The sequence below is a fragment of the Mixophyes fleayi genome, chromosome 9 (assembly GCF_038048845.1).
Source record: "Mixophyes fleayi isolate aMixFle1 chromosome 9, aMixFle1.hap1, whole genome shotgun sequence".
NCBI classification, from domain to species: Eukaryota; Metazoa; Chordata; class Amphibia; order Anura; family Limnodynastidae; genus Mixophyes; species Mixophyes fleayi.
Genome location: NC_134410.1, coordinates 130,053 through 202,141, shown reverse-complemented (window position 1 = coordinate 202,141; position 72,089 = coordinate 130,053). Strand labels below are relative to the sequence as shown.

The 72,089-nt window shown below is 44.7% G+C and overlaps 2 protein-coding genes across 3 annotated transcripts in view; both read left to right on the top strand.

Moving 5' to 3' along the window:
• The first annotated feature begins 21,281 nt into the window (after positions 1-21,281).
• Positions 21,282-52,958, top strand: LOC142101751 (RNA-binding protein Nova-2-like). 2 transcript variants are annotated; one of them, XM_075186144.1, is made up of 4 exons: positions 21,282-21,901; positions 37,547-37,693; positions 47,763-47,929; positions 48,104-52,958. In XM_075186144.1, the coding sequence occupies exons 1-4, from the start codon at positions 21,742-21,744 to the stop codon at positions 48,944-48,946; spliced, it is 1,317 nt and encodes a 438-aa protein (XP_075042245.1). In that variant the 5' UTR covers positions 21,282-21,741; the 3' UTR covers positions 48,947-52,958. The 2 variants fall into 2 exon arrangements, with proteins under 2 accessions (XP_075042245.1, XP_075042246.1); XM_075186145.1 differs by having other exon boundaries at positions 21,283-21,901; positions 37,550-37,693.
• An 18,186-nt stretch (positions 52,959-71,144) lies between these two features.
• The window catches only part of MYPOP (Myb related transcription factor, partner of profilin), a 7,903-nt gene continuing 6,958 nt past the window's right edge, over positions 71,145-72,089 (top strand). The window contains exon 1 of the mRNA XM_075186143.1: positions 71,145-71,232. The gene's annotated coding sequence lies outside the window, so the exon portion shown is untranslated. The remainder of the gene's footprint in view (positions 71,233-72,089) is intronic.

Below are 72,089 nucleotides of genomic sequence, written 5' to 3'. Positions count from 1 at the left end.
ACAACAATATATGGAGGTCAGGTCCGGAACACCCCATGGGGGCAGATTGTATGCAAATTATTAAATTAATAGTTGTATAGTCTCTATGGTTCCATAAATATTAGTCCATGGACTATATGTAAAAATGATAATATGTATAATATGTAGAGATGTTCACTCCCCCCGTGTTTTTGTTTTGGATCTGTATTTTTTACAAAAATTGCTAAAATCACATAATTTTGCTCTTTTTTTTGTTCCTACATTATTATTAACCCCAATAACACTAACTTCCTATCATTTCCAGTCTATTTTGACCACCTCACAGGTCACAATATTATTTTTATACACTTTCGGACAAAGACTGCAGTGAACTGGCTGGATGGTAAGCGACAGAGCAATGACACAAACACACGGCAGTTCCTAGCACATCTAGGACACATTGGCACACAGCAGTGGCAGAAAAGAAAAGTGGTGCAAGATGGAATTGTCCTTGGGACCTCCCACCCACGTTTATGTAAGATACTGAAAAGAACATGTACATTTTAACAAAACAAGCACTCCAGCGACAAGGAGTGCCAATTTTGTGGCTGAAATGCTTGGTTTGTTTGTTGGTTTGTTTGGTCCCCCACAAAACAAGCTAATAATAGCTTAGTTGCCTTAAGCCAAACAGTGCTGTCAATGAACTCTACATTACTAAACCATGTCTGCTTGTGCTGCATCTTTAACCTCCTTCTCCTCTGTGGATACCTCCCTCTCATCCCTGAAGAACTGCCAAACTTATATAGTCACAGGGATGGATATTACAACGAGTGGCATTACACCTGCTTCAGACAGACTGTGACACGGAACATGTGAGCAGTATGGAATCCGTCAACTTGGAATATGCTGCATTGAACAGAGATTTAAACCAACATATAGATGCAGTTGAGGAGACTGTACTTAAGTTAAAACGTGACCCACCGGAATTAAGAGAGCTTGTACACGAGAGATACACTTTGTTTCCAAAGAATAATACAGAGGAGGCCCTGAGGCAGGACGATAAATATGTCCAGTTTAAAGAACAGCTAAGAGACCTGAGAAAACAAATGGGTCACCAGCCCCTGCAGACTAAACTTTGGAAGATGAAGACGAGGAGATCGCCATCACCCAGAGCACTGCGGATTTCACCTGTCCTATAACACAGTTGGAGATGGTGAACCCAGTGATAAACAAAGTATTTGTTAGGAACTCCCAAGTCAGTACAGTGAAACTCGTTAACTACTCTGAAGGCCAGGTGTTCGCTGGAGCCCCTAGTGGTGGGGACAGACTGGGCTGCGGGCCGACCGAGGGTCGAGTAACGTATACTGACTTAAAGGAGTTCCCAGAAGTGGAGTGATTGGCGGACTGTAGTTAAGAAGAATCCTAGGTCAAAGGGTCACAGGCACAGATGCAATATCCAAGGACAAGCGAAGGGTCAAACACACAGGCAGAGAAGCAAAATCCGAATTCCAGGCAAAAGGTCGAGGTCAGAAGAGAAGGGTCACAGGTCCAATAACAAGCAGGGGTCAAAACACGGGTAGTCAAATCCAAGGTAGCAGGAACCAAAACAGATAGCACAAGCAGGCAGCAGGACTGAGGACAGAACGCTATAACCGGCAGTGAGTTTGCAGAACTCACTGCCTTAAATATACAACAGGACCAATCAGAGCCTAGCTCTGAAAGCGGACCCAGGGGCTGACTAGTTAATAAATCAGGGCCAGATAGCCACCAAGTGATTATATATTTCTGCGCACGCGCCCGGCTGTCCCATGTTGCCGGGACGCGGCGCTACACTGCGGGGCGTCCGACCGTTGCCTCGGCAACGGTCGGGAGTTGGGAGGAAGTGACGTCCCGGTCGTCATGGTGACGGCCGGGACGCCAGGGCGCACGGGAAGCGAGCCGCGGCGGCTGTGAGTACCGCCGCGGCTCGTGACAGTATTTGGTCACAAGTACGAGAGAGAAGCAATTGAAAGCATAATTGAAAACAAACTTCAGAAGGGTAAACTCGCCAGGTGTCCAAAAATTGGCGGTGACCGCTCTGACATGAGTATATCCAGGGGAGGGCTGGAAAATTTTAGCCCGGGAGACAAGTCTCGACTTAGCAGCCGATTTTAAAGGAAAAAAATGCAGGTGGCCCAGTGACCCAGCCCAAAGTAGCCCACTGTGGAACTGGCCCGGGAACATCTGCTCCCCAGCCCAGCCTGCCCCTGAGTATATCAGATCTTGTTCCAGACAATGCACTAGAAAGAGACATTGACATTCACAGCATAAAGCAAGGTCATCTCTGAGCTTCAAATCGCCCCAATCCCAAAAAAATTAAAGTATAGCTCGGCACCTTTGATGTAAAGTGCAGATTACAAACACTTTGTGCAATACTGATGAAACAGCAGCAAAGTGGAAGGTTTGAGTAATACATATACACGTCTATTTAGACATCCATGCTTACATTACTCCTGCAAGCAAAGTTGCGCTTTGCTAATAAAACTGTTGTCTTTATATCGTTAAAAAAAATAAAAAGTAATCCTCCACCTTTCTTTGAATGTTGATAGTAGGATCAGGTGGAGTTACGGCAGAGGTGCCACGACTTTTTAGCAATTCTTTTAGACCAGACCAGATGTCAAAATGTTCTGCTGAATCATTTGCATCATCCTTGGATCTCTTGGAAAAGCTAAGTTTTTTCCTAGCATCAGTAGCATGAGCAACTGAAGGAGTGGACGCCGTCCATTCACGTACAACTTACTCACCAGCAGCTCATTGCATCTCTTGTGATTTAGGACAGTTGGAAATAAAGAAAAGACATAGCTCTTAAACCTAGGATCAATGATAGTCTACAAAATGTAGTGATCCGATTTCAAGATGTTGATAACTCTTTGATCCTGCAAAGCGATTACAGTACTTCATCTACAAGTCCGACATACTTAGCGTAGTTTCATGTTCTCTTTCAATTTCTCAAGCTACTTATCAAAAAGTCTAATTAAGGGAATCACTTTGCTCAAGCTGGCAGTGTCTGAACTCACTTCACAGGTGACTACTTCGAATTGTTTCAGCACCTTGCACAACACAGAAAGCATTCTCCACTGTGCTGAACTAAGATACATCCCCCTCCTTTCATAATGTCATGGCTTGTGGAGTAAGCGTGAATGACTTTTCTCTGTTCTTCCATCCTCACAAGCATATAAAGTGTGGAATTCCACCTTGTTACCGCCTCTTGCTCCAGTTGGTGGCAGGGCAAAATAAATTGTTCTTGCAGCAGCTGCAATTTTCTATATGCTGTTGCAGAATGCAGAAAATGTCCCGAAATTTGTCGAGCAACAGACAGCATCTCCTGCACGTCCCTGTCATTTTTCAAAACGCTCTGTACCACCAAGTAGTTTGTGTGAACAAAACAAGGAATGTGATGGATTTCACCCAGCTGTAATGCTCTCACAATATTGGTGGCGTTATCAGAAATAACATATCCTAAAGAGAGTCCAAGCGGGATAAGCCATGCTGCAATGACATCCCTTAGTTTTTCAAACAGGTTGTCAGCGGAATGCCTCTTAGTGATACACAAATGTGATACACTGCCAGGGTTATTATTTCAGTTTTAGCACTGAGCACTGCCACTTCTCCTGTTTCAGGGTGGGCTATGGCACAGTAGAGTGTGACTGGAGACTTTTAAGAACACTGCCACCCTTCTCTTTCTCTTTCATTAATGACGCTGCCCAACTGCACTGGTTACTGCTACCCCTTCTGTGTCTCTCTGTGACATGGTGCCGGATCCCCGTGGAGGGCGGTACTTATAGAATCCAAAACTCGCGAGATCCGATGATACAACAATGATGTTTTGCCTTGTTTTCAGTTCAGAGGGCGAGCAAAAGTACAGAGCCACCTCGGCGCTGTGCTTGGATCTGCGATGTTTGGGTGAGTCCGAGCAGCTCTAATAATATCAATCCATCCACAGAGCAGCTTATTATTTGCTATATTCGTATTATGTGAAACACAACATTTGTGCATATTTATACAGAAGGAAAGAAAATCAATATTACGCATGAAACATGTATGTAGCATTGATTCCAGAACTAGTGAGTTGTGGGCCCCAATGCAGGCAGGCGGGGAGGAGGGAACCAGGGCCCCCGACCATTTGTATCTGCCATGGGGCAGCCCCATTATCTCCATAGGGGCCCCCGACCCTCTGTATCTGCCATGTAGTGGGCCCCTTTATCTTCATGGGCCCGTTGGAGGGAGGCGGGGAGGAAGGAACTGGGGCCCCGACCCTCTGTATCTGCCATGCGTCAGGCCCACATTATATCCATAGGGCCTGTGGCAGGGAGGCGAGGAGGAGGGAACTGGGGCCCCTCACCCTCTGTATCTGCCATGCGACAGGCCCCATTATCTCCATAAGCCCGGTGCAGGGAGGTGGGAAGGAAGGAACCGGGGCCCCGACCCTCTGTATCTGCCATGCGACAGGCCCACATTATATCCATAGGACCTGTGGCAGGGAGGCGAGGAGGAGGGAACTGGGGCCCCTCACCCTCTGTATCTGCCATACGGCAGGCCGCATTATCTCCATAGGCCCCGGTGCAGGGAGGTGGGAAGGAAGGAACCGGGGTCCCGACCCTCTGTATCTGCCATGCGACAGGCCCCATTATCTCCATAAGCCCCGGTGGACAGCACCTGCCGCACCAATGGTAGTTGCGCCACTGCATCATAAGTTGGTATAGAAGCTGGATTAGCCCAGTGTTCCACAACTACTAATACACCACATGCATGCACCCTTTTCTCCTGATGTTTTTCCCTTCAGAAGACAATCACGATATTGGGAATAACCTCTCCACATTAAGGTGGGCGCTGGAGGAGTGGTGGTACTGGTAAGAGGACCAAGTCATCTTCTAACTGCATTCACTGAAATAAGAATCCTAAGATATATATAGAAATGGCAAACATGCAGAGTGCTCATACATGGTATGACTGTACCATAACTTTCTGACCATGTAATAAAAATGACACATAGGCTAGAAGTTTTGTCTGTGAAACTGAATCCCTGCCTGTAATTCCTAAGCTTTGGTGTATTAAAGTCCAAATCAATCCTTCAAAATTCTGATCTCGGGCACTCATAAGAAATGCTCATGGTTCCAATCTTCTACTACAGCGAATGCAAGGGTGTGGCTACTGCAGGGGCCTGTGTTGTATGGCGGTCACTAGGATGCTCTTTGTATTGTATGGTGGTCATTAGGATGCTCTCTGTATTGTATGGTGTCACTACCATGCACTCTGTATTATATATCGGTTACTGAGAAGTGTTCTATAAATAAAGGTTTATATGACACAGTGGCCCTCCTTTGTAGGACTTCTAGTTGGAGAAGAAAAATGATAAATAATATTGTATATAGCGTAGCATTGCTAACCAATGTTTTTAGTACAAGTTAATGTTCACTAAATTAAGACAGCTTACATGAAGTGCCTAGTACATGGCCAGCCTCTCTGGATTCTTCACTTCCCAACTGTCTGATTTAGGGGGGACATCCCTGGTTTGATGGGACTCTTTCCATCCCACCGATCAGGACTTTTGTCCTGATTCCAGGACAGTTGGGTGATGTGCCACGTGCACTTGCAGCTGGCACTGAAGAGGGTGTTGTAGGGGAGAGGGTTGGGGGCAGCCCAGCATTTCGTAAGCAGGGTTGGATGTGGAAGCCTCAACATGACCCCACCCCAGATAGTGTGACCCCAACCCAGGTAGTGTGACCCCACCCCAGGTAGTGTGACCTCACTCCAGGTAGTGTGACCTCACTCCAGGTACTGTGACCCCACCCCAGATAGTGTGACCCCAACCCAGGTAGTGTGACCCCACCCCAGGTAGTGTGACCTCACTCCAGGTAGTGTGACCCCACCCCAGGTAGTGTGACCCCACCCCAGGTAGTGTGACCTCACTCCAGGTAGTGTGACCTCACTCCAGGTACTGTGACCCCACCCCAGGTAGTGTGACCCCACCCCAGGTAGTGTGACCTCACTCCAGGTACTGTGACCCCACCCCAGGTAGTGTGACCCCACCCCAGGTAGTGTGACCCCACCCCAGGTACTGTGACCCCACCCCAGGTAGTGTGACCCCACCCCAGGTAGTGTGACCCCACTCCAGGTAGTGTGACCTCACTCCAGGTACTGTGACCCCACCCCAGGTACTGTGACCCCACCCCAGGTAGTGTGACCTCACTCCAGGTAGTGTGACCCCACCCCAGGTAGTGTGACCCCACCCCAGGTAGTGTGACCTCACTCCAGGTAGTGTGACCTCACTCCAGGTACTGTGACCCCACCCCAGATAGTGTGACCCCAACCCAGGTAGTGTGACCCCACCCCAGGTAGTGTGACCTCACTCCAGGTAGTGTGACCCCACCCCAGGTAGTGTGACCTCACTCCAGGTAGTGTGACCTCACTCCAGGTAGTGTGACCCCACCCCAGGTACTGTGACCCCACCCCAGGTAGTGTGACCTCACCCCAGGTACTGTGACCTCACTCCAGGTAGTGTGACCCCACCCCAGGTAGTGTGACCCCACCCCAGGTAGTGTGACCTCACTCCAGGTACTGTGACCCCACCCCAGATAGTGTGACCCCAACCCAGGTAGTGTGACCCCACCCCAGGTAGTGTGACCTCACTCCAGGTAGTGTGACCCCACCCCAGGTAGTGTGACCCCACCCCAGGTAGTGTGACCTCACTCCAGGTAGCGTGACCTCACTCCAGGTAGTGTGACCCCACCCCAGGTAGTGTGACCCCACCCCAGGTACTGTGACCTCACTCCAGGTAGTGTGACCCCACCCCAGGTAGTGTGACCCCACCCCAGGTAGTGTGACCCCACCCCAGGTAGTGTGACCTCACTCCAGGTAGTGTGACCTCACTCCAGGTACTGTGACCCCACCCCAGGTAGTGTGACCCCACCCCAGGTAGTGTGACCCCACCACAGGTAGTGTGACCTCCCTCCAGGTAGTGTGACCCCACGCCTTCTTTCTCCTGCTACACCAACACAAACTTTCTGTGTAGCTGAGAGGAACACAACCCTGAAGTGAGACACGGGCTGAGCAGGAAATGTGCAAAGTTGTCTTTATTTTATGCTTTTATGTTATTTAAGGTTGAATATTGGAAGATATATTAACAAAACAGAACAGTTAAAAAAAAGAGTAAATATGAACCTGAGCAGATAGTATAAACAAATATAACAGAAATACATCACATGCGCCAGTTCCAGCAGATACGAAAATGTCAGACATGTTTTTATGCCGGAGAAAAGTCAGGGAAAGGAGAGGAAGGGGTAAAGGATTGCAGCCAGGCGGTGGAGAAAAGTAAAGTGTCTGGTAAGCACTGGAAGAAGAACTGAGTTCAGAGAGTAATGCTAAGGGGTGAAAGGTAAGTGTATATTATTTTATATGGCCCAGGGGACCCAGGATTTTCAGAATGATTTTCTTTCTGCTTTGAGCTGGACGGTGGCAGCAGAGATAAAGTGGGGGGTGGGGGGTGACGAGGGGGCAGAGAGAGCAGGTAATATTTAGGCAGGAGCGGGAGGCCAAGTACTAAGACTAAGTGGATTACATTTGATAGGGAGACCAGTAATTAAATTATTTGGGGAAAGACCACCAAATGTGTAAAAAGGTACCACAGGTTGGCGTCCCCTCTGGCATCAGTCAGAAGCATCAGCATTTTATATATACGGTTCAGGGGGAGGGGGAACACGCTGAAATTATTTGTTTGCTATTAGAATGTTGTAGATAGCACCAAAGTGCCGGCCAATGTACCGGAGAATCAATTCAAGATAAATGTAACAATAGGTACCATACATGCCTCGGAGACGAGAACTATAATATGTTACAGCAAAAACAATCACTAAATATTAATAATATATTTTTAAGTAATTAAATTGTTGGTTTAAATATGGCTGGCAACTCGCTGAAATATGTCCATTTAACAAAACTGGACTTTCATACTGACTTTCATACATTTACCCCTTAAGCTCAGTAATAAATTGAAACTACATTTAATGAAAGAGAAACACCAATCAGTAATAACATAACATTGTAAGATAAGTGTTACAAGCTGTAACAAAGAAACCTGACAATGCAATTGTGCTAGAGGTTTCCATCCGTCACCTGCTGTTATTTGTGATGTGGCTGACAATAGAAGATCACATGTATAAGTGACTTTGTGGCACATAACATATCGTTACCTTCCATTAATGAGGTAAGTAGGATCACACAGCACTTTCATCTGATGCACTGCTGGCACTGCCCCCTGTGTTATCATATGGTGCCCACTGCTAGGGTACAGAATGTTTCATCTGACTCTCTATGAGCCGCTGAGCTTCACCTTTACTGAATAAGTGCTGGGGTCATGGGTGAAATTTTTAGGGGACTCACTACAGAGAAAGAAATGTGAAACTGATGTGCTGTAAAGCAGAGGAAATGAGCTGGGACCACAGATAAACCGCGCGTGTGTGTGTGTGTGTGTGTGTGTGTGTGTGTGTGTGTGTGTATGTGTGTATATGTGTGTGAGTGTATGTGTATGTGTGTGTGTGTCGTGCGTGTATGTGTGTGTGTTGTGTGTGTGTATGTGTGTGTATGTGTGTGTGTATGTGTGTGTGTGTATGTGTGTGTGTGTATGTGTCGTGCGTGTGTGTGTATGTGTGTATATGTGTGTGTGTATGTGTGTGTGTGTGTGTATGTGTGTGTATGTGTGTGTATGTGTGTGTGTATGTGTGTGTATGTGTGTGTATGTGTGTGTGTGTGTGTGTGTGTGTGTGTGTGTGTGTGTGTGTGTGTCGTGTGTGTGTGTATGTGTGTATATGTGTGTGTATGTGTGTGTGTCGTGCGTGTATGTGTGTGTGTTGTGTGTGTATGTGTGTGTATGTGTGTGTGTATGTGTGTGTGTGTGTGTATGTGTGTGTATGTGTGTGTGTATGTGTGTGTGTCGTGCGTGTATGTGTGTCTGTTGTGTGTGTGTGTGTATGTGTGTGTGTATGTGTGTGTGTGTGTGTGTGTGTGTGTGTATGTGTGTGTATGTGTGTGTGTGTGTGTGTGTGAGCTCAGCCTGCGTTCCGCTCTTTGCACCTGCTGGTGCAGATGTGACTTTGCCGGCTCAGGACAATAGGTGAATGGATTTGGGGGGGAGGAGGACAGATGGAATCTGGTACAAAAGAGCTGGAATTTAACATTCAGGAGGCGTCTTTCCCTACAGCAGGGGGTCTCCCTCCCCCTTCTTGGACTTTCTCTGCCCTCCTTCAACCTAATGCATTACTTTCCTTTGTCTACCCCCCACATTTACCCCTTACCCTTCTGTTTTCTACATTTACTCTCTCCCAGTTTATGCAAAGTGAGCACTTGTATATCTAATAGCGGATATCAATCATCTGATATGAAGTGTGAAGGATCCTTTATCTGTATACGTCATAGCACTTGTCTCTTAGGTAACCTGGGGAGCTTACAATTCACATAATGTCCTATCTCCTCAACTATATAATGTTTATCACCTCCATCATCACTGTCACCTCCATCATCACTGTCCCCTCCATCATCACTGTCACCTTCATCTACATCACCTGTCACCTCCATCATCACTGTCATCTCCATCATCACTGTCCCCTCCATCATAACTATCACCTCCAATATCACTGTCACCTCCAATATCACTGTCCCCTCCATCATCACTGTCCCCTCCATCATCACAGTCACCTCCATCATCACTGTCACCTCCATCATCACTGTTATCTCCATCATCACTGTCACTTCCATCATCACTATCACCTCCATCTCCAACACCTGTCACCTCCATCATCACTGTCATCTCCATCATCATTGTCACCTCCATCATTACTGTCACCTCCATCATTACTGTCACCTTCATCTACATCACCTGTCACTTCCATCATCACTATCACCTCCAATATCACAGACATCTCCATCATCATTGTCATCTCCATCATCACTGTCACCTCCATCATCACTGTCACCTCCATCATCACTATCACCTCCATCTCCAACACCTGTCACCTCCATCATCACAGGCACCTCCATCATCACTGTCATCTCCACAATCACTGTCACCTCCATAATCTTCATCACCTGTCACCTCCATCATCAACTGTCACCTTCATCACTATCACCTCCAATATTACAGACATCTCCATCATCACTGCCATCTCCATCATCACTGTCATCTCAATCATCACTGTCTCCTCCATCATCACTGTCACCTTCATCTCCATCACCTGTCACCTCCATCATCACTATCACCTCTATCATCACAGTCATCTCCACCATCACTGCCATCTCCATCAACTCCATCTCCTGTCACCTCCATCATCACTATCACCTCCATCATCACAGTCATCTCCATCATCACTCCCATCTCCATCAACTGTCACTTCCAATATCACAGACACCTCCATCATCACTGTCACCGCACATCATCACCATCACCTGTCACCTCCATCATCAAACTCATCAATGTCACCTCCATCATCACTGTCACCTCTATCATAACAGTTATCTCCATTATCTCCATCATCACTATCATCTCCATCAATTGTCACTATCACAAACACCTCCACCATCAAAATCATCTCCAACATCACTGTCACCTCCATTATCAAAGTCATCTCCATCATCACTGTCCCCTCCATCATCACTATCACCTCCAATATCACTGTCACCTCCAATATCACTGTCATCTCCATCATCACTGTCCCCTCCATCATCACTGTCACCTCCATCATCACTGTCCCCTCCATCATCACTGTCACCTCCATCATCACTGTCCCCTCCATCATCACTGTCACCTTCATCTACATCACCTGTCACCTCCATCATCACTATCACCTCCAATATCACAGACATCTCCATCATCATTGTCATCTCCATCATCACTGTCACCTCCATCATCACTGTCCCCTCCATCATCACTGTCCCCTCCATCATCACTGTCACCTCCATCATCACTGTCACCTCCATCATCACTGTCCCCTCCATCATCACTATCACCTCCAATATCACAGACATCTCCATCATCATTGTCATCTCCATCATCACTGTCACCTCCATCATCACTGTCACCTCCATCATCACTATCACCTCCAATATCACAGACATCTCCATCATCATTGTCATCTCCATCATCACTGTCATCTCCATCATCACTGTCACCTCCATCATCACTGCTATCTCCATCATCACTGTCATCTCAATCATCACTGTCACCGCCATCATCACTGTCACCTTCATCATCACTGCCATCTCCATCATCACTGTCATCTCAATCATCACTGTCTCCTCCATCATCACTGTCACCTTCATCTCCATCACCTGTCACCTCCATCATCACTATCACCTCTATCATCACAGTCATCTCCACCATCACTGCCATCTCCATCAACTCCATCTCCTGTCACCTCCATCATCACTATCACCTCCATCATCACAGTCATCTCCATCATCACTCCCATCTCCATCAACTGTCACTTCCAATATCACAGACACCTCCATCATCACTGTCACCGCACATCATCACCATCACCTGTCACCTCCATCATCAAACTCATCACTGTCACCTCCATCATCACTGTCACCTCTATCATAACAGTTATCTCCATCATCACTATCATCTCCATCAATTGTCACTATCACAAACACCTCCATCATCACTGTCACCTACATCATCACTGTCACCGCACATCATCATCATCCCCTGTCACCTCCATCATCAAAATCATCTCCAACATCACTGTCACCTCCATTATCAAAGTCAACTCCATCATTTCTGTCACCTCCATCATCACATCCTGTCAACTCCATCGTCACTGTCACCTCCATCTCCATCACCTGTCACTTCCATCATCACTATCACCTCCATCATCACTATCACCTCCATCATCACAGTCATCTCTATCATCACTGCCATCTCCATCACCTGTCATCTCCAATATCACTGCCACCTCCATCATCACTGTCATCTCAATCATCACTGTCACCTTCATCTCCATCACCTGTCACCTCCATCATCACTATGACCTCTATCATCACAGTCATCTCCATCATCACTGCCATCTCCATCACCTGTCACCTCCATTTCCATCAGCAGTCACTTCCATCATCACTATCACCTCCATCATCACAGACACCTCCATCATCACTGTCACCGCACATCATCATCATCACCTGTCACCTCCATCATCAAAATCATCTCCAACATCACTGTCACCTCCATTATCACAGTCATCTCCCTCATCACCTCCATCACCACTGTCGCCTCCATCATCACCTGTCACCTCCATGTCCATCACCTGCTACCTCCATCATCACTATCACCTCTATCATAACAGTTATCTCCATCATCACTATCATCTCCATCAATTGTCGCTATCACAAACACCTCCATCATCACTGTTACCGCTCATCATCACCATCACCTGTCGCCTCCATCATCAAAATCATCTCCAACATCACTGTCACCTCCATTATCACAGTCATCTCTATCATCACTGTCACCTCCATCATCTCCTGTCAACTCCATCGTCACTGTCACCTCCATCACCTGTCACTTCCATCATCACTATCACCTCCATCATCACAGTCATCTCCATAATCACTGAAATCTCCATCACCTGTCATCTCCAGTATCACAGACACCTTCATCATCAATGCCACCTCCATCATCACTGTCACCTTCATCTCCATCACCTGTCACCTCCATCATCACTGTCACCTCCATCATCACCTCTATCATCAAAGTAGTCTCCATCATCTACACCATCACTGCCATCTCCATCAACTCCATCACCTGCCACCTCTATCATCACCTGTCACCTCCATCATTACTGTCACCGCACATCATCAAAATCATCTCCAACATCACTTTCACCTCCATTATAACAGTCATCTCCATCATCACTGTCACCTCCATGTCCATCACCTGCTACCTCCATCATCACTATCACCTCTATCATAACAGTCATCTCCATCATCACTATCATCTCCATCAATTGTCACTTCCAATATCACAAAAAACTCCATCATCACTATCACCTCTATCATCACAGTCATCTCCAACATCGCCATCACCACTGCCATCTCCATCACCTGTCACCTCCATCATCAGACACCTCCATTATCAATGTCACATCCATCTCTATCACCTGTCACCTCCATCATCACTGTCACTTCCATCATCGCCATTACCTGTCACCTCCATCATCTCCATCTCGTCACCTTCATCATCATTTTTACCTCCATCATCACCGTCACCTGTCACCTCCATCATCTCAGCCACCTCCTTCACCACTGTCAGCTCCATCTCCATTATCTGTCATCTGCATCATCACTATCACCTCCATCATCTCCATCATCACTGTCCTCTAAATCATCTCCATCGCTTCTGTCATCCCCATCACCTCCATCACCACTGTCATGTCCATCGCCTGTCACCTCAATAATCACAGTTCTGTCCATCATATGTGTCACCTACATCGTTTCTATTACCACCATTATCTCCATCGCTCTCATTGTCACTGTCAATAACATCATATCCATTACTTCTCTCACACTCATGGCCTCCATCATCTGCCACCTCCATCATCACAGGCCTCTCCATTACCTCAGTCACCTATATGTTTTCTGTCACCGTTATCGTCCTCATGGCATCCATCACCTCTATTGCTAAATCATCATTGTCACAACTATAACATCTGCAAACTCCATCACCTCTATTACATCCATCAGCTAACACACGTACACACCCTTGTTACGGTGTACAGTGTATGTATATAACTACGTAACACATGTACACACCCTTGTTAGGGTGTACAGTGTATGTATATAACTACATAACACACGTACACACCCTTGTTAGGGTGTACAGTGTATGTATATAACTACGTAACACACGTACACACCCTTGTTACGGTGTAGTGTATGTATATAACTACGTAACACACGTACACACCCTTGTTAGGATGTACAGTGTATGTATATAACTACGTAACACACGTACACACCCTTGTTAGGGTGTACAGTGTATGTATATAACTACGTAACACACGTACACACCCTTGTTAGGGTGTACAGTGTATGTATATAACTACGTAACACACGTACACACCCTTGTTAGGGTGTACAGTGTATGTATATAACTACATAACACACGTACACACCCTTGTTAGGGTGTATAGTGTATGTATATAACTACGTAACACACGTACACACCCTTGTTAGGATGTACAGTGTATGTATATAACTACGTAACACACGTACACACCCTTGTTAGGGTGTACAGTGTATGTATATAACTACGTAACACACGTACACACCCTTGTTAGGGTGTACAGTGTATGTATATAACTACGTAACACACGTACACACCCTTGTTAGGGTGTACAGTGTATGTATATAACTACATAACACACGTACACACCCTTGTTAGAGTGTATAGTGTATGTATATAACTACGTAACACACGTACACACCCTTGTTAGGATGTACAGTGTATGTATATAACTACGTAACACACGTACACACCCTTGCTAGGGTGTACAGTGTATGTATATAACTACGTAACACACGTACACACCCTTGTTAGGGTGTACAGTGTATGTATATAACTACGTAGCACACGTACACACCCTTGTTATGGTGTATAGTGTATGTATATAACTACGTAACACACGTACACACCCTTGTTATGGTGTACAGTGTATGTATATAACTACGTAACACACGTACACACCCTTGTTACGGTGTAGTGTATGTATATAACTACGTAGCACACGTACACACCCTTGTTAGGGTGTACAGTGTATGTATATAACTACGTAACACACGTACACACCCTTGTTAGGGTGTACAGTGTATGTATATAACTACGTAACACACGTACACACCCTTGTTAGGGTGTACAGTGTATGTATATAACTACGTAACACACGTACACACCCTTGTTATGGTGTACAGTGTATGTATATAACTACGTAACACACGTACACACCCTTGTTAGAGTGTACAGTGTATGTATATAACTACGTAACACACGTACACACCCTTGTTAGGGTGTACAGTGTATGTATATAACTACGTAGCACACGTACACACCCTTGTTATGGTGTATAGCATATGTATATAACTACGTAACACATGTACACACCCTTGTTATGGTGTACAGTGTATGTATATAACTACGTAACACACGTACACACCCTTGTTAGGGTGTACAGTGTATGTATATAACTACGTAACACACGTACACACCCTTGTTACGGTGTAGTGTATGTATATAACTACGTAACACACGTACACACCCTTGTTACGGTGTACAGTGTATGTATATAACTACGTAACACATGTACACACCCTTGTTACGGTGTAGTGTATGTAAATAACTACGTAACACACGTACACACCCTTGTTACGGTGTACAGTGTATGTATATAACTACGTAACACACGTACACACCCTTGTTACGGTGTAGTGTATGTATATAACTACGTAACACACGTACACACCCTTGTTAGAGTGTACAATGTATGTATATAAATATGTAACACATGTACACACCCTTGTTACGGTGTAGTGTATGTATATAACTACGTAACACACGTACACACCCTTGTTACGGTGTTGTGTATGTATATAAATATGTAACACACGTACACACCCTTGTTAGAGTGTACAATGTATGTATATAAATATGTAACACATGTACACACCCTTGTTATGGTGTATAGTGTATGTATATAACTACGTAGCACACGTACACACCCTTGTTAGGGTGTACAGTGTATGTATATAACTACGTAACACACGTACACACCCTTGTTACGGTGTACAGTGTATGTATATAACTATGTAACACATGTACACACCCTTGTTAGAGTGTACAGTGTATGTATATAACTACGTAACACATGTACACACCCTTGTTAGGGTGTACAGTGTATGTATATTACTACGTAACACATGTACACACCCTTGTTACCGTGTACAGTGTATGTATATAACTACGTAACACATGTACACACCCTTGTTAGGGTGTACAGTGTATGTATATAACTACGTAACACATGTACACACCCTTGTTACCGTGTACAGTGTATGTATATAACTACGTAACACATGTACACACCCTTGTTAGGGTGTACAGTGTATGTATATAACTACGTAACACATGTACACACCCTTGTTAGGGTGTACAGTGTATGTATATAACTACGTAACACATGTACACACCCTTGTTAGGGTGTACAGTGTATGTATATAACTACGTAACACACGTACACACCCTTGTTATGGTGTACAGTGTATGTATATAACTACGTAACACACGTACACACCCTTGTTAGGGTGTACAGTGTATGTATATAACTACGTAACACACGTACACACCCTTGTTAGGGTGTACAGTGTATGTATATAACTACGTAACACACGTACACACCCTTGTTATGGTGTATAGTGTATGTATATAAATATGTAACACACGTACACACCCTTGTTAGGGTGTACAGTGTATGTATATAACTACGTAACACACGTACACACCCTTGTTAGGGTGTACAGTGTATGTATATAAATATGTAACACACGTACACACCCTTGTTAGGGTGTATAGCATATGTATATAACTACGTAACACACGTACACACCCTTGTTAGGGTGTACAGTGTATGTATATAACTACGTAGCACACGTACACACCCTTGTTAGGGTGTACAGTGTATGTATATAACTACGTAACACACGTACACACCCTTGTTAGGGTGTACAGTGTATGTATATAACTACGTAACACACGTACACACCCTTGTTAGGGTGTACAGTGTATGTATATAACTACGTAACACACGTACACACCCTTGTTAGGGTGTACAGTGTATGTATATAAATATGTAACACACGTACACACCCTTGTTAGGGTGTATAGCATATGTATATAACTACATAACACACGTACACACCCTTGTTAGGGTGTACAGTGTATGTATATAACTACGTAGCACACGTACACACCCTTGTTAGGGTGTACAGTGTATGTATATAACTACGTAACACACGTACACACCCTTGTTAGGGTGTACAGTGTATGTATATAACTACGTAACACACGTACACACCCTTGTTAGGGTGTACAGTGTATGTATATAACTACGTAACACACGTACACACCCTTGTTATGGTGTACAGTGTATGTATATAACTACGTAACACACGTACACACCCTTGTTAGAGTGTACAGTGTATGTATATAACTACGTAACACACGTACACACCCTTGTTAGGGTGTACAGTGTATGTATATAACTACGTAACACACGTACACACCCTTGTTATGGTGTACAGTGTATGTATATAACTACGTAACACACGTACACACCCTTGTTAGAGTGTATAGTGTATGTATATAACTACGTAACACACGTACACACCCTTGTTAGGGTGTACAGTGTATGTATATAACTACGTAACACACGTACACACCCTTGTTAGGGTGTACAGTGTATGTATATAACTATGTAACACACGTACACACCCTTGTTATGGTGTACAGTGTATGTATATAACTACGTAACACACGTACACACCCTTGTTAGAGTGTATAGTGTATGTATATAACTACGTAACACACGTACACACCCTTGTTAGGGTGTACAGTGTATGTATATAACTACGTAACACACGTACACACCCTTGTTATGGTGTATAGTGTATGTATATAACTACGTAACACACGTACACACCCTTGTTAGGGTGTACAGTGTATGTATATAACTACGTAGCACACGTACACACCCTTGTTATGGTGTATAGCATATGTATATAACTACGTAACACATGTACACACCCTTGTTATGGTGTACAGTGTATGTATATAACTACGTAACACACGTACACACCCTTGTTAGGGTGTACAGTGTATGTATATAACTACGTAACACACGTACACACCCTTGTTACGGTGTAGTGTATGTATATAACTACGTAACACACGTACACACCCTTGTTAGGGTGTACAGTGTATGTATATAACTACGTAACACACGTACACACCCTTGTTAGGGTGTACAGTGTATGTATATAAATATGTAACACACGTACACACCCTTGTTAGGGTGTATAGCATATGTATATAACTACGTAACACACGTACACACCCTTGTTAGGGTGTACAGTGTATGTATATAACTACGTAGCACACGTACACACCCTTGTTAGGGTGTACAGTGTATGTATATAACTACGTAACACACGTACACACCCTTGTTAGGGTGTACAGTGTATGTATATAACTACGTAACACACGTACACACCCTTGTTAGGGTGTACAGTGTATGTATATAACTACGTAACACACGTACACACCCTTGTTATGGTGTACAGTGTATGTATATAACTACGTAACACACGTACACACCCTTGTTAGAGTGTACAGTGTATGTATATAACTACGTAACACACGTACACACCCTTGTTAGGGTGTACAGTGTATGTATATAACTACGTAACACACGTACACACCCTTGTTATGGTGTACAGTGTATGTATATAACTACGTAACACACGTACACACCCTTGTTAGAGTGTATAGTGTATGTATATAACTACGTAACACACGTACACACCCTTGTTAGGGTGTACAGTGTATGTATATAACTACGTAACACACGTACACACCCTTGTTAGGGTGTACAGTGTATGTATATAACTATGTAACACACGTACACACCCTTGTTATGGTGTACAGTGTATGTATATAACTACGTAACACACGTACACACCCTTGTTAGAGTGTATAGTGTATGTATATAACTACGTAACACACGTACACACCCTTGTTAGGGTGTACAGTGTATGTATATAACTACGTAACACACGTACACACCCTTGTTATGGTGTATAGTGTATGTATATAACTACGTAACACACGTACACACCCTTGTTAGGGTGTACAGTGTATGTATATAACTACGTAGCACACGTACACACCCTTGTTATGGTGTATAGCATATGTATATAACTACGTAACACATGTACACACCCTTGTTATGGTGTACAGTGTATGTATATAACTACGTAACACACGTACACACCCTTGTTAGGGTGTACAGTGTATGTATATAACTACGTAACACACGTACACACCCTTGTTACGGTGTAGTGTATGTATATAACTACGTAACACACGTACACACCCTTGTTACGGTGTACAGTGTATGTATATAACTACGTAACACACGTACACACCCTTGTTACGGTGTAGTGTATGTATATAACTACGTAACACACGTACACACCCTTGTTACGGTGTACAGTGTATGTATATAACTACGTAACACACGTACACACCCTTGTTACGGTGTAGTGTATGTATATAACTACGTAACACACGTACACACCCTTGTTAGAGTGTACAATGTATGTATATAAATATGTAACACATGTACACACCCTTGTTATGGTGTAGTGTATGTATATAACTACGTAACACACGTACACACCCTTGTTACGGTGTAGTGTATGTATATAAATATGTAACACACGTACACACCCTTGTTAGAGTGTACAATGTATGTATATAAATATGTAACACATGTACACACCCTTGTTATGGTGTATAGTGTATGTATATAACTACGTAGCACACGTACACACCCTTGTTATGGTGTATAGTGTATGTATATAACTACGTAGCACACGTACACACCCTTGTTACCATGTACAGCGTATGTATATAAATACATAACACATGTAAACACCATTGTTATATTGTATCGTATATGTATATAAATACATAACACACGTACACATTTTTGTTACGGTGTATCGAATATGTATATAAATACATAACACACGTACACACCTTTGTTATATTGTATAGATAGTTATTTCTATGTATAATTTACTTTACTGACACTGTATTTTTACATGATATTGGGACCCCTGCAGAATATAAAGAGCGGCAGATATCCCCCTAGGACCCCACCATATGTCCGCAGCAGCTCTGCATCCCAGTCCTATATAACAGGTGTAAAATAAATAAATAAATCTACTAGTAATTCCAATGATAAATGACTTCTTAGTGCAGAGATGTGAGGTACAGACGTCCCATAAAGTTCTGTTCTCCTTGGCCCAGACTCATGTGTTGTATTCAATGTAATCCTGCCTGCCTGTGAGGTGCGAGGCACACAGTGCCACTGTCACACTCTGTGAGCCTCCGCCAGCTTTTCTGCGGTGTGACACAAGGACTATCCTGCCTGCCTGTGAGGTGCGAGGCACACAGTGCCACTGTCACACTCTGTGAGCCTCCACCAGCAGTTGTGCGGTGTGACACAAGGACTATCCTGCCTGCCTGTGAGGTGCGAGGCACACAGTGCCACTGTCACACTCTGTGAGCCTCCACCAGCAGTTGTGCGGTGTGACACAAGGACTATCCTGCCTGCCTGTGAGGTGCGAGGCACACAGTGCCACTGTCACACTCTGTGAGCCTCCGCCAGCTTTTCTGCGGTGTGACACAAGGACTATCCTGCCTGCCTGTGAGGTGCGAGGCACACAGTGCCACTGTCACACTCTGTGAGCCTCCACCAGCAGTTGTGCGGTGTGACACAAGGACTATCCTGCCTGCCTGTGAGGTGCGAGGCACATAGTGCCACTGTCACACTCTGTGAGCCTCCGCCAGCTTTTCTGCGGTGTGACACAAGGACTATCCTGCCTGCCTGTGAGGTGCGAGGCACATAGTGCCACTGTCACACTCTGTGAGCCTCCGCCAGCTTTTCTGCGGTGTGACACAAGGACTATCCTGCAAATCCTGCTCCTTGTCCTCATACCCCCAACATTTCTGACGGTTATAAGAGATTTATTACATCTAATGATAGATATTTATGTTATAACACAAACTGCTGAGACATATCAGGATAACACATATTCCAGCATTCATTTTTTTTCTGACAATATGTCTTGTTTTCCTGCGATCCCCTGTGATCCCCTGATCACAGCCTTATGTGCTGATCCCCTGTGATCCCCTGATCACAGCCCTATGTGCTGATCCCCTGTGATCCCCTGATCACAGCCCTATGTGCTGAAGCCATGCACCAGATCCATCTCCTAATATGTAATTCTCTCTGTATTTCTGCACTTGCTGCTTTATCCTCATCCTTAGAATAAAGACAGAACCTTCTCAGCCTATCACAGGCGACGGGTGTGTAGAGAGGGGGCTTCTCCCGGCCAATTCAAGCCTCATGACGTCATCCTGTTCCCACCTCCCCCCCCCCCACAGCCCTCTCTCCTTTGTAAAGAGATGAAAATTTGCAGCCTGCTTACAAGCCATAGAATTGTTTGCCTTAGTCTTAATTTAGAGGTGATCAAACAGACCCCCCAAAAAGAATTCCCACATTCTCATCCACCCCTCTTCCCAGCCCCCCTCATCCTCTCTTCTTTCCTACTACAAACCCTTCCACATCCATTTCCTTCCTCCTTTTGTATTTTGCTATCCCTGAATTTTTTTGTTCTCAGCGGTGGGGGGAGGGATGTATTAAATGAGAAAACAGCTATAAGAAAAGCTGTGAGGACAACAAGGAGGGATCTGCCATTATAGCGTTACAATCTGTAAGATTTGCTTCATTAATGGGATTCTAAGACCACCCTCACCCCCCCCCCCCCCCACACACACACACACACACACCTCCTTCTGCTTTCTCCAGACCTTTCTCTCTCTTCCTCAGTGTGACAGTCCCTGCCTTTAGGGATATAATGGCTGGGGGATCTCTCCACCAGAATGCCCCTTACCCACCTCCTCCGCAGCAGCAACAGCAGCAGACTCCACAGATGGAGACAGAAGCTTCAGACTCAAGAAAGAGACCATTGGAGACCCCGACAGAGGCCTCCAGCACCAAGAGGTCCAACACCGCAGGTTAGTTTAGGGCTTTATAATATAATAGGGGTCTGATGATGGAGATGTGATACCGTCAGTTTAAAGAAGGATTTACAATGTAGCACAATTCTATATATCACGTAAGTGTCTCACAAGTCTGGATATTGCAGGACAGTTGGGCGTTTGACCTAATGACATTGATTGATCTCCGTACGGTAATGAATTCTTCTTAATTTAGGTTTGCTAAGATATTGATATAGGAGATGAGATCTATATGATACATGTTAGTGGTAAATGGCTTCTGCTGATAAAACAATGATGATATCCTGGTACCACAACGCATCAGAGCATCTTGTCTTAGTGTAGAACATGATCCACATTCTATCTGTGTCATATACATTATCCATAGATGTGGATACATTTGTGTCTGATACTTTGCGCCTCAGATGAATATTATACTATTTTAATTACTGCATTGTTTGGCCTGATCCTGGCATTTATCTATTATTAACCCTTTCACAGCTGCCAGGATGACACCAGCATACAGTAGCTGAATATACACCCTCTGGTGTTTGGGGCCTTACCTTTTTAATTCCACATTAGAATTTAAATCTATTTTCCGACTCCTGACCTATGGCATATAGACAGATTCCTTTAGAACCACATTAATATTTTAACATTTTCTGGTGTCAGCGAGGACATTTATTCTGGTTTTTGCTTCTCAGATAACTCTTTGTACCACAAAGAGTTATCTGAGGCAATTAATAGGATCCAAATATACTATGAGCAGATAATTTGAATACGGCAGAATAAAAAAAATGTTCTTAACATTGGTGAATCAGAATTATTTGGTTGATTTGAATTTTTTGGGGTTCTAAATACATTATGCTTAGGAGTATTGTGTTCAGTTTATATAAGCGACTATAAACCCAGGACGGATAATTTACTTGTTGAAGGCCACAAATATCCCAATTGTACCCAAATCACAGTTTAAATGAACAAAGAGCCCACTTTCCTGGCCCCTGGAGCGCCCTCGTCAAGAGGCCTAAGGCCTTACTATCTGCGCCCCGAGAGATTGGGCAGAACTTTTACTAATATCTGGTGTTTTCAGAGACAGTAAGGGGTAAATGTATCAATCATCAATTCCTTAAAACAGCAAATTTAATTAAAGCAAAACCTGATGAGCTCTGTGTTTAATAAAATAGCCGAGAATCGGCGGTTTTAGGTAACCACCGATTTGTACATAACTTAAAAACAACAAAACAAAACAAAACCACCAACATTTTGGACTTATCAAATGCGCAATTATTCTTGCATCCATAGACCTGATAAAATTATCACAAAACGCAGCAATGTACACTATACACACAAGGCACTAATCACATATGAACTGACATAATGACTTATAATATACATTTAAGAGCCAAGCAATCAGATATGTCCCTTTTTCCATCCAGATCCAGACATCAGACCAAACAAAGGATTGATTATGAGGGACAGGGGTTGAGATCCAATACAAGACAATTGGGAGATTTGGATTATTGAAATATTTGTAATTTATAAAATCCTGTAGATTTGTAACCTAATGAGCCACATATTGTTGTGTGATCATTTGACGAAACCGAAGATTTGTTTTTTGAGAGCTGATACGGGTGTAAATGTTACTGACTGAGTGTGAGAGGAGCTGGGATTGATGAAGACACAATGGGGAGCTCAGTGGTTATCATTGGAGGGTCGCAGAACAAGGGGACAATCACCATGTTCCACAGTACTAGGACGTTCGTTGGGCTGATTAGCTTCTGACTAATTGTAATGCAGTAGGTGTCAGTGTTTATTTGTGGCAGGGATAATAGATGGTCAGCGTCACTGGGACAGAGACTGATGTGCTGTAATAAACAGGTTTTGTACAGAGCATCTGAATATGTTGGTGTGTATAAATAGTACAGGATGGACACCGATATCCCAGGTGGGTTGGGGGGATCTGTAGGGTATCATGCTGACAGGAAGGGGGCGCTGTGAGCTTCTCTTATGTCTAACTCCTCTACAGACCACCCTCTGTATAATGCCATTGTCACTATAATGCTAGATTTACAAGTATTGTGTATTAATAAAGAGGGAAGACTGAGAGTGTTGGGCTCTTGTTATAACACTACACAACCATGTTGCAGTCCCCCCCAGAGAGATGGGAAGAGGAGGGGAGGCAGAATTGCCTCATCCCAGAGTCAGGACACGGTGGAAGGTATTTGGTAAATAAAAGTTCCTTCTCCATTTGTTTAGAAGAAACATAGATGACGTATGGAGGAGGTGGTAATATGGTGTATGATGTATAGGAAAGGAATTAGATATGTAAGGTGGCACAGTGGTTAGCATTATGTATACATAGGGTGGCACAGTGGTTAGCATTACATATGTATGGTGACGCAGTGGCTAACATTAGATATGTGGGGTGGCACAGTGGTTAGCAGTATATATATATATATATATATAATGGCGCAGTTATTATCATTATATAAATAGGGTGGCACAATGGTTAGCATTATATATAGGGTGGCACAGTGGTTAGCATTGTATATTTATGGAGGCACATACCCCACTCAATCCTTACCTATAACCCACCTGGCTTCAATTTATGAACATCACTGCAATATCAACAATAAACATTTTTACAATGGGTAACAGATGAACACGTCTTCTATATACCACTAGGCTCCTTCACGGCACCTAGAACCATTTACTTCTTGGGTACCTGGTATAGCTGCTGCAGCACCTCTTTGCTGTGGGCTGGCTGGTACCTCCTGACCTCTTACTATGGATCAGGACTGCTGGGCAGCTGGCAGAGAGTTGACACAGACGCTGGGTTCAACACAGGACAGCCGGGGAACGGATTAGAGTGTAAGCTCTTATCTGTTGGTCACAAGATACAGCAGGTAATAGTCGCAGGCAGAATCTTCAAGCAGTGATGGTTTATTGGTCCAAAGCCCTGACAAGGATTTTTACACGCTAGTTTGAGATACTCGCGATTCTCCAGAAGTTACAGATTGAATGATACATTACATGGGAAAAACAGTGCTCTTTTTATACAGATTCTGGCACATGTTGACAGGGGGTAGCCCAGCCCCTCTGATCCTAATTGGCAACAAAACATATGAGGTTTTACATTAAATATTTCCTATCAGGATGTGATATTTTCTCTAGATTTGAAGTTAATGCAATTTTAAGCTTTAACAAAATGTACATCAATTTCCTAAATGAATTGCTGGCTGCATTATTTATGCAGTTCTCTATCTTTTTAACAAGACAGGATGATAGGTAACAACCTCCTGTTGGGCATTTAGGCTTAAGCATGTGTTTGTCACTTGATATGAAAAGACTTACTTAGCATTTCCTGCCTTCAGCAAAACAGATTTCCTCTAACCTGGTATAACACATAAGAAATCAATACATTTCCTAAACAGAAATACAGCACAATATAAAAAAATAAGTACATTTGCAATGATATACAGAGGTGCACTGCACCTCTAATTAAAATAAATATCTACAATAAGTTATTTCTATGTGATCCAACCACAGTGTCAGACACAATGGTGATAAAGGTTATGATGATGAAGATGAGGTTGGTAATGGTGGTGATGAGGGTAAAGATGGTCATGAGGGTTAAGATGATGAGGGTCATGATGATGATGATGATGAGGGTGACAATGAGGGTGATGATGATGATGAGGGTGATAATGAGGGTGATGAGGAAGGTGAAGGCAGTGATGAGGGTGATGATGATGATGCTGAGGGTGATAATGAGGGTGATGAGGAAGGTGAAGGCAGTGATGAGGGTGATGATGATGATGCTGAGAGTGATAATGAGGGTGATGAGGAAGGTGAAGGCAGTGATGAGGGTGATGATGAGTGTGATGATGATGATGATGATGGGCAGCACGGTGGCGGTGTGGTTAGCTTTTCTGCCTCACAGCACTGGGGTCATGAGTTCAATTCCCTTACCATGGCCTTATCTGTGAGGAGTTTGTATGTTCTCCCCGTGTTTGCGTGGGTTTCCTCCCACATTCCAAAAACATAATAGTAGGTTAATTGGCTGCTATCAAAAGTTGACCCTAATCTCTCCCTCTCTGTCTGTGTGTATATGATAGGGAATTTAGACTGTAAGCTCCAATGGGGCAGGGACTGATGTGAATGAGTTCTCTGTACAGCGCTGCGGAATCAGTGGTGCTATATAAATAAATGGTGATGATGATGAGGGTGAAGACAGTGATGAGGGTGATGATGATGATGAGGGTGAAGACAGTGATGAGGGTGATGTTGATGATGAAGGTGATGATGATGATGAGGATGATAATGAGGGTGATGATGATGATAATGAGGGTGATGATGAGGGTGAAGACAGTGATGAGGGTGATGATGATGAGGAGGATGATGATGATGAGGGTGATGAAGATGATGAGGGTTATGATGATGAGGATGATGACAGTGTTGAGGGTGATGATGATGATGACAGTGTTGAGGGTGATGATGATGAGGATGATAATGAGGGTGATGATGGTGATGATGAGGGTGATGAAGATGATGAGGGTTATGATGATGAGGAGGATGATGATGATGAGGGTGAAGACAGTGATGAGGGTGATGATGATGAGGAGGATGATGATGATGAGGGTGATGAAGATGATGAGGGTTATGATGATGAGGATGATGACAGTGTTGAGGGTGATGCTGATGATGGTGATGATTTGGGGAATTGAATGTGTAGAACCTAGATGGCAAGTACATAGTCAGTTATATCTTTTCCAAACAAAGCTGTACTTGCTTTATACGTGGACACAACAACTTGAATTTCAAACTTGTAACATTAAGCACCATCCAAAGCTGTCAGCTGCTGTGTTGTGCTGCCTAATGCAGGGGGTCGATGGCTGATAGGACATGGGAGGAGCTAATTGATTTGGAGCAAATCTCAGAAAAATGCAATTTGCAAGCAGAATTTAGAGAAAAAAAATTCTCGGAGTTTAGTTCAGAGTTGTGCACAAAAAAGATTTAAGTTGATAATTAGCTCCTACGACTGTTATTGCTGAATTGTGCTAGCTGTTAAGAGCAAATATAAAGATATTTCCACTCATCGTTTACATTAAATTATTTATAATTGTGCTTCTTCTGGCTGTCAAATGAATGCACATTTACAGTTATTTAAACTATACTGAGAATTTGAAGTTGAAGCTGCAGCTCTTACAGACACCTGTGTTTCATTGTATATTCCTTTGTGTCCTAAATACGACCTCTGTAGACATAGAAACAGACCCGTATGCACCTGTCAGGAGTCGTATCGCTGCCGGATGCTTCACCCCTGCTGCAAAATTGACTGATTGTGTCTGGATCCCTCCCATTCAGTATATAAAGCATTAGTATATTATATATATTAGTATATAATATGAAGTCACATCTATCAGTTGACATTTCTAAATTGATATTTACATTTGGTAGGAAAGAAGCTTTACGTTTAATTTTTAAAGGGGATGTTTACGTTTAATTTAATTTATATTTTTAGTTTGTATTTGTGTCTGTCGGAATTTCACATGATACATGTGATTTTCACATTTATTAATATCACTGTCCAGACACTATTCTCTTATGTATATGATACTTCATTACAGTATTATATTGTCAACAAATTGGGGAATGTAACTTTAACATTTAATATTAAAATGTTCTTGCCCTATCTCAATGCTTCTGTTACATCTGCTGTGAATCTGGCACATATGGTAGGATGTGTCTTCACGTTATATAAAATGCATCTTTTTTGGGAACCAGTTTACGTCTGTGTTGTGGATGTTAGATGTGTTTAACTCTACATAAGACCCAAAATTTTCGATGCAGTTTGTGTAACGTAATCCAGCCAACAAGCCCTCTGCCTATGTATGTACAGTATACCTGTATTCATTTGTCCAACCAGGTTCTGAGCTCTTTCTACTTTGTAGCGACAGAAATACTTAACTATTCATGAAGTAAGAAGACATTAAAATACATATCCCCATAGTAACAACTGTTCTGACTTTAGGGAGGACGGTGATGATTCGTTGACCCTGAATGCGGTGGAGCTTACTGGAAAGTGGTCATTACCCTGGCCTGACATGATTGGGTGGACTTGGTGCTTTGGGATGGGACGTAGGAGCTGCATATTTGCTTGATCCCAGTTTGTACCTTTAGATGTTAGGAGATATAAGGACGTGAGGCGTGTAGATGGCGTTTGGATTAAGCTGTACACTGGCTCAGCTCTTTGTCCAAGCTCCAACTTTTCCTTATTCTCACAAAAATAAAGCACTGAATATTTCTGAATACTGTTAGCAAACGTCACAGCAGCTCTGAGGATCGACTTGCCACCGAAAAACTAGTCTGTTTTAGGATTTACTGAGCTACCATCTCTGTCCAGCTGTGCGACCCACAGAGGTCAACTGTCATTGCTGCTTCAACATCTGTTCAGCTGCCCACTGAGCTCAGTTGTGATCGCTGTTACCCTGAACTTCGTTGTGTCAGAGCTGCAGAAACTGCTTTCTCCATTATCCCCAGCCTGGGGTCAGTAACGGATCCTTCATCTCTTCTATCTCCCTGCACTATTTGGATCAGTCGTTCCTTTCCACTCTCTCATTACCTACCCTAACTAATATGCACCTACTTAATTTACGCTCTCTCCTATTTACTGTCACCACACTTCTGTCCAGACTCTTCTTTCTTCATCATCCTCCTTCCCCAATTATGATTTCCCCTTCACTACTTCCCTGCTCACTAGTCTGTACACATGAACTATTATGTCTCCGGCACCCACCACACTCACCATTCTACATAAAGAGAAATAAACCTCACACCCACAAATCCTCCTCGCATGTCCTCTTCCTCACCCTGCTCCTTCTCATGGCTGCTGGTGATATCTCGCTTAACCCTGGGCACCGTACAATCCCCATTATCTGCTCACGCTCCTCGCTCCACCCCAAACCTTTCCATCCATCCCGTTCTTCAAATCCCGCCAACCATATCTACATATCTCACTACCCTCTCCTCTCTTCTCCTGTGCACTGTGGAACGCCAGATCTGTTTGTAACAAACTTACATCCATCCATTTCTAAATCCCTCCAACTCCTTGCAACTCCTTACAGAAACATGGCTCACCTCCTCTGACACTACATCCCCTGCAGCTCTCTCCTATGGGGGACTCTCCATCAGCCATACCTCCAGACCTGGAAACAGACAAGGTGGTAGAGTAGATATTTTACTCTCTCCAAGCTGCACCTTCCAAGTCATACCCTCTGAACCCTCCCTCTCATTCCCTTCCTTTGATGTCTACACTATCCGTCTATTTTATCGTCTCCACCTTCATGTTGCTGTAATTCATTGCCAGTTTCCCAATTTCTTGACAACTTTGCGGCCTGGCTCAGTATTTCCTATCCTTTGACCTGACTACACTCATACTAGGTGATTTCAACATCCCCATTGATAATCCCACTGTCTCTTCTACCACCGAAACTTCTTTCACTTACTTCCCTCTTTGTTCTCTCCCAATGGACCAGAACTCCCACCCACTCTGGTGGGCACTCCCATGACCTTGTCTTCTCCCACTACTGCTCCATCTCTAGTTTCACCAATTTAGCACTCCCAATCCAGCCCAATCCACACGTACACAGCGACACTTAAGTACTCTTAATACAATCCACATCTCATCTTCACTAAAACAACTATTTTCTTCTATGTCTGCATTGTCCTGTCCTAATCAGGCTGACTCTTTCTATAACAAAATACTCACTTCAGCCCTAGACAATGCAGCTCCAACTACCACATATAGTCTCCGACAATCCCAAACCCCAGCTGTGGCTCTACAAACAGACTCGCTACCTGCAAAAGTGCCCCCGCACTACAGAGCACCACTGGAGAAAATCTCGTTCTATCCCGATTCCCTCCATTATAAATAAATTCTTTCATCTTACAGCACTGCCTTTCAATTGCCAAACAAACATTCTTCAAATCTCTAATATCCATCCAGTCATCTAACCCACGTCACCTCTTTGCCACCTTCAACTCACTTGTCTGCCCACCTGCACCTCCTCCTCCTTCCACATTGCCCATGATTTTGCTACCTACTTCAAAGAAAAATTTACATCATTCGACAAAATATTTCCTCATGCCAAATTCCAAACACTCCACCTACTCTACCCACCTTTACCTACACTCTCCAATCCAACCTTAATTCATTCTCTCCAGTAACCGAAGTCAGGGTCTCTTCATCTCATTATCTCACCCTACACCCTGTCCCCTTGACTTTATCCCTCCTAACTTCTCCGCTCCCTCTCCCAACTGCATGCCCACCTCTAACTCCTCACTTCAGCCTGTCTCCATCCACTAGCACATTATCATCCTCCTTTAAACATGTGCTCATCTCACCAATTCTAAAGAAACCATCTCTTGACCCAGCCTCTCTCTCCAACTACCACCCTATTTCTCTCTTCCCCTTTACCTCCAAACTACTTGAGCGATTAGTGTACCAACGCCTGTATCACTTTTTCTCCATTCACTCCATTCTCGACTCTCTGCAATCAGGTTTTCCTCCCCAATATTCCACTGAAACTGCTCTCACAAAAGTGATCAATGATCTACTTACTGCAAAGTCTAAGGATCATTTCTCCATACTTATTCTCCTGGACCTCTCTGCTGCTTTTGACACTGTTGATCACCCTCTTCTCCTACACACCCTTCACTTCATTGACCTTCATGACACAGTTCTTCCTGGTTCACTTCCTACCTATTTTACCGCTCCTTTAGTGTTTCTACCTCTGGCACATCCTCTCCTCCACTCTCACTATCTGTTGGGGTCCCACAAGGCTCTGTTCTTGGCCCTTTACTTTTTTCATTGTACACCTCTTCTCTTGGAGGACTTATTCACTAATTTGGCCTCCAGTACCACCTCTACGTTGCCAGAATACGCCATTTTCTTACTCAACATGCATCTATTCTCTCATCATCTCCCGTCTTAACTACTGCAACTTCCTGCTATCTGGACTTCCTAAAACCCTTATATCCACACTTCAATCCATCCTAAATGCTGCTGTAAGACTGATCTTCCTGTCTCACTGCTCCACATCTGTTGCACCACTTTGCAAATCCCTATATTAGCTCCCAGTGTCCTCCAGAATCCAATTCAAATTACTCACCCTGACCTACAAAGCCCTCAACAACACTACCCCTGCAAACATCTCAAATTTCCTATCAAAATACTTTGCCTCCAGCCCTCTTAGATCTACCTCTGACCTGCGCCGTGTCTCATCTCTGGTAGCCACCTCTCACTCCCGCCTACAAGACTTCTCCCGTGCTGCTCCTCACTTATGGAATTCCCTACCATGTTCAGTCAGACTTTCCCACAGCCTTCAAATCTTTAGACATGCTCTAAAAACCCGTCTCTTTTATAAAGCTTACCTTATCTCTGATGATACTATTCACACTAATCATCCTCACAGTTGTCCCAATCTCCACTCTGAGCCACACTCGCTCCTCTTGTTCCAGCTGTGACCTCTTCCACTTAGAACGTAAGCTCTGTAATAAGCAGGGTCCTCTATACCCTTTGTATTCATGTCTGCGTTTATTTTGTCTACTTTGTATGTCCCCGTTTTATGTATCTCTACCTTACGGCGCTGCAGAGCACTGTGGCACCTTACAAGTCTATGACAATAATAATAATGATGCGCCCATTAGATTTGGGTCTGTTTCTCTTATAATCAATGCTTAGGGGTCTATTTATTACAATGCAACAATAAGACTGATTTTCTATCGACTCTTGTTGCCAGAACAATATTTAAAGCCTATTTTTGTTTAAAGCCTATGGTTGTCATTGCAGACATGTTTGTATTGATACAAATTAAATTTTGGCCATAGATTGAATTTCTAAATGGCAATAACTCGGTAGAGAACAGAAAGAGCCTCCTTTGTCCATGTATTATTTTATAGATACCATTCTGTATAGTCATGTAACAGTTACTGTTTTCTTTCAATTTATTTCCCTTGAAGCTCTGTCCGGGCACAGAAATCTATATCAAATATCAGTGACATGGCAAATTCTCTTCAGTCATGGTTTAATTTCTGCCAATTTGGTGGAAAGGTGGAAATGGTGAATGTTGCCATCATTGTGGTGAATGTGGCCATCATTGTGGTAAATGTGGCCATCATGTGGTGAATGTGGCCATCATTGTGGTGAATGTGGCCATCACAGTTGTGAATGTGGCCATCATGTGGTGAATGTGGCCATCATGTGGTGAATGGGGCCATCATGTGGTGAATGTGGCCATCATTGTGGTGAATGTGGCCATCATGTGGTGAATGTGGCCATCATATTGGTGAATGTGGCCATCATGTGGTGAATGGGGCCATCATGTGGTGAATGTGGCCATCATGTGGTGAATGGGGCCATCATGTGGTGAATGTGGCCATCACATTGGTGAATGTGGCCATCATGTGGTGAATGTGGCCATCATTGTGGTGAATGTGGCCATCACAGTTGTGAATGTGGCCATCATGAGGTGAATGTGGCCATCATTGTGGTGAATGTGGCCATCATGTGGTGAATGTGGCCATCACATTGGTGAATGTGGCCATCATGTGGTGAATGTGGCCATCATGTGGTGAATGGGGCCATCATGTGGTGAATGTGGCCATCATTGTGGTGAATGTGGCCATCATGTGGTGAATGTGGCCATCACATTGGTGAATGTGGCCATCATGTGGTGAATGTGGCCATCATGTGGTGAATGGGGCCATCATGTGGTGAATGGGGCCATCATGTGGTGAATGTGGCCATCATGTGGTGAATGGGGCCATCATGTGGTGAATGTGGCCATCATGTGGTGAATGTGGCCATCACATTGGTGAATGTGGCCATCATGTGGTGAATGGGGCCATCATGTGGTGAATGGGGCCATCATGTGGTGAATGATGGTCTGCAGTTATGAAGCGGTGAGTAGACTTGATAGGGGCCTTTCCACCGAGGCTCCAAGGATCGCTTCCTCTGATGTCCTTTATGTGGACCAGTCTCCAGGAAAAATGGAGTAACACAGTGATTCCTTAGATAATGCAACTCTGACTTGCAAATTATCGGCCTTGACACCTTTTATTACTGTCAGAATCAGTTCTTCAGTTAAATACAGATAACTGTGGAGCTAAGATGGGATCTGACCAGTAGACCGTGCGTCTCTGTCACTGCTTATAGTAAGTAGAATATCCCATCTTTCATAAACGTCTCACACACAGTTTTAGTATTAGCTTCTTCCGTCCATCCTAAATACAAACAATTACCAATAGTTATTCATAAGTAAAATAAATAAAACCAAACTGTTTATTTACAGAAGGTTCCCAGTTCTCTGTCTTTTCCAGATTGTGGACCTGACAAATTGCGCAGGTTTTGCAGTATTATTGCACTATGGGCCGAGCTCCAGGATTACTGCAGACCTGCAGGGCCCTCTTAACAACTTCTTGGGCCCCCGGGCACAGCAGTGCACCGGGGCCCCTATATACACATATATATATAAAAATATATATATATATATAATATATATGGGCCCTGCAGCCCAGGTGGGCCCGTCGGAGGCAGCAAAAAAAAAAAAAAAAACCTGGAAAAAAAAAAAGACAATACTTACCTTACGGTCAGCTGGTGATCCGGCTCCCTCCATGGTCTCCTCCTCCGTCGCGCTCCACAACGGATGTCGGGCGGGCGTGATGACACATGGCAGGCTAGGCCCATGTGTGAGCCGGCCGGGCTAGATAGGGCTTTCACATCCATTAGTCTAAATAAATAGAATGTAAAAAAACAGACGAATATATATATGTGTATATATTAGAAAATGCTTTTTACGCACATCAGTCGACTTTATTTTATTTATTTTAATAATTAAATTATTATTATTTAAACAGTGCTGCATTAAAAATATTTTATATGAAGAATGATGATATGGGAGGACCAGAACAAGCATTGTGGTGGTAGATTGGCATAGTGGAGCCTTCGCTGGTGACAATGCCGACGGACTTATTCTGCGTGCCATGGGGCGATGTTGTCTGTATATTTAAGAGTAGTTATATGAGACTAAATGAAGTCACACGTGTAGCCCGAGGTGAGGATAACTTAGCTGCAGAATCCGCTAAAGTGTTTCTTTCTGTAACATCTTTATGTGCATTTAATAATAGCAAAAACAAAGGTAACATTAAAGCATCTAGTAGTCGTACACCATAAAGGACCCGACTCATCTCAGACGTTAGTCCTGTTAGTGCCGTATCTTGCGTCAAACTGCTCTGCGCATCCTCAGACACTGAGATAACGCTAGTGAGCACAACTGTGTGTAATTCAGGTCCAAATGTAAATGACACTTGTGTCTAAATAGTGGAACGGGGGTGGGGAGGTGGCGGATGCACATAGACGATGTACAATAAGAGCGCTCCAAGGTCGAACACAGACGCATTGGTCCGATTCACGCTCTGGGCATCTCTCCTGTAGACGTACAGGGCAGGTGTATGTGCCGACTGATAGTGATGACGTTCTAGCAGCATCAGTAAAAGAAACAAACAAAAAACAAAATACTTTTAACATTTATTTTTATTAATGATTTTAGTATTAAGAATTGTTAATGCTGTTAATATTTGTTTTCCATGCATTCTGATGGGACTTTATATTGCTGATATGCATTGTGTGATCTATCTGTCTGCATACAAGAGCCAGATGGTACCTATACCAGCGTCATATGGAACCGTCTACTGAGCTTCGCTTGTCCTTTAATAAAACACGCAAATGGCCCAAAGACCCCAGAGGGATAAATACTCTTTAATTCCTCAATTGCCCATAATTATTCACCATAGCAAACGCATAGTGAGAATTAGTAAAGATACTGATTATAATAATTATATATTTTCCTTCTGCCGAGGTACATACACCAGGGTTGAATACACTGAAGGTAAACAGTTACCTTCAATGACTTACTGCTGAGACCAAACTGCGTATCCTGAGGCCAAATACCTCTTCTCATTACAGTGATAAGAAGTAACAACATGAAACACTGTATATCTGCCGACCTATAGGAGGGGACTCCTGTTGCGGAGTGGGGGGGGGGGGTGTTCTCATTAGGCCACGCCCCTGACACTGGGGTATACAGCCAGTAGTGGGGCTCGGATGATGCGATTGGCTGTGAGTCCTATCATTAGACAAGAGAAGTGGGCAGATGCAGGAGGTAACTCCTACAAATCTGTGAGTCCCCCGTACATGTTGTAGTGGGAGCAGCACGTAGTGTAGACTGAGTACAGTAAGGGTCTAATACCAGTGGCATGTAAGTGACAATACATGGTACATGCGTCATGATACCAGTCACATGTAAGTGACGATACATGGTACATGCGTCATGATACCAGTCACATGTAAGTGACGATACATGGTACATGCGTCATGATACCAGTCACATGTAAGTGACGATACATGGTACATGCGTCATGATACCAGTCACATGTAAGTGACGATACATGGTACATGCGTCATGATACCAGTCACATGTAAGTGACGATACATGGTACATGCGTCATGATACCAGTCACATGTAAGTGACGATACATGGTACATGCGTCATGATACCAGTCACATGTAAGTGACGATACATGGTACATGCGTCATGATACCAGTCACATGTAAGTGACGATACATGGTACATGCGTCATGATACCAGTCACATGTAAGTGACGATACATGGTACATGCGTCATGATACCAGTCACATGTAAGTGACGATACATGGTACATGCGTCATGATACCAGTCACATGTAAGTGACGATACATGGTACATGCGTCATGATACCAGTCACATGTAAGTGACGATACATGGTACATGCGTCATGATACCAGTCACATGTAAGTGACGATACATGGTACATGCGTCATGATACCAGTCACATGTAAGTGACGATACATGGTACATGCGTCATGATACCAGTCACATGTAAGTGACGATACATGGTACATGCGTCATGATACCAGTCACATGTAAGTGACGATACATGGTACATGCGTCATGATACCAGTCACATGTAAGTGACGATACATGGTACATGCGTCATGATACCAGTCACATGTAAGTGACGATACATGGTACATGCGTCATGATACCAGTCACATGTAAGTGACGATACATGGTACATGCGTCATGATACCAGTCACATGTAAGTGACGATACATGGTACATGCGTCATGATACCAGTCACATGTAAGTGACGATACATGGTACATGCGTCATGATACCAGTCACATGTAAGTGACGATACATGGTACATGCGTCATGATACCAGTCACATGTAAGTGACGATACATGGTACATGCGTCATGATACCAGTCACATGTAAGTGACGATACATGGTACATGCGTCATGATACCAGTCACATGTAAGTGACGATACATGGTACATGCGTCATGATACCAGTCACATGTAAGTGACGATACATGGTACATGCGTCATGATACCAGTCACATGTAAGTGACGATACATGGTACATGCGTCATGATACCAGTCACATGTAAGTGACGATACATGGTACATGCGTCATGATACCAGTCACATGTAAGTGACGATACATGGTACATGCGTCATGATACCAGTCACATGTAAGTGACGATACATGGTACATGCGTCATGATACCAGTCACATGTAAGTGACGATACATGGTACATGCGTCATGATACCAGTCACATGTAAGTTATGATACATGGTACATGCGTCATGATACCAGTCACATGTAAGTGATGATACATGGTACATGCGTCATGATACCAGTCACATGTAAGTGATGATACATGGAACATGCGTCATGATACCAGTCACATGTAAGTGACGATACATGGTACATGCGTCATGATACCAGTCACATGTAAGTGACGATACATGGTACATGCGTCATGATACCAGTCACATGTAAGTGACAATACATGGTACATGCGTCATGATACCAGTCACATGTAAGTGATGATACATGGTACATGCGTCATGATACCAGTCACATGTAAGTGATGATACATGGTACATGCGTCATGATACCAGAAGCCGGCACTGATGGACTAGGGCACTAGAGTTCTCCTGTTTAATGCAGCAATACTTATCACAACAGTAAATAGTTACCCCATAATATTCCATATGTTCTCATTGTTAATGGGCTTACACAGGTAGAAGCTGGAGTCTGCCCACAGGATTGTATGTTACTGAGCGCTAAAGACAACAAGGTGCATTAAGTGAGTCTGTGTGTTCAGGTCATTTTGTTGATAATGTTTTTGGACTATTAGCATTACAATGACGTACATGTGATAAATGCTGAACAATGACACCTCTATGAACCAGCTCCTAAGTCCCCCCCCCCTCAGCCCTTTCTATGCTGCTGATACATGGAAGAACTGGGTCATGTAAGTGTGATCGTGGTGAATATCGCTCAGGGTTAGGGGCAGCTGGTCACATACATGTGATTGATGGAGCAGAAGCACCATATATTATACAGTGACATCTACACAAAAGTGTCCCATTGTTTTATGTCATTATGGCTCAATATATCATATTACATTTTTGTATTTTCTGACGTTCCCGCTGCCTCACATGCTGTATTGGATGATAGAACTTGTATTAATTTGTATCTCTTCTAGCAGAAGAGGGTGAACTCTTCCTGAAGGTGTTAATTCCCAGCTATGCCGCTGGTTCTATTATCGGGAAAGGCGGTCAGACAATTGTACAACTACAACGGGAGACGGGGGCGACCATCAAACTCTCCAAATCCAAGGACTTTTATCCAGGTCAGTGTGTGGTGGGAGGACGGGGATGTAACATGTGTTCTGCTGCAGTTAGTGTAGTGATCAGCTCCAGGATCACTGCAGTGATACATAATGTGATATTACATGGATGTACATGGCTGCCTCGGTCGTTGCCCCGAATGCAGGAGCAGCACATGATGCACCCAGCGTGCTATGAATGTCAAAGTGCCAGTATCATGTAGACTGAGGTTGGCACATTGACAGCTTGCGCTCACTCTAACAAAGGCTCGGGCAAGTCCCTGTAGGCCGGAGCCTGAACTATAACAAATTGCCATGGTTACATATCACAGCCAATCAAGCTTGACAGAGCAGAGAATGGCTCAAGTTGCCATGGAAACAGCTCACTACTGCCCGGATCTCTACGCCATAGCTTGTGCCATTGTAATCCTACCAGTGACATGGGCCTTAATGTGTTACCATGGAAACCGCTAACTGCCAGAAAGAGGCTATGCCATGGATGCCGCATGATCTGCTGGGTCTCAGTCTGTCTGCACCTATCTGTAATAGGACGAACAGCGGACATGGCATCAAACACAGAGCAGAAACGTGACATCGCAGCCAGAGCAACAGACGTGATATCACACCGAGAGCAACAGACGTGATATCACACTTAGAGCAACAGACGTGACATCACACCTAGAGCAACAGACGTGATATCGCACCTAGAGCAGAAACGTGATATCACACCTAGAGCAACAGACGTGACATCACACCTAGAGCAACAGACGTGACATCACACCTAGAGCAACAGACGTGACATCACACCTAGAGCAGAAACGTGACATCACACCTAGAGCAACAGACGTGACATCACATCTAGAGCAACAGACGTGACATCACACCTAGAGCAACAAATGTGACATCACACCTAGAGCAACAGACGTGACATCACACCTAGAGCAACAAATGTGACATCACACCTAGAGCAACAGACGTGACATCACACCTAGAGCAACAGACGTGACATCACACCTAGAGCAGAAACGTGACATCACACCTAGAGCAGAAACGTGACATCACACCTAGAGCAACAGACGTGACATCACATCTAGAGCAACAGACGTGACATCACACCTAGAGCAACAGACGTGACATCACACCTAGAGCAACAGACGTGACATCACATCTAGAGCAACAGACGTGACATCACACCTAGAGCAACAGACGTGACATCACACCTAGAGCAACAGACGTGACATCACACCTAGAGCAACAGACGTGACATCACACCTAGAGCAGAAACGTGACATCACACCTAGAGCAACAGACGTGACATCACATCTAGAGCAACAGACGTGACATCACACCTAGAGCAACAGACGTGACATCACATCTAGAGCAACAGACGTGACATCACACCTAGAGCAACAGACGTGACATCACACCTAGAGCAGAAACGTGACATCACACCTAGAGCAGAAACGTGACATCGCAGCCAAAGCAACAGACGTGACATCACACCTAGAGCAACAGACGTGACATCACACCTAGAGCAGAAACGTGACATCACACCTAGAGCAGAAACGTGACATCGCAGCCAGAGCAACAGACGTGACATCACATCTAGAGCAACAGACGTGACATCACACCTAGAGCAACAGACGTGACATCACACCTAGAGCAACAGACGTGACATCACACCTAGAGCAACAGACGTGACATCACACCTAGAGCAACAGACGTGACATCACACCTAGAGCAGAAACGTGACAGCGCAGCCAGAGCAACAGACGTGACATCACACCTAGAGCAACAGACGTGACATCACACCTAGAGCAACAGACGTGACATCACACCTAGAGCAACAGACGTGACATCACACCTAGAGCAACAGACGTGACATCACACCTAGAACAGAAACGTGACATCACACCTAGAGCAACAGACGTGACATCACACCTAGAGCAACAGACGTGACATCACACCTAGAGCAACAGACGTGACATCACACCTAGAGCAACAGACGTGACATCACACCTAGAACAGAAACGTGACATCACACCTAGAGCAACAGATGTGACATCACACCTACAACAGAAACGTGACATCACACCTAGAGCAACAAACGTGATATCGCACCTAGAGCAGAAACGTGACATCGCAGCCAGAGCAACAGACGTGACATCACACCTAGAGCAACAGACGTGACATCACACCTAGAGCAACAGACGTGACATCACACCTAGAGCAACAAACGTGATATCGCACCTAGAGCAGAAACGTGACATCGCAGCCAGAGCAACAGACGTGACATCACACCTAGAGCAACAGACGTGACATCACACCTAGAGCAACAGACGTGACATCACACCTAGAGCAATAAACATGATATCACACCTAGAGCAACAGACGTGACATCACACCTACAACAGAAACGTGACATCACACCTAGAGCAACAGACGTGACATCACACCTAGAGCAACAAACGTGACATCACACCTAGAGCAACAGACGTGACATCACACCTAGAGCAACAGACGTGACATCACACCTAGAGCAACAGACGTGACATCACACCTAGAACAGAAACGTGACATCACACCTAGAGCAACAAACGTGATATCGCACCTAGAGCAGAAACGTGACATCGCAGCCAGAGCAACAGACGTGACATCACACCTAGAGCAACAGACGTGACATCACACCTAGAGCAACAGATGTGACATCACACCTAGAGCAGAAACGTGATATCACATCTAGAGCAACAAACGTGATATCACACCTAGAGCAACAGACGTGATATCACACCTAGAGCAACAGGCATGACTTCACATCTAGAGCAGAAATGTAACATCACACCTAAAACAGAAACATGACATCACACCTAGAGCAACAAACGTGACATCACATCTAGAGCAACTGATGAGACATCACATCTAGAGCAGAAACGTGACATCGCACCTAGAGCAACAGACGTGACATCACACCTAGAGCAACAAATGTGACATCACACCTAGAGCAACAGGCGTGACTTCACATCTAGAGCAACAGATGTGATATCACACCTAGAGCAGAAACGTGATATCACACCTAGAGCAACAGGCGTGACTTCGCATCTAGAGCAGAAACGTGACATCACACCTAGAGCAGAAACATGACATCACACCTAGAGCAACAGGCGTGACTTCACATCTACAGCAGAAACGTGACATCACACCTAGAACAGAAACATGACATCACACCTAGAGCAACAGGCGTGACATCACACCTAGAGCAACAAACGTGACATCACACCTAGAATAGAAATGTGACATCACACCTAGAGCAACAGACGTGACATCACATCTAGAACAGAAATGTGACATCACACCTAGAGCAACAAACGTGACATCACATCTAGAGCAACTGATGAGACATCACATCTAGAGCAAAAACGTGACATCACACCTAGAGCAACAGACGTGACATCACATCTAGAACAGAAACGTGACATCGCACCTAGAGCAACAGACGTGATATCACATCTAGAGCAACAAACGTGACATCACACCTAGAGCAACAGACGTGACATCACACCTAGAGCAGAAACGTGACATCACACCTAGAGCAACAGACGTGACATCACATCTAGAGCAACAGACGTGACATCACACCTAGAGCAACAGACGTGACATCACATCTAGAGCAACAGACGTGACATCACATCTAGAGCAACAGACGTGACATCACATCTAGAGCAACAGACGTGACATCACATCTAGAGCAACAGACGTGACATCACACCTAGAGCAACAGACGTGACATCACACCTAGAGCAACAGACGTGACATCACACCTAGAGCAGAAACGTGACATCACACCTAGAGCAGAAACGTGACATCGCAGCCAAAGCAACAGACGTGACATCACACCTAGAGCAACAGACGTGACATCACACCTAGAGCAGAAACGTGACATCGCAGCCAGAGCAACAGACGTGACATCACATCTAGAGCAACAGACGTGACATCACACCTAGAGCAACAGACGTGACATCACACCTAGAGCAACAGACGTGACATCACACCTAGAGCAACAGACGTGACATCACACCTAGAGCAACAGACGTGACATCACACCTAGAACAGAAACGTGACATCACACCTAGAGCAACAGACGTGACATCACACCTAGAGCAACAGACGTGACATCACACCTAGAGCAACAGACGTGACATCACACCTAGAACAGAAACGTGACATCACACCTAGAGCAACAGACGTGACATCACACCTAGAGCAACAGACGTGACATCACACCTAGAGCAACAGACGTGACATCACACCTAGAGCAACAGACGTGACATCACACCTAGAGCAACAGACGTGACATCACACCTAGAACAGAAACGTGACATCACACCTAGAGCAACAGATGTGACATCACACCTAGAGCAACAAACGTGATATCGCACCTAGAGCAGAAACGTGACATCGCAGCCAGAGCAACAGACGTGACATCACACCTAGAGCAACAGACGTGACATCACACCTAGAGCAACAGACGTGACATCACACCTAGAGCAATAAACATGATATCACACCTAGAGCAACAGACGTGACATCACACCTACAACAGAAACGTGACATCACACCTAGAGCAACAGACGTGACATCACACCTAGAGCAACAAACGTGACATCACACCTAGAGCAACAGGCGTGACTTCACATCTAGAGCAACAGATGTGACATCACACCTAGAGCAGAAACGTGATATCACATCTAGAGCAACAAACGTGATATCACACCTAGAGCAACAGACGTGATATCACACCTAGAGCAACAGGCATGACTTCACATCTAGAGCAGAAATGTAACATCACACCTAAAACAGAAACATGACATCACACCTAGAGCAACAAACGTGACATCACATCTAGAGCAACTGATGAGACATCACATCTAGAGCAGAAACGTGACATCGCACCTAGAGCAACAAACGTGACATCACACCTAGAGCAACAAATGTGACATCACACCTAGAGCAACAGGCGTGACTTCACATCTAGAGCAACAGATGTGATATCACACCTAGAGCAGAAACGTGATATCACACCTAGAGCAACAGGCGTGACTTCGCATCTAGAGCAGAAACGTGACATCACACCTAGAACAGAAACATGACATCACACCTAGAGCAACAGGCGTGACTTCACATCTACAGCAGAAACGTGACATCACACCTAGAACAGAAACATGACATCACACCTAGAGCAACAGGCGTGACATCACACCTAGAGCAACAAACGTGACATCACACCTAGAATAGAAATGTGACATCACACCTAGAGCAACAGACGTGACATCACATCTAGAACAGAAATGTGACATCACACCTAGAGCAACAAACGTGACATCACATCTAGAGCAACTGATGAGACATCACATCTAGAGCAAAAACGTGACATCACACCTAGAGCAACAGACGTGACATCACATCTAGAACAGAAACGTGACATCGCACCTAGAGCAACAGACGTGATATCACATCTAGAGCAACAAACATGACATCACACCTAGAGCAACAGACGTGACATCACATCTAGAACAGAAACGTGACATCACACCTAGAGCAACAGACGTGATATCACATCTAGAGCAACAAACATGACATCACACCTAGAGCAACAGAAACGTGACATCACATCTAGAGCAACAGACGTGACATCACATCTAGAGCAACAAACATGACATCACACCTAGAGCAACAGAAACGTGACATCACATCTAGAGCAACAGACGTGACATCACAACTAGAGCAGAAACATGACATCACACCTAGAACAACAGACGTGATATCACATCTAGAGCAACAAACATGACATCACACCTACAGCAACAGAAAGGTGACATCACATCTAGAGCAACAGACGTGACATCACATCTAGAACAGAAACGTGACATCACACCTAGAGCAACAGACGTGATATCACATCTAGAGCAACAAACGTAAGATCACACCTAGAGCAACAGAAACGTGACATCACATCTAGAGCAACAAACATGACATCACACCTAGAGCAACAGAAACGTGACATCACACATAGAGCAACAGACGTGATATCACATCTAGAGCAACAGACGTGACATCACACCTAGAGCAGAAATGTGACATCACACCTAGAGCAACAGACGTGACATCACACCTAGAGCAACAAACGTGATATCACACCTAGAGCAACAGACGTGACATCACACCTAGAGCAACAAACGTGATATCACACCTAGAGCAACAGACGTGACATCACACCTAGAGCAACAAACGTGACATCACACCTAGAGCAACAGACGTGACATCAAACCTAGAGCAACAGACGTGACATCACATCTAGAGCAACAAACGTGACATCACACCTAGAGCAACAAACGTGATATCACACCTAGAGCAACAAACGTGACATCACACCTAGAGCAACAAACGTGACATCACACCTAGAGCAACAGACGTGATATCACATCTAGAGCAACAAACGTGACATCACACCTAGAACAACAAACGTGACATCAAACCTAGAGCAACAGACGTGACATCACATCTAGAGCAACAAATGTGACATCACACCTAGAGCAACAAACGTGACATCACACCTAGAGCAACAAACGTGACATCACACCTAGAGCAACAGACGTGATATCACACCTAGAGCAACAGATGTGACATCACATCTAGAGCAACAAACGTGACATCACTCCTAGAGCAACAAACGTGACATAACACCTAGAGCAACAAACGTGACATCACACCTAGAGCAACAGACGTGACATCCAACCTAGAGCAACAGACGTGACATCACATCTAGAGCAACAAATCTGACATCACACCTAGAGCAACAAACGTGACATCACACCTAGAGCAACAAACGTGACATCACACCTAGAGCAACAGACGTGATATCACACCTAGAGCAACAGATGTGACATCACATCTAGAGCAACAAACGTGACATCACACCTAGAGCAACAAACGTGACATCAAACCTAGAGCAACAGACGTGACATCACACCTAGAACAGAAACGTGACATCACACCTAGAGCAACAAAAGTGACATCAAACCTAGAGCAACAGACGTGACATCACATCTAGAGCAACAAATGTGACATCAAACCTAGAGCAACAGACGTGACATCACATCTAGAGCAACAAATGTGACATCAAACCTAGAGCAACAGACACGACATCACACCTAGAACAGAAACGTGACATCACACCTAGAGCAACAAAAGTGACATCAAACCTAGAGCAACAGACGTGACATCACATCTAGAGCAACAAATGTGACATCACACCTAGAGCAACAGACGTGACATCAAACCTAGAGCAACAGACACGACATCACACCTAGAACAGAAACGTGACATCACACCTAGAGCAACAGACGTGACATCAAACCTAGAACAGAAACGTGACATCACACCTAGAGCAACAAACGTGATATCACACCTAGAGCAACAAACGTGACATCACATCTAGAGCAACAAACATGACATCACACCTAGAGCAACAAAAGTGACATCAAACCTAGAGCAACAGACGTGACATCACACCTAGAACAGAAACGTGACATCACACCTAGAGCAATAGACATGATATCACATCTAGAGCAACAAACGTGACATCACACCTGGAGCAACAGAAACGTGACATCACATCTAGAGCAACAAACATGACATCACACCTAGAGCAACAAACATGACATCACACCTAGAGCAACAGAAACGTGACATCACACCTAGAGCAACAGACGTGACATCAAACCTAGAACAGAAACGTGACATCACACCTAGAGCAACAAACGTGACATCACACCTAGAGCAACAAAAGTGACATCAAACCTAGAGCAACAGACGCGACATCACACCTAGAACAGAAACGTGACATCACACCTAGAGCAATAGACATGATATCACACCTAGAGCAACAAACGTGACATCACACCTGGAGCAACAGAAACGTGACATCACATCTAGAGCAACAAACGTGACATCACACCTGGAGCAACAGAAACGTGACATCACATCTAGAGCAACAAACGTGACATCACACCTAGAGCAACAGACGTGACATCAAACCTAGAACAGAAACGTGACATCACACCTAGAGCAACAAACGTGATATCACACCTAGAGCAACAAACATGACATCACACCTAGAGCAACAAAAGTGACATCAAACCTAGAGCAACAGACGCGACATCACACCTAGAACAGAAACGTGACATCACATCTAGAGCAACAGATGAGATATCACATCTAGAACAGAAACGTGACATCACACCTAGAGCAACAGACGAGACATCACATCTAGAGCAACAGATGAGACATCACATCTAGAGGAGAAACGTGACATCACACCTAGAGCAACAAACGTGACATCACATCTAGATCAACAGACGTGACATCACACATAGAGCAACAAACGTGATATCACACCTAGAGCAACAGATGTGACATCACACCTAGAGCAGAAACGTGATATCACACCTAGAACAGAAATGTGATAGCACATCTAGTTATTATACCATACCTGCCTACTCTCCCGGAAGAGTTGACAAAACTCCTGAAATTTGACGAAAATCACGGCAGTAAATGGAGGGGGTGGGGCTTAATCATGTGAATTTCGGCTTTTTTTATAGTGGGGGCGTGGCTATGGTGACGCGAAATGTCACCACGCCCTCCTCCTATCCCATGTCACATGACCTCTCCCCCGAATCGAAATCTTAAAAGTGGGCATGTATGTATTCCTTAACTTAACCGTGTCATATCACCCCCACCTAGGGTCATACCCAACTCAAGAGTATCTCTTATCCCACCAGTCCATATCACAATCCTTACCTTATCCCTGTCATACCCCCCCACCTATGGTCGCTCCCAGCTCCAAGGATCACTAATCCCACCTTTCTGTATCACAATCCTTACCTTATCCATGTCATGTCAGGCCACCTAGGCTTTTACCCAGTTCTGGGATAGCTGATCCCTCCACTTTGTATCACACTCCTTGTCTTAGATCTGTCCTATGACCCCATCAATGCTCATTCCCAACTCTGGGGATCACTGATCCCTCCACTCTGTAGCACACTCGTTCCTTAACCCATCTAGGCTTGTACCCAACTCAGAGCATCGCTGATCCCTCCTCTCTGTATCACACTCGTTCCTTAACCCTGTCATCCCCAACTCCAGGATTCACTAGACGGTTAGATGCCGTAAACATGGACACTCTTATCCTTATAGCTGAACAAGATGTATTATTTAGAGGTATCTGGTGTAAAATGTAGAGTAGACTCCACTGATCAGGATTGTGTACCTGGAGGGTAACTACACATTGAGACTGATGGAACCAAAAGGTGATGTTCTTTCTTTTTACAAATCAAACATTAGGAATCATCTCTGACTAGTGGTAATAATTAAATGGCTATAAAAAAACAAAATATAGATTAACTAGTACGACTCCATGATAGATTTTGTACTGTGAATGACTGTATTTAATACTTTTCTTCCAGAGTCCTTTCCTCATCCATCCTGTTTCTTTTCCTTCCTCCATCTCAGTCATCTCCTGGTTTATTTAATATTGATGCATGTAGGAGTAACGTTGCCACCATCCAGCATTGGCGATTCTGTGTATAATGCCATTTTGTAGCACAAATACCTCTTATACTCCAGTCTGCACAGAAATATTTACCCATTTATGTCACCAATTTATCTGAATAACTTCAATTTCATAGAAGACAGCAAATAGCTCTGTGACTGATTGACGGACCTGCTTCATGAGTCACTTCTAGTAAATCAGAGAGTTTGAATGGTCAGTGCTGTAACTGGATAAAGAGGTACTTCCAGCATCACAACATGAAGAACTCACCTTGCATGGTTACACTGCTTCTATCTGCTGGTTCTCTGCAGTAAAGGCACAAACTGATAGGATTCTGGCTTTCAATAACCTGCTGTAAAAACCATAAAGTGAGAGTTGTAACTTTGCATTAGGCTGCTCCTAATCCCTGCAGCCCAAACACTGATAAATGTGGCTTTTTTTTAGAATAAGAAGGTAGAAAAGAAACCCCTGTTTCTGTCTTTACAGGGACAACAGAACGGGTCTGTTTGGTGCAAGGACCTGCAGAGGCGCTCCTCTCTGTACACAATTTCATTGCAGAGAAAGTGCGGGAGGTCCCACAAGGAACTGCAAAGAGTGACATGGGAGTCCTTATTCCCACCCAAAACAACATCAGTGCAGAGCGTGCCAAGCAGGTCTGTGCCCTTACTGATCACACATTGCATCCCATATATGACGTATGTAACATCTCATACTAAGCAGCTGTATGTACACTTCACCATGTACTAACTCTGTCCTTACACGCTCCTTACTAACCCACTTTATACACTCAGCATCCGATATTTATTTCTCTCCCTATTCTTTCTCAGGCCAAACTTATTGTTCCCAACACAACAGCCGGCTTGATCATTGGCAAGGGCGGTGCCACTGTGCGCAGCATTATGGAGGAGTCGGGGGCATGGGTCCAGCTCTCCCAGAAGCCCGCAGGCCCAAACCTTCAGGAACGAGTGGTGACAGTCAGTGGGGAAGCAGGTCAGGTTGAACGTGCCGTGCAAAGCATTATACACAAAGCACGAGAGGACCCACCTCAGGGCACTGCCCATCTCAACATCAGCTATATTAACTCACAGGGTCCTGTGGCCAACTCCAACCCTACAGGATCACCATATGCTGGAGGGACAGCAGAACCGGTCATGGCCCCGTTTCCAGCTGCTCCGCCAGCTCCACCAGCGATCTCAGGTGGAGACCTTTTGGCCATCTCTACGGCCCTAAATACTTTGGCCAGCTATGGTTACAGCACAGGTTTGGGTTACAACCCACTGGTCGGTGGTGTGCACCCAGCAGCTGTCAGTCTCCTTGCATCCTACGCAGGAGAAGCTAGTCCAGCTCTGGGGCTGGGAGGGGGAGGGATTCTGATGGAAAAGCTGGCTGCAGAAAGTGTTACAGGCAAGGAAACTCTTGAGATGGCTGTGCCAGAAACATTGGTTGGGGCAATACTGGGAAAAGGTGGGAAGACATTGGTTGAATACCAAGAGTTGACAGGAGCTCGAATCCAGATCTCAAAGAAAGGGGAATTTGTCCCGGGAACAAGAAGCAGGAAGGTGACCATCACGGGACCTCCAGGAGCAACACAAGCAGCACAGTATTTAATTGGGCAAAGAGTGGCTTACGAGCAAGGCGTGCGTTCCAGCAACCCGCAAAAAGTGGGGTAAAAAGAGACATGGGGTGGGGAGAGTGGTGGGTGCGTGTGGGGGAGAAGATGTTATCATAGGGGGAAATAGATGGGAACCTGTAGGTTTGGAGATAACGGGAGCATGAACTGAACCTTCAGGGCAGCCAGAGTGACTTGATCATAGTGTACTGTTACGTAATAGAAACTGATGTGTATAGTTTGCTCCTCACAGGCTACAAAGCTGATGGGCAGAAGGTAAAGTGTTATAATAACCCTTAAAATGTGAAGATTCCAATTTTTATCAAAACAATAGCAATAAGAGCAAATTTTGCACTTAAATGATCAACTGATGTGCCGCTCCCCATAACATCTGGTCGCAGAGCGTTGAGTAATACCAGGCAACACATAGGTAGCGCCTGACTGTATAATTACTAAGTACAGTCTGTTCATCCCCCGCACGGTGACACAGGGATAGTTCCTGGGATTTCATGTATCCGTCAGCATTCTATAAACCCACAAACGTGTGCCAAAAACTGTCTATACTTAGAACTAGTGCCAAAAAACACCAAACTACTCACCCACGGGGACCCGATAACGTTCTGCACGTAACCGACCATTATTAGATAAGACAACCTCCAGGGCTGTTGTAAACTGGCTGATTTCACTTCCTTTCAGCTGCTTTTGTGGTAAAATAAAAAGCCAAAACTGTACTTTGTAACGCTGATGTAGATATTTCTTGAGGCCATCAGAAGAAAAGGCTCAATTTCTTGTTGAAGTTAAATCCATTAAAGAATTTATTTGGAGTTAATATTTTTGATGCAAGATGTGCTACCAGGTGCATATTTGCAGCATGACAATGAATTTTGAGTTTGTAAATAGTATTATATATAATATACCAATTTAAAGGTGTATTAGAGCCTCTGCCGGCTGTATAATAACATAGTAGTCACAGGAATAGTCATTAGTCCAGGGAGCATAACTAGACTGAACACACAGGTCTATGGGTCTCTATTGGTGTGTGTTACTGTGCCAAACTGCCTGGGCTATAGATGATTATAATATAACTATAATACATCCTACATGTACCTGGATATCTCTGATTGGAGGTATGGGTGTATTATATATATTCTCTATCCTGATCATATAAAGACAAGGACCACTTCTACCAAACCTAAAATACAAGTTACCTGATATTACAATGTACAAACATACAGTACGTATAAAAGCTCCAATGCATTGACAGAACCTCATTTAGGAAGCGCAGAATCCTCTCTGGGTTTGTGGCTTGTGCACAGGTTGGAGGGATAAGTTACTATCAGCGGGTGGGAATGAGATAGACAGAGATGAGGGAGCTTTCTGCGGGTCGTTCCTTGCTGTACTCTATGAACGCTCTGATCTGTCTCATCCTACACATTGAATGTCACACATCCGACCACTTACACACGTCTAGGTCAGGTAATAAACATAGTCCCGACGGTCATACATGTACCTTGATGTGTGCACTTGTACATTTAATAACTAAGGGACAGTGTGTTTAAAGTTTACATTTGCTGAGCACCTGACTGCGAGTTATTGTCTGCTGTTATCAGATTGAATAGGATATATCCTCCTATTATCACAGGTATATCTCACATATAAGCTTGTGAAACATTTACAGTTATAATAAATAAGTGACACCACACAGTATATGCAAAGTATCCTGTATCCTTATATTTGAACAGTAGTGACCTCACTACTGTAAAATACGGCACATTAATGCTATACATTTGTATTATAGGTTTTAGTGTTCCTTTAAAGGGGTCTGACATGTTGTCTTCTATGTGCCCTCCTGCAACTCTTGCTTCCATCTGTGTGTTTTAGCCAAGTATTTATAACATCAGGCAGATTTATTTATATTTGTTTCCCTATAACACAACTAGTATCATAGAGTTGTATTGTGGTCATGTCTGATGAGTTAAATATACGCTGACAAGCAAATCACTTAGTAAAAGTTGCAGCAGGACATATAGAAGGTAATAAATAAAGGTTATCTGAAGGTGGACAACTGTGTTAAATGTTCAGAATTGTTATGGTTTACCGAAAAGCAAAGTCGTATATGGATGAATAAAATCCCACACCCTGACTGCAATCCCTGCAATGTCTCCTTATTGATGGTCTCTGAGACCAGAATATTCCTGGAATACCTTATTTGTGTATTATTTAAGGGAGTCTGGTTGTATTAACCTAATTCTATGTCATTTTTGGAATTATCCAACGCTCCACATTATCTAAAAAGCTGAAGACTCACAGAATTTACAGCAGAAAGATCAACAGAGATCCCCCACTATCCACCATCATCATCATCACCATTTATTTATATAGCGCCACTAATTCCGCAGCGCTGTACAGAGAACTCACTCACATCAGTCCCTGCCCCATTGGAGCTTACAGTCTAAATTCCCCACCATGGTAAAATTTGCCAGGACTCAGTGCCTGGAAAACACTGAAACACCTGAGAGTTGTCAAATGCCGAACAGCGGCTACTGTCTTTACCCAGGTAACCCCACATTAAGGGACACAATGAAATATCGATACTTGTAGTTATCTTCTAACTAACAGGCCCACTAGTATATTAACTACTTGTTTTACAAATCACATGAATGCAAATTTAGTTTTGTGCAATAATACATTTTACACATCCTCTAAATAGTGTCCTAGTATCACACCTCACCATTATAATCACCAGTGCATTACAGCCACACCTCACCATTATAATCACCAGTGCATTACAGCCACACAACACCATTATAATCACCAGTACATTACAGCCACACAACACCATTATAATCACCAGTACATTACAGCCACACAACACCATTATAATCACCAGTGCATTACAGCCACACAACACCATTATTATCACCAGTACATTATAGGACAAGACACCAACCACACCTTACTATTATTTTTACCAGTATACAGCAAACCTTGGTTGTTCTCTGCAGACAGGGAACAAACTACACAACGTTATAAGAATATTGCACTTTTTTTTTTAATTATTGAAAGCTCATCCACCAAATTTAGTTATCAGAAAGTCTTAAAAAAACAATGGAGGCCATTTCTGACAAGCATTGGATGCGCACCTGAAATGCCACAATGCAGCCTCTTCTCTGCTCTCGGCAGACGTGTGCAATAGTGTAAACATCACATCTAAGCCCACACTCAGACCCCTTTACTACCGGCCCTTTTTATGAAACGTTTCAGTTTCATCAGGATTGTGTTTATGTCTGAAGTTATTTATGACGTAGAAATGTGCTTCTCCATCACAGTGCATAAACGTATAAGACTGGTCCCAAAGACAGCCACCCCGGAACCGAGCATATTGCAGAATGAAATGTCCATGTGCCTCTCTGCACAGCACAGAACACTTTATATTGTTACAATAACCTCCCTCTGGAGGGGGCCCCCTCTCTTCATTCTGCTCAGTGAATGGATCTGACCTCCAATGTATTTATACATATAAGGCCAAGTGGAAGTTTTTAACATATAAACTTCTCCCTGTTATTTGTAGAACTGTGAGTCCAGACATGATACAGAATGTACATTACACTTCTCATCTTTGGTGTCATTGCATCCTCATGAATTGATAGGTTGCCTTCCCCTTAGAGGCGGTACTTCCGCCAACGACTCTCATGAATAAATGTGGATCTTGCCGGGACAAAGCGCCATATTTTTATCTATCCAATCTGCAGGTTAGTAGTAAATTATTCTGTAAAGGAGAAATCAAAACGTCATTTCCTGTATACCGAGCCCGAACCCAGCACCATATAACAGACATATCACTAACCCAGTATAACATTAGAAGAATAATGTCCTATTATGTCAGATACCTGGATAATACTCCAACAGGATAGTGAAAGTCATGTATGTAATGTATGTAAATCATGGGTGAGAACTTACACTATTTATATGGATGCTCTGGCAGGAAAAGAAGATCCCAATGGATTCTGGGAAATGTTTGATTTTGTAATGAATTTTGGCTGCTTATAAATAAATCTTTATTTCATGTCTGATTACGTTCATTTGAGTAAAGTCACACATGGGACAAGCATCCACCAACCAACATGTTTCTGTGCCACCAGAAACTGTGGGGCCCAGTATACGGAAACAGGCAGGGGCCCCCTTCCCCATCCCTCCCCACACTTACATGAAGATTAATGGCTGGGCCCTGGTCTATGTGCCTCCAGCTGATGAGAGAGTGTAAGACTGGAGAGAATGAGGAGTGACGGAGAGGAGAGAAGTAAATGGAAGGTAGAAACACAGAGGACATTGAGGACTGCACGGGAGAGGGGAACAAAAAGTGCAGAAGAGAGAGAGCAAGAGAGGTTAGGAAACAAAATTAGAAGGATAAAGGCGGCTGGTGAACTGTGCTGTCCTCTCCAACCTGTCACACCTGCTGCTGGGCTCGTCTGGATCCGGGAGTGTTGGACGATGTACAAGTACATCATAGCTGCCAACTCTCCCGGAAGGTCCGGGACTCCTGCATTTTTGGGAGTTCTCCCAGACTCCTGAGAGGGCAGGACGACCTCCTGGATCCTGGCCTTTTCATTGGTGAAGTGGGTGGGGCAGGGGTAATTGCGTCATCCTGGCGGCCTAAAGACACTATTCCTGTGGCCACGCCCCCCATGAGGCAGCAGGGAGATCTCCCCTTCCGGACGGGAAATCTCCAATGTAGGCAAATATAAAGTACAGGAAATATGGAAAGCCAAAAAAGCAGTAAACAGAGTACAAAACAGTATATAATACATACACTCAACCTTCAAAGGGCTGAGCAATACCCTTAAATTTGAAACTGAAAATATAACCTAAAGATGCCCACATTACTCATCCGAAAATGCCAACACATGCCACCTAGACATGTTCCAAAATAGTCCATATGTTCAATGAAGCTGCCCCACATATACCTATTCTTTTCCTCTTCATCACATATGTCCCCCCCGCCCCTCTTCACTACAAACCCACTCCCAAATCAGCTTACTTAGATGTTGTGTGATGTGGCGTCTCCCAGACACTGATAGGCAGGTACCACAGTGATTACGTCACCACGAGGCTTGCTCCTATTCCAGCTGTGACTGGAGCTGCCGCATGGAAGGGGACCTTTAGAATAGTAATACATTCAAGGGGTCCATCCTGGCCCCTAGGTCTGTCTGGGCCCGGGACAGCTATAGCCCCTGTATCCCTTGATGGGGGCCCTGTCTGTAGGATGCGTCAATACAGAATGACCGTTGCACAAACATTATCATATAAAGCCAACAATAAAAAAAACATTGTAAACACATACGGAACTTGTGCTTAGTTCCAACTAAGTCCAAACGAATCTCAAGATACGTTTCCATTTGAATCTGGGTGTAAGTACAGTCTGTCGAGACATTATTTGTCATATGTAGATAATCGTCAGGTCACCCATAAAAAAAAAATTATAAACTAAATGAACAACTCTTAGCAGTATAATCATTAATAAAAATATGGATTTTGAATAAATATATATAAAATATGAATATATATTTTCTATTAATTTCTTTTACATTACATTCAAACTCAAGATGCTTTTAATGCTCATTGTACATACTATACGCTTTTATCGCCTGTCTTACTTGCATACACATGTTCTGTGCCAGCTAGTGGCAGATATACATATCGTTTGTAATACAAAGATTATGCTGTGTGAGCAGGGCCGGATTAAGGCAATGGGGGCCCCCGGGTTAAAGGTACTGTGAGCCCCCCCCCATATATATATATACATACAGCACTTACCTGGTCCTCTCTGTAGCCTGCAGGCTCCTCTTCTTTCTTCTTGTCCTACTGTCCATGAGGCCATGGTGGGAAGCGCGCTGCTTAGCGAGGAGATCTCACGTGACTATGAGTCATAGTGTCACGAGACCTTCTCTCTAGAAGACCAATGTGCACCTTGACTGCACTGACAGCAGGGCAGCTAACAGCATCAGATTTTCTGTTAGCTGCGCCTGCCTAGGATGAATGGGAGGTGGTCCCCAACCCGATCGCCGGTAGTATTAAATAAAAATATTTGTTAGGGACCCCAGCTGCCCGAGGCCCCTGGACTATAGGGGAGCTAAAGACCATTAGGTTACTCCGGCTCTGCATGTCAGTCATCAATATCACCTGTCCTGTAGCTGGTACAAGAGATATGGCTGAAACAAGGGCACTTGAATCGCCGCATTTGCCTTTGCACGCCCTTAGTGTACATGGGCTACATTAATCTTCCACTCTCCCCCCATTTCACCCCTCAAGTCGTAGACATCCGTGTTATTCACGTTCAGATATTAATCCAGCCCCTTGTGTCATGAAGGGATTTTTTCTGGTGTTGTGAAAGCTGCAGGATTAAGACATTGAAGTGGTAAAGGGGTAGAACAATAGTGACTGATAAATAGATTACATTACAGTCTCGCTATGTTTAGATACCTCTGAGACATTTCTGAGCAGATGACTGAAAGATGCTTGGAGATGTTCACCAATAGAAATATTGGCTGGCTGGCAAATTTTAGCCCGGACGACAAGACACAACTTAGCAGCCTATTAAGTACATTTTAAAGAAAAATAACACAGGTGGCCCAGTGAGCGAGCCCAAGGTAGCCCACGATGGGTCCAGCCTAGGGGGCAGATCCACCCCAACCCATGAATAGAAATAGGAGAGGTAAACCTGGTCATCTTCTGCCCACAAATGATGCTGGAGTTTGGATTAAGATATTATTGAGAAACAGAACAGTAGTCGCCAAGAACTAAGACTTCAGGCGCTCCTATAAGGAAGTGGGGGGGTGGGGTCATTACGGGAAAAGCCGGATGACTGGGCGGATGAGTACAATGAAAACCAGGACAAGTCGGTGTCATGAAGGGAATGGAACATCTGCAGAAGCAGAGGGAGGTCAACGCTGCTCCCAAGAAGAAGAGAAACACAGGAGGAGGAGAGATGACTGACTGTACTGGAGTCTGCTCAATGGAAGCTGGATTCACGTTCCACGACGGTGGTAGAGTCAATGGAATGACCACAAGGCACTTAACAAGAGACACAAGTGGGTCTGTAGATATGGGAAATAGTTATAATAACACAGACAAGGATTGGATTAATTCATTCCCAGCTGCACACACTTATCTCACACTAATGCTCAACTATTATGTAATCTTTAATATCTAGACTTCCCCAAATATCCTATGTGATAAAATGGGGTGCTACTGGACTGAGGGCTTATTATTCCTCACCAGTCTAAGTATAAACGACAGAGCATCGGTGTATTATGTGTATTATTACTTCATGTTTCAAATGTCTTATTGTTTCACGCAAGTGTGAAGTGTCATTCCTTGATGTCATTTTTTAACCCTTTGTTTAGTGTATCCAGCCAAATAGCTAATTGAGTCAAGCCTCCCTTTGCATAATCAAGGTAACAGAGACAGTATGTCTAACAGCTAAAGTGTCCACTGATAGCCCCCTGCGGTAAGGGGGATTGAGACATTTGACTGTACTCCTGTGTATACAGCGATGAATATAGGGAGAGCAGAATGCAAAGAGATCTATTCTAGCTTTGAGGATACTGGTGTACAAGACATCAGCACAAAGGACTCTGGGCCAGGCATCGTGCTGCCGCTGGAGGAAACCCTACCAGGACAGGGTCTGTGTGAGCCAGTATCCCAGGCTGGACGACACCATAACTGTCTAGCTAATCGGTAGTGGTAATATTTCGGGAGGATAAGACTCTGAAAGAGACCGAGATTATTACTTTGGAGTGCTGACTGCAAGAGGCTGCTGGAGGATACATGCTACCATTACCCTGTAACTTGTGAACGTCTTGTGGTGTTGTGCTGTCGTAATAAAATCTTATTTTGGATATATTCTGGTCTACCCGAGTGAGTTGAATCCCACAGAGGGTAACTGCCATCCCAGCTAGGGGTGGTATCCTCACATTTTACTTCATTCCCTTCACACTAATTCAGCACTTTCCCACTCCTTGGGGCTCATTCACAGGTGGACGCTGCGGTTACAGTAGAAGTTACACGCAAGACAAATCGCATTTACGTGCACCCATTCAGTTGGGTGCACGTCACGAGGCGTCCAGCTGTAAAACAGTAACGTATGTCAGTCACCATAGGGATAATGCAGAGACAACAGTGTTAGTACTCCCATTATCCTATATGTACATAATACAGTAATGTAATATACATAAGAGAGATTACTATGTGGACAATAATTCATAAATGTGAAAGTCACATTTTTTATTATGAAATGTAATTAAATAAACAACCTCCAAGTACATCAGCTCGGTGTCGCCTCATCTGAGCGTTCATTCTCCGGCTCAGCGGGTCTTGAGTCCTTTTCTTGCATTTGACTATCTCTCATTAACATGATTGCAACCTTATTTGACATCTAAACATGTTCTACACAATATTCCCAAAAGGATTGTATTATTACTATCAGCTGGTTGGGTCAATACGCAATTAGACAATCAGGATACACTTCCTAAAAGATGTATCTGCACCTATGATGTGACCACGCCCCATCTGGCCCAGGACCCTCCCCCATTTTGCCTTCTTAAGAAGACGTAAAGTGTAAGATGTGCAACAATCTGGATCTACGCAAATGTGTTTATTAAGCAAAGAAGAATGTACCTATCTGAGCCCCTTATACCTTACCCCCAATTCACCAACATCTTCACCTATTCCCTCGCTCTCTGCATGTACCAGGCAATGACAGGAGGAGATATTGAGATCTTCGTTCCCTACAGAGCAGAAAGACCAGGGTGTAAGCTGATATTTATTCGTCTGGGGTGTGGCAGGAAAAGTGGCCCCTTCGCTGTGGGTCCCAGAAAAGCTGGGTTACTGTGAGGAGACGCTGGACGACGGTCATTCTGAAGCCTCTGACCGGCTGCCCGAACCCTTTGGTTCCACGACACATTTATCTGACTTGTCTTATGAAGAAACCTTCTCTTTTCTGTACGTTGAAACATTACAGAGATATTTTCTGTAACATGGTATATACATTAAGATCTGTATAACAGACAGACAGGGGGGTTTATACAAATACAGGGGATTATTAGGGTGGTCAGAGACTGCAGGATATGAGGTTCAATTGGTCTCATGAGAGACACCTCACTTTTCAAAGCATCATTTAATGAGGATCTCTACATAAACATAACATTGTGCCAGTAATTCCCCTCTTGGAGCGAGAGCCGTTTGAAGGTTTCAAGGAGTGGAGCACCCAAGAGAATGTTTATAAGGGACAATTCATATTCCCTGTTGCGCTTACAGTTGAATGTTGGCTCCATTGGACACGGGAAGAGTTTGTGTTAACTCCAGTCAGTCCCTGAGTCACACTGTATGGCAGATCAAGGTGTTAAAACTCCACACTCCCCATGTACCTCATAACCACGGGATACAGGGCGGTGGTCTTAGGTACATTTTATTGGGCAGCATGGTGGCTCAGTGGTTAGCACTTCTGCCTCACAGCACTGGGGTCATAAGTTCAATTCCCGACCATGGCCTTATCTGTGTGGAGTTTGTATGTTCTCCCCGTGTTTGCGTGGGTTTCCTCCAGGTGCTCCGGTTTCCTCCCACACTCCAAAAACATACTGGTAGGTTAATTGGCTGTTATCAAATTGACCCTAATCTCTCTCTCTCTGTGTCTGTGTATATTAGGGAATTTAGACTGTAAGCTCCAATGGGGCAGGGACTGATGTGAGTGAGTTCTCTGTACAGCGCTGCGGACTTAGTGGCGCTATATAAATAGACGATGATGATCCTATGTTCCCTCATGCAAGAGGAGAGGTAAATACTTTCAATAAAGGTTAAGCCAGCCCAGGACCCCTTCTCAGAGACAGACTCTCCATGTTATATACCAGTAGTGTTGTCCATCCACACAGTCATCTGATCCGGCAGCGGATCAAGCAAAGCCTTTCCAGCTTCACTGGACCCCATTTTTTTATTGAAACAGTATCTTCATTTTGTGTAAAGGTAAAAAAAACATGTGATACATCCCAGTGTACAGCGTCACCGCTGTGAGCACCGTGCACCATAGTCAGACATACTGTATAGTACAATACAAGACATAAGATACAAGATATGACATCCTGCACCGTACATCGGGCTCTGCACTAACTGTGCATCACTTACAGCACGTTTCAAACAAGCAGTGTCTGTGAGGGGGGAGGCAGGTGAGGGGGGGTCACAGGCCCGATGCTTTATTGAAGGACAGACACATATAAGGGGACGGTGAATAAATCATAGTTGCTTATTCTCCCGAAATGTCCGTGAGACTCTCAAATTGATGATGTTATAGGCCAAAATGGTTATGACCATTTAGGGGCGTGGCCAAATGATGCAATTTACCAAGCCCCGCCCCCACACACCCATCTGCCCCTGTGAGGTAAGACATACATTAAGGCAGAACATATCAATAAGACTTGTGATGAGGGAATAGGATGGAGGGGGGGTCACACTGGGGAGACTGTCAGTGGGGTTATAGCCCCCCACAGGCTGTGGATCAGGTCTGACTAATCATGTTACCTATTAATAAAATAGTTATTAATGACAAAAGCATTAAGGGGCATATTGAGTTATGTCCGGGGCTCACGATTATGCGCAGCTGCGGGTGCAAAGTGACAATACGGTACCGCAACATCGCGGATCTCTCTTCACAGCCTTATGGGGAGCGCACGGAAAACCGCGGTGCTGCGGTTATGGGACTTGTGCAGCCGCACGTAATCACCAGCACCGGACTTATTGAATATGCCCCTAAAAATGTAAAAAAGTTTTTTTGTCTGGTTTTTTCCTCCCATAAAATACATTTATTAGGATGTTATTAATGTCTACTGTACATAAAATACATTTTTAGTTGATCCTATTTACAAACACATGTTGTAGCTGTATACACAGCCGTCATCACTAGTAATCAGCACTTACACCTGACCTGTAGCTGGTACAAGTGATACGGCAGAAAAACACGTACCTGAGAGAGGCCCAAAGCTTGGATCTGACGCTGCTGCGTGTGTAGCGCCTGCGGGGAACAGGACAGACGCACACAGATGAACTTACCTTACAAACGATGGTCACCTCCTGTTCGCTTCCGATACACCCAGCTGCGGTCCTATCCCAGCAGACCAGCAACCAAAACCTTGGTCTCCTCCAACCACTTCCCTCTGAGGAAGAAACAAGAATTAAGGCCGTGCCTACCAGGAAAGGGCTGTCCGAGACCACGGCAATGAGCGGAGACACTCTAGTCAAACTCGCTTGCCGCCACCTCGCTTTTCTCTTGCCAAGGCGCGGAACTACAGGCACTTGGGACCAGGAACAGTCCTGCCTCAAGTACCCTACTCACCTCACAGTGAGGGCCTAACCGAAAGAGGGGATCGAACATTATCCTCACCGGGACACTCCCACTTCCGGTCCCTGCTACTCTCCGACACCTGTGGATGACAGATAACACACAGCCTCCCTCTACTCTAACAGTGAGGCTAAGAGCTACACCCACAACACTAAACTTACTACAACAGGCGACCCGACCCTAACAACTACTAATGGCCGGTAACGCAACTCAACTATATAACAACAAACACTAACTGGGTGTGGTGCACTAACGGAACCTACTCACTGTACTCTACAGGGAACACCAGCCGGTGTTCACGGTCTATTCCGGAGGGCTGTTCCTAACACCCTCACCTAGGTCGTACCAAGAAGACTGTCTTCTTGCTATGGGGTCACCCACGGAATCCTAAGGACCGGCTGCACAAGGCCTGAAAGAGGCTCACAGCAACCTGCACACAGACTGCTGCCCGGAGCAGGCGATCGTCACCGCGGCGACTGCCTCCACCCAGGCGGAACACGTATCCCACTCCGGAACCGCCAGAGAACCTGCACGGAACTTAGGACTGGGACACTCAACCAGAACCACAGGCCGCCCCTGGAACTCAATTGAGCTGTGCCGCACTGCCAGTGAGATACTCGATCACCACCTCTGGAAACCAGCGTAACCCCAGAGACCTATGGGACGGGAAAACTACGGTGTATTCTTCCCTGGCTATGTGTAAGCTGGTAACTAAACTTGTCCTCACAGTACAGGTCAATACAGGAAAACAGCAAGTACAAGAGGCGACCTTTAATGGGGGCCTAACGTCTTGCACCTGGAAAGGAATATACAGCACACCAAAATACAATATACAAAGCAATATTCGCCGCACAGACAGAATAATACACTGTTACAGTATATGGCAATCTAACCACACGAGTACACAGCTGCTATCCAACCAGCCGGTTACTACAGCACCATAGGAGCCTTCTGCTCTACTGTTGTCTTCCACCTAATGTACTCACCTCACACACAGGGGACCGCACCCCTCTCTCACAGGGCTCTCACGCCACTGTCTACAACCAGGGCCTTATGCCCTACACCATGGGCCTCTCTGCCCAGCTGACTAAGGGCCTTAGCCCCCTCTCTGCCTTGGGCTCTGAGCCCACTAACTAGGGCCGTGTAGAATTTCTCACTACACATTTTTATAGTGATTTGAACACAAGACAGTGATTTAAATAGAATTATGAAAACACTGAAAAATAAATCCAAACTTGTGCAATAAGAAAAACGTATTTGCCAAAATTTTGCTCCACCCGCTCTACGGAGCTGTTTTCTCTGCAGAAAGGTTCTTTTATGGTATTTCAGGATTTATTACTTACTTCTCCAGCGTTATCCCTGTTATCGCCAAACACTGCCACGCCCATATACCTGCAGGCTCCTCCCCTCCTGTCCACATTGTGTCATCAGAGGCATCGGGATGAGAGTATTATTTCTAGTAGTATTACAATCTAGTGTGAGGTGAAGTCTTACTCAGTGTAGAATGGAATTATCTGGCTCTGAGTTTATGTCCATTTACCTTATGTTGAACTATATATCTTTGTGTGCAGAGAACTGGAGCCGCACGTGGGCTGTATACACAGAGGAGCATAAATTGATAACTAGTTCTAAAAAATATTTTTTTTTATCTCTGCAATAAAAATGAATAAGAAATAATAATTACTGGGCATAAAATACGCTGTGATAAATATGTCCCTAAGTGGCTCTAGGATAACAAACATGGAGCCAGTATAATACAGGGAGAGGAAGCAAATGTGCACCTAGCCCCACCTAGAGGCTGCTGAAGAGCACTGCATCATCACTATTTATGAAGGGTAATGTATTGTACAAGGCAGTCAGCAGATCTGTAGTTTCCATGTAAATGTGAAGGTATTCCCAGTGCTCGCACCTCTACACCTGTGGGTTAGAGATGGAGAGTGTCACCAATCACAGCACAGAGAGAGGTGAAGCCACGCCCACTACAAGGCACCAAACTTTATAATGGGGCAATAGGGACAACGGTACAGATAGGGAAAGATACTTGTTAGATCACAGAATTATTATGATTAGACTCAGGATTCATAATGGTTGAATCACCCCAACATTGATCAAATAATGACTAATACGTCAGAGTATGGCTATGAGGTCTGAGATGATAGTTCTCCTGCAATGTCTCGTAGTCCTGGTGTTGTTTCCTGTAGTTCCTACTGTAGGTCTCGCTCTCAGCCCAGAAGTCTGTCTCTGTCTTCTACGCTCTGTCCCTACTCTGCTTTACCTTCTTTTTTATACGCTCCTCTCTGTTTGTTCCCTCTCATCCTGCAGAATATCTGACTGTCCTCCTGACACCATCTTCCTCTCTCCTGTCAGTCTCTGTACCCTTATATTCTCCGCTATCCCTTCTCTATCCCTATCTCTCTGTTACTCTTCCCCATGAACATTCCTGTAAGTCTCTGTCTCTTTATACTCTCCTTTATTGATACTCTAGTCCCTCAGCTGTCAGTCTAACTCTCCAGTACCACCTCTATGTCGATGACACCCAAATCTACCTGTCCTCTCCTGACCTCTCCCTTTCCCTCCTCACTAAAGTATTCTGCTCCCTCTCTGCCATCTCCTCCTGGATGTCCCAATATCTCCTTGAACGCTACATGGCCAACTCCAAACTTATAGTCTTCCCCCCCACTAGACCCTCCTCCCCTCCCACTCTCTCCATCACTACTGGTAATACCAACATCTCCTCTTCTCCACAAGTTTGATGATTGGGTGACATCTGTTACTCCTCCCTTTCTTTCACCCCCAGATTCAATCCCTCACCCAGTCCTGACACTTCTTTCTCCACAACATTGCCCATATCAGACCCTTCCTCTACCCTGATGCCACCAAAACTCTCACCCATTCTCTGATCATCTCCCACCTCATCTACTGCGACCTCCGCTGTACTGGCTACCCCCACACCCACCTTGCTCCTCTTCAGTCCCTACTCAATGCTGTAGCCCGTCTAATCTTCCTCTCTCACTGGTCTACATCTGCATCCCCTCTCTGCCACTAGCTCCCCTCCGCTATATAATCCTCTTCAAACCCTTCTCCCTCTCCAACTCCACTGCTCCTTACGTCTCCAACCTCATTTCCACTCATACTCCCACTCGCCCTCTATGATCTGGCAACGGCCGCTGCCTCACATCCCATCTGGTTACCCCGTCTCACTCCTGCATTCAAGATTTATTCTGGGCTGTCGCCTTTCTCTGGAACGATCTCCCTCGTTCTAGCAGGCTAAACCCTAGCCTGCAAATCTTCAAATGTTCCCTCAAAACCCACCTGTCCAGGACAACCTACCCTTCCTCCGTCTAACCTCCTCTGTCCCCTCCACCTCCCATCTCTTCTTGTTCCTCTATCACTCTGCTCCTCTTACTACCCTCTTACTTGTTTCCCCCTTCTGAGTATCCCCTCACCCTTCGTTGTTTTCCGTCATTCTCTCCCTTCATTTTAGACTGTAAGCTCCCGCGAGCAGGACCCTCTTTACCTCCTCACCCTGTTACCTCTGCTCCAGGTCATTTATGCAGCTGGAGCAGACAATATGCCCCTGCCTCTGGTTATTTTCTGCTCCGTCCTTCCGATCTCCTTCACTGCTCTGCCCCTGTTAGTCGTGCCCGAGTGCCTGGGCTCAGGTCTACCTGTTTCACTCCCCACCTCCTCTTTACTCGTTTCTATTCTTCCTGGTACTGCTTCATCTCAGCCAAGTTGTTTTTTGAATTGCACCCTGTATTTGTGATGCCCTTATGCTGCGCTTTGTCCATGCTCTATGTAGGACGCTGCAGACCCTTTGTGGCGCCATATAAATAAAGGATCATAATAATAAAATAATAATACACTCTCCTCTAGCCTCTCTCTCTGCTGCTCTTTCCCCTGAGTGATCCTGTCAGTCTCTGTTTCCTTGTAATCTCCTTTATCCTCTCACTCTCTCACTAACTTCCTGCTCTTCCCCATCAGACATCCTGTCAGTCTCTCTGTCAGTCTCACTCTCCTTCTATTTCTGCCTGGCAGCTTTCTCCCATTTCTGCTCCTCTCCTGTGTTCCCTTCTCTGGTTATTCACCTTTGTACATTTCCCTCTCTCTCTGATCTCACCCCTCTGCCACGTTATCACGCTCTAAACTTCACACCCTCTCTGCCAGTTCTTACGTTCTGCCCCGGACAGCTCCTCTGCCATCTCCTTGTACATCTTCCGTGCTCTGTCCCTAACTTTCATCATTCTTCTGTGGGCTCCTAGTTCTGGGGTCCTCTCTCTGACTGGATACAGCACTTTCTCTGTTGCGCTCTGCGGAGGTCCATTAACCCCTGACATGACAGCCAGTAATATAAACTCAACTAATGGTGACCAATAATGTCACATTAAATCTCATAACCACAGAAAACACTTATATATGGAATCTTTACATTTTAACACCTCAATACATTGAACCTGGGGACTGGATATCAATCAAAGTGTCATAACCCCAGCTGTAGGGCAATACAGTCATAACCCCAGCTGTAGGGCAATACAGTCATAACCCCAGCTGTAGGGCAATACAGTCATAACCCCAGCTGTAGGGCAATACAGTCATTACCCCAGCTGTAGGGCAATACATATATACTGGGCCACTGTTGTATAACATACAGATCAAACAATAAACACTCTCCATTGCCTTCCAATCAGACTCGCTGCCAAAGATTCCTCAAATGACTGAGTCCTTTCATCTGGTAAATGTTATGGTCACTTTACTGGCGACGTTCAGAGGCTAAAGATGAAGAAATTGTATCCTCACCTGTGTAAACTTAGAGATACCAGATCACAAGGGGTTGAATACTTATTCAGTATGTTTTAGGGAAATACTGAGTCTTATACACTGGGCCTGAATCATTAATGCAAAGTAAACACAAATTGTGATTTTTTTAAAAAATACAATGAATTATATGCACATTCATATTCAACAAAGAATGGAGCAGAAGATACATCTGGTGATGAATACGGGTCTATGTCCGCTCTGCTCTAACAGACACTGCAGGATACGTCCAATACATATTTGGGATATAGAGTCACAAAATATAGCACAAAAGAACACCTATTTAATTGTCAGCTGTCATTAATGCATTCACTGCGAGCGCATCACGGAAGAGGGGACCAGGGAGTGAGATGGATCGTGTCCTGAACGGTCAGGTGACCGCAACAGGTAAGTTTTTTTTTGGTTTTTTTTTGTTTTTTTATAGGAGTCCTGCCTCGGGACCCCTCGTCCGCTGGGCCCCCGGGCAACTGCCCATCATGCCCAGTCGGAAATACGGCCCTGCCTTAGAGATACCCAGAGCTTGAATCGGACGCTGCTGCGTGTGCTCCAGCTTCGCACACCCTTACTGTACACTGACTACGTACATACCCCCTTACTGTACACTGACTACGTACATACACCCTTACTGTACACTGACTACGTACATACGCCCTTACTGTACACTGACTACGTGTATAAACCCTTACTGTACACTGACTACGTGCATACGTGCTTACTGTATACTGACTACGTGTATAAACCCTTACTGTACACTGACTACGTGCATACGCGCTTACTGTATACTGACTACGTGTATAAACCCTTACTGTACACTGACTATGTGCATACGCCCTTACTGTATACTGACTACGTGTATAAACCCTTACTGTACACTGACTATGGGTATACGCCCTTACTGTACACTGACTACGGGTATACGCCCTTACTGTACACTGACTACGGGTATACGCCCTTACTGTACACTGACTACGGGTATACGCCCTTACTGTACACTGACTACGGGTATACGCCCTTACTGTACACTGACTACGTGTATAAACCCTTACTGTATACTGACTATGTGCATAAACCCTTACTGTACACTGACTACGTGCATAAACCCTTACTGTACACTGACTATGTGCATAAACCCTTACTGTACACAGACTACGGGTATACGCCCTTACTGTACACTGACTACATGCATACGCCCTTACTGTACACTGACTACGGGTATACACCCTTACTGTACACATGAACGTTGTTTAATATCTGATACTAATATTTCTGGACTGCCTATTGAAGTGGAATCTCAACGGGATTTGGTACCGGGGACTCAATACCTCCATCAACCGTCTAAATTCCACTGCACAGATGGCGGACTCAGGACGCACCAACATAGCTGTTACGGCCGCAGTTATCCGCTTTGCCATAGGATGACTATCTAGGAGGGCACTGCAGTGGCAGACAGGATGGCAGTTTGAAATACTAGGCCCCAAAGAGCACATAATGCCAAAAAAAGAGTTGCAAGATGGAATTGTCCTTGGGCCCTCCCACCCACTCTGATGTTGTTGAAATAGGACATGCACACTTTAACAAACCAATCATTTCAGTGACAGGGACTACCAAACAACTGTGGCTGAAATGATTGGTTTGTTTGGGCCCCCACACCAAAAAAGCTATTCATCTCTCCCTGTACAAACTAAACTGGCTCTACTGAGGCAAGATGTCGTCCTCATCCTCATCCTCTGATTCCTCTCCCCCTTCAGTGTGTACTTCCTCCTCCTCACACATTATCAATTCGTCCCCGCTGGACTCCACAACCACAGGTCACTCTGTACTATCTGGAGGGCAGTGCTGTACTTCATTGAGGAATTGATAATTAATTTTTATGAACATCATTTTTTCAACGTTTTGCGGAAGCAACCTCCTTCGCCGCTCACTGACCAGGTTCCCCGCTGCACTAAAAACTCTTTCCGAGTACACACTGGAGGGGGGACAACTCAGGTAAAATATAGCCAGTTTGTACAGGGGCTTCCAAACTACCTTTTTTTCCTGCCAGTAACAATATGGACTGTCTGACATGTCTATTTGGATGGTGTCAGCAAAGTAATCCTCCACCATTTTTTCAATAGTGACAGCATCCAATGCAGCGACAGTAGACATGTCTGCAATGGTTGGCAGGTCCTTCAGTCCGGACCAGATGTTATCAGCATCCCCGCCAGCGGCTCTTTTAGGAAAACTGAGCTTTTTCCTCGCAGCCACAGGTGTTGAAGAAAATGAAGGAGGAGCTGTAGGCATGTCACGGTCCTCTTCAGAGGACAATCTCCTGACCAGCAGGTCTTTGCACCGCTGTAGACTTGTGTCCGCCGGAAACAGAGACACAACATACGCTTTAAACCGAGGATCCAGCACGGTGGCCAGAATGTATTCCTCTGACTTTAAAAGAGTGACCACCCTCGGATCCTGGCAAAGCGTACGAAGGGCTTCATCCACAAGAGCTACATGCTTTGTTGAATCGCAATGCTTTACCAGCTCCTCCCTTACTTTCTCCAGCTGCTTCTGCAACAGCCTGATCAGGGGAATCACCTGACTCAAGCTGGCAGTGTCGGAACTGACTTCTCGTGTGGCAAGTTCAAACGGCTGGAGAACCTTGCACAACACGAAAATCAGTCTCCACTGCGCTTGACTCAGGCGCATCCCCACTCCTTTGCCTATGTCGTAGGTGGCTGTGTAGGCTTGAATGGCCTTTTGCTGCTCCTCCATCCTCTGCAGCATATAGAGGGTGGAGTTCCAGCTCGTCACAACCTCTTGTTTGAGGTGATGGCAGGGCAGGTTCAGCCTTTTTTGATGTTGCTGGAGTTTGCGGTAGGCACTGGCAGAATGCTGAAAGTGTCCAGCAATTTTGCGGGCCACCACAAGCATCTCCTGCACACCCCTGTCACTCTTCAGGTAATGCTGCACCACCAAATTAACGGTGTGGACAAAACATGGGACGTGCTGGAAATTGCCCATATGTAATGCCCGCACAATGTTACTGGAGTTGTCTGACACCACAAATCCCCAGGAGAGTCTAAGTGGGGTAAACCACTGCGAGATTATTTCCCCCAGTTTCTCTAAGAGGTTGTCAGCGTTGTGCCTCTTATTAAAACCGGTGATACACAATGTTGCCTGCCTTGGAACGAGCAGCCTTTTTGGAGATGCTGCTACTGATGCAGCTGCTGCTGTTGCTGCGGAAGGCGATGCATCTACCCAGTGGGCTGTCAGTCATATAGTCCTTCGTTTGCCCTGAACCACTTGTCCACATGTCCGTGGTTAAGTGGACAGTGGGTACAACCACATTTTTCAGAGCACTGAGGACACTTGTTCGTACTTCTCTGTACATCCCGGGTTTCGCCTGCCTAGTGAAGTGGAATCTAGACGGGATTTGGTACCAGGGACACAATACCTCCATCAACCGTCTAAATCCCACTCAACTGATGGCGGACACCGGACGCACATCTAACAGCAACATAGCTGTTACAGCCGCAGTTATCCGCTTTGCAATAGAGTGACTACTGTCGTACTTTGTGCTCATGGCAAACAACTGTTGGACGGTCAACTGTTTGGTGAAAGACGTAGCGGTCTTACGACTTCCCCTCTGGGAAGATGCAGTGGCAGTAGTAGGCGTACTGCTGCAGAATTCCTCGGATGAATCCCGGATTGAAGAGGACTCAGTCATGCTGGTGACATGGCCTGCAGGACTATATCTGATGGAGATCGTGGAGGAAGTTGACGAGGAGGGTGTTGGTGGTGTGTATACAACAGGACCAAGGGATTTAGGTGTCCCTGGACTGCTGACGGTCCTAGCCACAGGTCCTGAACTAAACACTGAATTATGAAGGTTCTTTAGGTGACGTATAAGGGAGGATGTCCCTAGGTGGCCAAGATCCTTACCCCTGCTTATTTGAGCTTTACATAAGGTACATATGGCCATACATTTGTTGTCCGGATTGGGATAAAAATAACTCCAGACCGAAGAGGTGGATTTTTTGGTCTTCTGACCAGGCATGACGATGGGCTTTTTCATCCCATGGACAACAACTGTTTCCCCCCCTGGTGCCTCATTGAAGATAACCACATCAGCATCCTCCTCGTGAAGTTCCTCCTCAGCGCCAGCTACATCAATATCCTCCTCCCGATGTACAACATTGACACCTTCATTAGCTAAATCTGTAACTGGACTGTGGGTGATCCTTCCAGCATATGCAGAGGGCGTGCTGCAAATGGTGGAAGGAGTCACCTCTTCCCGTACAGTGATGGGAAGGTCAGGCTTCGCAACCACCAACACCCTTGGTCTCGCCTTGGGGATTTGTGATGCCATCTGTTTAGAAGGCAGAGTTGTTTGCTGTGTTATTGAGGACAGCTTAAGTCTCTTAAATTTTTTAGAGGGGGGGAGGAGGAGGGCTTAGATCCTTGGGTGAAGCTGAACCACTAGTCATGAACACGGGCCAGGGCCTAAGATGTTCCTTGCCACTCCGTGTCGTAAATGGCATATTGGCAAGTTTACGTTTCTCCTCAGATGATTTCAATTTTCTTTTTTTGCTAATTTTAGTGAACTTTGGCTTTTTGGATTTTACATGCCCTCTACTAGGAGATTGGGCATCGCCCTTGGCAGACGACGTTGATGGCATTTCATTGTCTATGTCATGACTAGTGCCAGCAGCTTTAGCATTTGGAGGAAGTGGGTCTTGATCTTTCCCTACTTTATCCTGCAAATTTTTGTACTCCATTATAGTTAAATCTCTGGTACTAAAATTTCTGGACTGCAAGAACAGTGAACGTAGGTAAATATAGCAGTACTAATATTTCTGGACTGCAAGAACAGTGAACGTAGGTAAATATAGCAGTACTAATATTTCTGGACTGCAAGAATATATTGCACTAGATTTTTTTTTATACTTTTTAAATTATTTTTTTATATTATTTTTTTTCTTTTTTTTAGAAAAAAATTATGATTTTTTAATAATTATAAAATTACTATGGACTTAGCAGAACAAAGCACAGGACAAAAGCACCACTGGACTCAGCAGGACAGAGCACTGGACAAAGCACCACTTGACTAAACTGATCAGCAGGACAGAGCACAGGGTCTCCAAAACAACCTCCCTCTTCAGTGATCGTAGGGAGAATGAAGATGGCGGCCGCGAGCGGGGAATTTATGACATCCGAGTCTCATGTCATAGCCTCGTTTTGGATTGCTTTGGCGGCCGGAAGATCCCGTCGAATCCGCACTGTTCGGGTGGGCTCAGATCAGCGAAATCCGAGCCTGCTCATCTTTAGACATAATGGGTCTACATTGTGCGCAAAAAGCATAATTGTCAATTGATCCCTAATTTCCAAATAAAAGATCCAGTCTTAAGGATTCGTCCCTGCAAATGTCCATAGTAAGCATAACCCTAATGTCCACTATAATTCCTCTTATTCTGTATCTGTCATGTGTTTTACCTATTTTTATCCTCTGTACTTTATAAGTCAATATTTATCGATATGAAGTATTTAAAATACAAAACATTACCTTACATCCAAGTTAAGCAATGAAGTCATGCTGATGATTGTAGTGCACCAAGTCCCAAGTACACAGCAATCTGAATGACCTGCTCGGCAGCGCTGGAGTCAGTGCCAGGAGGTGCCGCACTGCCATCTGGTGGCCACTATGAGGAACTCACTGGAAAGTCAGGTCCAGGAGGTGCCGCACTGCCACCCGGTGGCCACTATGAGGAACTCACTGGAAAGTCAGGTCCAGGAGGTGCCGCACTGCCATCTGGTGGCCACTATGAGGAACTCACTGGAAAGTCAGGTCCAGGAGGTGCCGCACTGCCACCCGGTGGCCACTATGCAGAACGAACGGGAAAGTCCGGTCCACGTGGTGCCGCGCTGCCATCTGGTGGTCACTATGCAGAACGAACGGGAAAGTCCGGTCCAGGAGGTGCCGCACTGCCATCTGGTGGTCACTATGCAGAACGCAGGGAGGGTATTATGTCCCAGAATCCTGGTGTATGCAGGATGGGGAGTGTTTGCAGTGACGCAGTGCGGAGCATGCTCTGCTGTGCACAGGGTGAGCAGATGAGGAGGGGGGGGAGAGGAAGTGGAAGAGGTGGAGCAGAAGCAGAAGAAGCTTCAAAAAGGTGAGAATATAAATATAAAATATTCTGCACACATAGTGCATTCAGCTGCCTCATTCATAGAGCGTCATCCAGCCCTGATCTGCGTACAGGAGAGCAACAGTGCAGCTTCTTGCCCTGTGTAACCCTGCACCCCCCCCCCCCCCCTTCAAGCACAGCGCACAGTGCTTCCTATTTACAGAGCATATTGCGCTCTTAGCACCCTCTGTACTGCGCATCCTGCACTCTGTACTGTGCTTGTTGCACTCTGATGTCCCTCTGTAGAGTGCTGACTACATTTCCATCTCTACTCTACTTGCATTGCGTTGTAGTGAACATTGCATGCTGCACAGACAGTAAAACACAACTTCAATATCCAAATAAATACTTCTGGGATCATCTATTTCAGTCATTTTACTTTTACATGTTTCTCTTATAATACAACTCAGTTTAGTTTAATTTATGTCTTATAATAATGGACAGGATCCCCCCTCACACAGTATATATAAAAAAACTTGTCTTATATCCAATACAGAGGAAGATTTTGTGGGGAGAAAAAGGCTGCGCACACTCACTCCAAGAACTGAACACCCCTTTAAATGTCCCCTCTCTACCCTATTAAACTCTGTTGAATATCCCAGTCCAGCCAAATGAAATGTTCTTTTTTTGCATGTGCCTGTACTCAGCAAGGAATGTCCTCCACCCTCACCTATGCAGCACCTTCATGGTCCACAAATCCTTGTGTTTACCCGGAAAAATGGGTGTAAAAATAAATCGCTGTACATTCATGTGCACAGCATCCTAGAGCCCGGCACATCAAGGGTTAAGATTGCACTGAGGTTATGTAACTTCCTATAACTGCAAACCTCTCAGTGGTCACA

Bases quoted from the DNA above. Each gene is read 5' to 3' on its own strand.
- LOC142101751 (XM_075186144.1), top strand. From the start codon at position 21,742: ATGGCTGGGGGATCTCTCCACCAGAATGCCCCTTACCCACCTCCTCCG. The intron at 37,694-47,762 runs GTCAGTGTGTGG...CTGTCTTTACAG, and splicing joins ATCCAAGGACTTTTATCCAG to GGACAACAGAACGGGTCTGT. The intron at 47,930-48,103 runs GTCTGTGCCCTT...ATTCTTTCTCAG, and splicing joins GTGCAGAGCGTGCCAAGCAG to GCCAAACTTATTGTTCCCAA.